This window comes from Drosophila suzukii (assembly GCF_043229965.1).
Source record: "Drosophila suzukii chromosome 2 unlocalized genomic scaffold, CBGP_Dsuzu_IsoJpt1.0 scf_2c, whole genome shotgun sequence".
NCBI classification, from domain to species: Eukaryota; Metazoa; Arthropoda; class Insecta; order Diptera; family Drosophilidae; genus Drosophila; species Drosophila suzukii.
In genome coordinates, this window is record NW_027255896.1 from 22,947,091 (window position 1) to 23,019,179 (window position 72,089).

General features: G+C 44.4%; 1 protein-coding gene and 1 pseudogene across 1 annotated transcript; one reads left to right on the forward strand and one right to left on the reverse strand.

Annotated features, from left to right (window-relative positions):
• Positions 1–24,681: 24,681 nt before the first annotated feature.
• On the reverse strand, positions 24,682–25,503 carry LOC139354359 (uncharacterized). The gene has a single exon (XM_070998583.1). The coding sequence runs from the start codon at positions 25,501–25,503 to the stop codon at positions 24,682–24,684; it is 822 nt and encodes a 273-aa protein (XP_070854684.1).
• An 8,275-nt stretch (positions 25,504–33,778) lies between these two features.
• LOC139354360 (uncharacterized) lies at positions 33,779–34,990 on the forward strand (annotated as a pseudogene).
• The last annotated feature ends 37,099 nt before the right edge of the window (positions 34,991–72,089 follow it).

Below are 72,089 nucleotides of genomic sequence, written 5' to 3' on the forward strand. Positions count from 1 at the left end.
ACACGACCCGACCAGGGTGCACTGTTCTGCAAGACAAAGCGGAGGGTACCCAGCCCGACCACGGTCCTAAAGATGGTGCAGTTCCTGCAGATTAATTTTCCGAAAAGGTAGTAGTGTAGGCAACGGGCAGCTTCTATTCTTGATCGCGATTCCTATTAGAATTCGTTACACTTGACCCACCTTGCACTTCCGCTCTATCCAAAATTTGAAAGCCGGCGGGACCCGTCTTAGGGCTAGCGGTCATTCGGGACGGGATGAGTTCTTGGCAATCAATCTCTGGACGTCCATCACACTGATATATTACAGAGTCCCTCTATCATAAAATTTTACCTTTGAATCTAACTATTGTTCAACTATTAAATGGGTTACTGGGGTGTGGTGTATGTCTACATTCTATTAAATCACTCCCTGATGTTGTTGAGAGGCTGGCTCTTTACCCTCCCTAACATGGTTGCCATAGCCGAATTGTGTGCAACCCCTTGTTCTAATGCAACCGAACTATCTTATCCCATGCTTCCCGCTGGGGAATCCAAGTTTAAGAAGTCATGTCCAAAATCTTAACAATTGAAATTACAATACTCATATACTTCCATGTTCATTACAAAATTTTATTACGCACTAACTTACTTTGCAGAATTCATTTCTGAGAAAGTGTAATCAGTCAATCTGATTTCCTTAACAGCATACAATACTACCGAACCTTGTTGTAAACATACGATTATAAATCTAGTTTCCGTGTCAAACTCACATTCGGATGGAGGACTGGTTTCAAATTAAATGTACTTTATTTAATTTTATTTTATTTTATTTTAATGTACTTTGTTACTAAGTTTATGCTAAGGGGTTCATGATTTATTGAAAGCGTGAAATAAAATTTGCTCCTGTTTATGCGACGCGGCCGAATTCATGCATTTTATCAATCTCAGCTGACAGAGATGCCGGACCGGTGGAAAAAGGTGTGTGCGATAATTAATTAATTAGGCCGATAGGAGCCACTTTGCAGCTCCAGGCTTACCGTTGCTGTAATTGCAATGTAGAAATATACTAAGATGCCTTTTGGCTAATATGCATGTTAGAATTTTACCTTCTTTGGGGTCAAGCATAAGCATGTATTCCGTTGCTCCTAGTCCAGTAACCTTGCCTCCTACTATCCAAGGTTCCTGTACAAGGACTAGATCGGCTCCGCCTTCGGTCAGGCGAAGCAGAAGGGCAGCAGACGCTGCTTTACTGTGGTGAAGGTGTATTTGTAGAAGTCTTAGTGACATCTACAGCTGCAACCTCCATCACAGTGACGTCGGCCTCCTCTGTATCGCTGAGGTCGACGTGCTCGATAGCGACGAATCAGTGGAGTAGCCGTTCTCCGGCCCACCAGGTGCCTCCAACTCCTCAGCAAGCACCTGCTCGGCTGGGATGCGGTTTGCATTCTTGCAACATGAAGAGGATGTCCTCCGGCGCCTTGATCGCTGCTGGAGGCCAAATGATTGACCCTATTAATATTCCTTAAGGAATAAGAAAAATCCTAGCGTTTGGCGTCTATTCTGTTACGTGGGCATATTAGTGCCCGAGTCCTTACAGGGATTTGGGTCGATGGAGAGGCGTCCGATGTTCAGGCATCATTTGCCGGCATAAGTTACGTCGTATTTGGGTCGTACCCATATTCCCTCCCCTTCACACATTCGTGTGCCAATGGATCGTCGCGGAATGCGCAACACGAACCCTTATTGTCAAGGATATCCGTGGACATTGACCTACTCCACTTCCTGCGTCAGCACACCCCCCTTGTTAAACTTCTAGCACTTCGTGGTTCTTATTATAAATTTATTGAGTAATATATATAACAGTTATTTTGTTAGCGGAAAGTATCGAATTTGACACCTGTAAAGTTGCACACATCAGCAAAAAGCTAACTATTCACGACTAAAAACGTCGCTCAGAGAGCTCTTGCAATTGTCATATAACTACAAGGCTGATACTCGCCCCTAAAACTTGTATACTAGCCAAGTATTTTTGTAGGATACTGCACGAGTATTTATATATTTATGTTTATAAGAAAGGAACCGTGTTCCGACAAACTTAGGCACTGGGCGATGAGATCTCGACGCTTCGGATCCTGGGCTTTGGAAGAATATTATATTGGATGTATATATATAAATACACGTGCACCATCGACTTGGGTCGATGGAGAGGCGTCCGATGTTCCGACAAACTTACCCCCTCTTTAAATATTGGATATATGTATATAATTATACGTGCACAAAAATACGGCTATTCTTAAGTATACCAATTCACTTGAACACAATATACAAGTCTATATATATATTATGCCAGAGGCGTGCGACTTCTTCAACGGCTGGTGGAGAGTTTCGTCCTCTCTTATTGTTCACCATGAATCACCCTTTTTCTATTGATTCGGTTGGCTTAAACGTATTTCAATGCATGTTTCAAGCATTCAGGAGCATGTGGATCGCGGGTACTGCGGCCACAAACATCACAGTATGTCGGATGCCGTCCATATTGTTGATCCTCTCCGCGTTCTTTGATGACAATGGCGGCGCTGGTCCGACACATAAGGTTCTTTCGAGCTCCGATTTGTGTCCTCCTCAAGGACTGTTGGATATGTTGGCTGGTCCTGGTGGCAGAAGACTCCGTGAACGACTACCCCCTGGGAAAGTCGCCTTTCCACGGAGCTGCCAGCTTCCGTCAGCAAGACACCCGAATGGATTCTCTCTCTTTCTTTAATTGTCTAAGATCTTTTATACCAGACTAGAGCTTTTACTTGGCTGCCGGTATGGATCGGATTAACTAGGTGTTCCCACCTAGGATTGCTATTTCTTGATATCTGCTATCTTGGGAGTAAACGGCCGCCTGTTGCCCTTTGCCAGCTACTGGAGTATAATTACCAGTAGTTCGATCGTGGCCGTTGTTCTGGCCTTGAGAATTGCCGAATTGCATTTTCTTCTGTCTTTAGCAGTGTGAGTCTGGTTAGTCAAATGCACCCCTCCCCCCCGACTCAAGATTCGTCTATGTTTCTTTATGTGAATCTTTCTATGTGGGCGTACGTAACATTGTAAAAATTCTTGATTCAAAGTTATTAATCAACAACAAGAAAGAACGCTATAGTCGAGTACCTCGACTATCAGATACCCGTTACTCAGCTAACGGGACAAAAGGCAAATGGAGAAATGCAAGCACCTCAATATATGGTTATGTGGGCGGTAGACAGATTTAAGCGTTATGGGCGTTAGAGTGGGCGTGGCAAACATTTTTTTTGGTTCAATCGATAGGTATTGACGAAACTAGTACATTAGTTAAAATTTATTTTTAGCATGAAAATTGTAGGCGTCAAAGGTTTGGACGGTTTGTGGGCCTTAGAGTGGGCGTAGTAATCGATTACTTTTAACAAGATTAATACATTTCAGCTAAACATTTTTTTCTAGCATAAAAATTGTGGGCTCCACAGATTTGGTTGGCTAATGGGTTTAAAAGTGGGCGTAGCACATTGCGGAAACAAACTTGCGCTGCGTAAGAAGCTCAGGAATCTGCATGCCAAATCTCAATAGCCTAGCTTTTATAGTTTCCGAAATCTCAGCGTTCATCCGAACAGACAGACAAACGGACAGAAGGACAGACGGACAGACAGACAGACGGCCAGACGGACATGGCTAGATCGACTCGACTTCCTGATTAAGAATATATATACTTTATGGCGTCGGAAACGCATCCTTCTGCCTGTTGCACACTTTCCGACGAATCTAGTATACCCTTTTACTCTACGAGTAACGGGTATAAAAATATCCGACTATATAATTTTTACTTCTTGATTAAAAAATACAATACGATTACATTACTTCCACTCAAAACACAGTGCACTCCAGAAACAGTCGATCAGAAAGACAACAACCGAAATCTATATTTCATGTTGGGTTGTGGTGTAGAATAAAAACGTTTTATTTCCCGGTTTGAGTGGACTGTATTTCATTTATTAAAACTTGACACATTTTTTTTGTGTGTCCGTTGCTTTCAGTTGTAGTCTTAACACTAAGTCCTAAAAAATCTCTAAAGTGTGACGCAGCACCAAAATATATTAAAAAGGCAAAGTTAGTATTTCATATACTAAATGGAGAATAAGATTAAACAATGTTTCAGACTTAGGCAGTACAGCTAACTTGGTGATGGGACGGGTCATCTCTCCAGTAGACGTCTTAAGTTTTACAGCGCGTACAAGTCCATATGGTCCAGGATGAGCTTCCAATACACGGGCTAGAATCCAAGCTGCTGGAGGGAGATTTGAGTCCTCGAAGAGAACTACATTGTTTACTGCGATGTTGCGTTCCTTGCTGCTCTACTTTTGACGTTGCTGTAGGGATGTCAAATACTCTTGTACTGTAAGTGCTGCCAATAGTCCAGACGACTGATCGGCAAATGGGTCATTTCTCCCTTTGGAACAGTTGTGAATGGGGGCCCAATTAAAAAATGGGCCGGAGACAAGTAGGTGAGGTCATTGTCAGGTGTGTAGCGTAGCGGTCGCGAGTTCACCACTGCACTGATCTGAGCGATCAGAGTTTGCATTTGTTCAAAGGTTAGAACAGTTTTTTTAACGGGACGTACTGCTCCGTGAGTTTACGTTGGAGGAAACATTTAACGCAGTTGTGAACCAGATTCCTTATCAGGTTGCGCGTACCAAAGATCCAGTACCTTTGACGAACAATTACAAAAAGTGCAGAAACTCCTTATGGATGCATCTGAAAATCCATGCAGTTCGATGTGATCTTCATTGATTTGGACAAACCGTGGCAAGCGTAGATCTCGAAGGATGTGTAGGTCGTTACTGCATTTATTCAACCAGTCCGCAATTTTTGGAGGAAGCTCCGTGTCCCAGCCGAGATCGAGTAGCCACAATTCTTGGAACAGAATCTTAAATTGCACTACCACTGGCGACAGAATACCTAGCGGGCCAAAAATGCGTGCCACATCTGAAAGCACTTGCGGATTTGTTGTAAGGCAAACTTTGTAGGATAACATATCCCCTTCTGGATCCCAATGAATGCCAAGAACTTTTGCTGTAGAATTGGATTCATTGCCTTGTACTTCAGTTGTAGCGAGAGATATGTGGGCGACACGTGATGAACTGGAAACCCATTTACCAAGTTCCATGCCTGCACATTTAATCAACTGGATCAACTCATTTTGATTGCGAATGAGCTCCTCCTCGGTATGTGCTCCGGTCAGTACGTCGTCCACATAAAACTGCTCCTTTAAGATCTTTGCAGCGGTAGGAAAGTCGTGTTGATGGTCGTGAGCTATCTGATCGAGGACCCTCACTGCCAAAAATGGTGCGCAGGATGTGCCGTATGTCACCGTGGACAGTTCATAGTGTTTAATAGGAGTCGTTTCATCTTCTCTCCAAACGATTCGCTGATAGCCACAATGGTTGGCAGCCACCCAGATTTGTCGATACATTTTGACAATATCTGCTGAGAAGACAAACTTGAACATTCTGAAACGCTTACAAATCGAAAAAAGGTTTCGTAGAATGCTCGGTCCAATGTGCAGAGCTTCGTTTAAGGACCGTCCATTCGTGTCCTTGAATGAACCGTTAAATACGACCTGTAATTTTTGGGTGGATGATGGGGCAAATAAAAGCATCGCAAAATTGCCAATGTCTTCTGGCGACAGTTCTCGCATGTGGCCCAACTGAAGATACTCACGCATAAATTGCACGTACTGTGAATGCAGATTGGGGTCTTCTTTAGGTGGCGCTTTACAACCCTGAATCTTGTTAGCGCTCCATGTAAAGTATCCGAAAACTGTTCCTTGTAGTTTTTGAACGAAAGTTCGACGATGTAACGCCCCTTAGAGTCCCGAGTGTGCGTCTTCACAAAGTGCTGTTCAACTTCATCGTCCTCCGGTTTCCCATAGAATTCCTGGTTGACATCCTCCAGCTCCCAAAAGCGCCGTAGCGTCAATGTCAATAGCCGTGTGCATTGTTGTTGTTGATGAACATCCGGTAGTAACGATAGATGTTATGACCCATCCAAATATGGTCGAAATGGCGATGATGTTGCCCTGGTTGTCGAACATCTTTTGACCGGTGAACACGGTCCAAACGTAGTCGCTGCCCAGGAGTCTATCAACTGGCGCCAACTATTGATAGTCAGAATTTGCAAGCTCAAAGCCAGCGAATGCCTTGAGTGCTGAGGCGGCGATATCGTGTCTTTCCAACGTGCAGGTAATTTTGCTGAGTACGTAGGCACGTACCTTCATTGTGTGATTTGAGATCCTTGACTGCAAGTCCAGTGTGCTGCAGCCTCTAGTTGTCTAAGCCTTGATTGACGAGATTCCGGTCACCCAAATTCGTGACGGTGAGCGTGCAAGTCCGAGCGCCTGTACGCACCGTTCGGAGATGTACGACAGTTCCGAACCACTGCCCAAAAGCACCCGGCAGGTAGTGTGCGATCCTGTTGCGTTTCTTACAAACACTAGAGCTGTTGGCAATGCACTTTTTCGTAGCCCTTTTGGCCGTGTCGCGGTTGTTGATTCGTTGCACAAGGATTCACTTGTGGGAGCCACTTGTGCCTGTGCGATATGGCTGATGGTGAACGTAGTATCTTCGGGAGCGCTTGGAATGTGCCTTTCATCATCTCGTGAGTGAGTCGAAGTGACAGCGGCCTGCGAATTAAGAATATCTGCATGTAGCAGAAAAAACTTGCATGTGAATTTGGATTCACACTTTCGCGACACATGCCCAGGCTTAAGGCACTTAAAGCACAGGGATTTTGCCTTTACAAATGTGCATCTCTGCTCGATTGACAATTCACCAAACTTTGAGCAGGCGTAGATCTTGTGCTCCTTGGAGTTACACTTGCCACAAGTGTTTGCTTCCATCGACACTAAAGCGTGTGACGATCGCTTTGCCTTGCCATGTTGTGGGCCAACCTTGGAGTCTATGTCTGACTCACTTTTCCTGAGCTCGAACTCCTCGCAACGTCGGTCTAAGAACTTCAGTAGATCATCCACAGACGGAGATTCCAGTCCCCGGCTTCCTTCGATCCATGTGCGACGTGTTTCAGCGTCGATCTTGGCTAGGATGAAGTGTAAAATCCAGCAGTCCCTATTGGATTGCCCTGCTGCATCCAGGCCGCGTACAATTTCGGTGGCTCCGTCCGTCACCTTGCGCAGGTGTCAATTCGGTCAATTCGGCAAGTCCAAGCAGCCTCGGAAGCTGAACCCGTTATTGACATATGTCGTGCCAAGTCAGCTGCTTCTTCAGTGAGTAGTGTAACTTATGTATAGCTGTCAAATGCTTCTTGCTATGGATCGTACTCTCGAAGATGTTTTTAAAGGCTGGCCACTCCTTGTAGTCGCCAGTGAATAGCTTGATGTGGATTTTTGGCAGTTCATTATGCATTACATTTGCTGCCTCAGCCAAACGCTCGTTGAGCTGCTGCTGTTGTTCCAGAAACCGAACTAGGTTTTCGGTTCCCACTCCTAATGCCATTGGTGCGGTCTCATCAGGGTTGCCAGCTTGTCTGAAGTTGTTGCCTTCTCTTTCATTCTCCTGAGATTTTTCACAGGTGCGAATGAGGTTGCGAAATAATGTGCTCGCTTGTAAGTACTTGTCCTCGTACCTTTCGTTGTCGATGGCTGGATCGACGTACCCTTCCTCCTCGTCAAAATGGGCCATTTGGTCGCTAATGGACTCGACTTCTTTCCAACCGATGTTGAGCCTTTCCAATGAAACTTGTATTTCATCATGCTCCCATTTTGATCCCGCACGTGGATCTTGAGACGCCGTTAGCAAGCGCGTAATGCTTGCCTTCGCACGACTTCTAGCTGCCTTCAAAAGTTTAAACTGATCCATGTTAATCAGTAACTAAATTTGGCTGGAAGGACCAAAGACATGGTGTAGAATAAAAACGTTTTTTTTCCCGGTTTGAGTGGACTGTATTTTATTTATTAAAACTTGTCACATTTTTCTTGTGTGTCCGTTGCTTTCAGTTGTAGTCTTAACACTAAGTCCTAAAAAAATCCCTAAAATGTGACGCAGCACCAAAATATATTAAAAAGGCAAAGTTAAAGCATACTAAAGGAGAATAAGATTCAAAATAAAGTAACGGCTGTAATGCGTTTATCAACAGGTTTTGTTAATTCAATTACATATTCTTACGTTTGTGCTCTCCTCGTTTGCTCGCAATTCTACGCCGATCGCCAACTTTTTAAAACTACCGCTTCTAACGCGTGGCTTCGGCAGCGGAGACGTGTAAGAGAGAAAGACATCACAGCACAGCAGCTTTCGAATTGCGGTAAATCCTCGAAAAATTCTGTGGTTTTGCAGGGCGGAATCGGCTCTACTTCGGGTTTAGGCGCGTTGAGTACGAGGAGGTGGATTGTGAGTGCAGATGGGAAAAGATGCATGGTCGTGGCAGCGATATTTAAGTTGCCGACGCAACACTCCCCCCTCGTAATTCACCTGCTTTCGCGGTGGGTTACCATCTAATATGTCCAGCCTTACCGACGGTCGGGTGACCAGTCCGTTCACTGTGCGCACCACTGCGCTACCAACTTGACCATCGGCCCCTTGGTGAACGTTAACGATCCGACCTAAAGGCCATGTGTTCCTTTTGGAATTTTCGTCTACGATAATTACCAGATCTCCAATAGCGAACCATTTAGTTTTCCTTGTAAGCGTTGGAAGATATTCCCAAAGCCATTTCTTCCAAAAGCGATCGGCCGGCTGAGTTTCGATTCGGTAGCTCTTGGCCAGTCGATCACCAGCTTGGCTCAGTGATCCTCTTTCCCGCAAGCTGCTTGAGTTGCCCACTAAGAAATGGTTGGGCGTGAAAGCTTCCGCGTCCGCATGGTCCAGAGGCACGTAGGTAAGTGGTCGCCAGTTCAGGGTGTGGTCCACGTCAGCGAGAGCGGCTCGAAGTATTTCCTCTCGTAGACCTTCTGAGGAAAGAATCTTGCTGAGTATAGACATTGTTGACCGGACGAGCCGTTCCCAAGCCCCGACCATGTGGGGGGCAACAGGTGGGTTGAAGCTAAACTCAAACGTAGGGTATTCTCGCTCGGTTGCGGACGTTGATATGCATTCTATATGTTGCCGTAAGACTCCGTTTGCTCCTCGAAAGTTTGTTCCGCTGTCTGATAAGATCCGCCGTGGTACACCTCGCCGGGCACCAAATGTCTTTAGGATACATAAAAAGGAGTCCGTGAAGAGTGACACTGCAACTTCCAGATGCACTGCTCGAGTATTAAGACATGTAAACAACACGCCCAATCTCATCTCCCGCCGACGCCCCACTGCGACACCGAGAAGTCCGAAGTAGTCCACCCATGTGAATGTTAACGGTACGGAGTGTACGGGGAGAGTCGCTCTTGCGGTAGACTTCACATTTCCGGTGGCTCGGGTCGGGCGTTTCGTATGCGGCATGTCGGACAATCTTTGGCAACCTCCCTTACGAGGGCCTTTAGTCCTTTATTCCAGTACTGTTGTCTCATTTCATTGGCGACGATCTCGTTCTTAATGTGGTGAAACCGCCGGTGGTAGTAATTTGCGTTAAGATATGTCACTCGGTGACGTCACGATAGAATTATGGGCTGCTGTATGGCAAACTCTATACCCTCTATCGCGTTTATTCGGTCTTTTACTGGCATCACGCCAGATTCGTCTAGGAATGGGGAACACGTAAACAATGGGCTCTTGCAATCATATAGGAAACTCCGCTTCCCGGCTGATTCGCACCAGAATGACATCCGAGTCCACAGCCCGCGTCAGTTGCACCAATTGTTGTAGTTGGCCATCTTTTGGTTCCTTAATAAGCAAGCGCAGGAACTGAAGGACTTTGCTTTTCGCGGGTGCAATTTTTCCAGCCGGCTAAAGCGTTGAGGATCTGGTACAATACAGGCTATTGTGGATTTATCTGTGTGGCCCTTCTCGTGGTGCATGATGATGATCGCTCTCCGTATTGACGGATTCGAGCCAATCGTCGACAAAGGTGTTCCTGCATATGACCGCTACAACTTCCGGCAACTGTCTGGAGAAGCGCTCCGCGTTTCGATTTCATATATAGTTGGCCAGGGCAGGAGAACATGAGGCTCCGAACGTCATGACTTGCATCGCATAAATACCCGGTTCGCGTGACGCATCTCCGCTCCTCCACAAAAACATTTGGGAACCTTGGTTTTTAGGCCGCACCTTTACTAGGTGGAACATCTAACGAATGTCCCCAGCAACAGCTACTTTAACTTCACGAAATCGCAGCAGCACGCCCATTAGCGACACCAGTATGTCCGATCCTTTCAGCACAGCATGGTTGACGGACATTCCTTTGACTTTAGCCTCTGCGTCCCATACTATCCTGGTTTACTTCTTATTTGGGTTGCTAACAGAGAAGATTGGGAGATACAAGGTCTGCTCGCTACGAGATTCGTGCGGCTAGCTACGTATGTTGTGTGTTCGTCCCACCAAATTTATATTAATGTGACAGCCCGGTAGCTCAGAGAGAAAGCACAGAATTCTCGGGTTCGTAGTGGGTTTATTGCGGGTATATTATTACAAATGTCTTGGTAGCTTGGTTGGCCTTGCCTCGTCGCTTGTGGCCTTTGGTTCTTCCGACGGTCCTAAACGATTCGACGACCTCTTGCCTTGACCACTCGGTGCTCCAGTCCTATAGCTCCCTGAAGATCCTCGCAGCTCCCTGAAGATCCTCGCAGCTCCCTGAAGATGCTCACTCGCTGCTCGCTCCTCACTTGGTAACTGCTGGTAACGACTCGGACTCGCGAGGGGGATCAGCCGAACGGGCTCAGGGAAGCGTCACCGTTCTCAGACTAGGGTGAACAGAAGCTGTCCTCTCCAGGATCACTCCTTCCGACACACCGCCGCCTGTTCCTTGCTCTGTCCCGGATGGTCCCACTGGGGTTTCTGCTCAGCCCGCGCGGACAGTCAAGGAGGAACGCCAGGAAGCTGCGCTTTACTTCGCTTCCACGCCTAGTGTAAACGAACGTTCCACCCCAGCCTCACCCTTTTCCTTTTGGTCCGGGACGTTTCCGCGTGGCTTTTGGTGCTTGGGGTTCGGGCACGCCGCTCCGGGACCTCGCAAGTCGAATCCGTAGGGCTCTCCTGGACAATTCCACTCGACACCGTACCGATCGACAGCTCTCCCTTCTGGCTTGTTATATTTGGGGTTCGGGCACGCCGCTCCGGCACCTCGCATGTCGAATCCGTAGGGCTCTCCTGGACAACTCCACTCGAGACCGTACCGATCGACCGCTCTCCCTTCTGGCTTGTTATACTCTCTCCAGGCGTAACGCCAGGACTTTGTGGATAGGGTTAATCGACCGCCTTGACCTAGCCGTGTGATGCCCTCTGGACCTCAGCTACCTGCGTCTCAATTCGGAGATTCCTGGTATCTTGCTCCTCGTAGGCTCCCACAGCGCTGCTTCTCCGCCGACTCGACTTGCTGTTGTTTGATTGTTCACTTTGGTATCTGATTGATCTTGACGGTTTGACTCCTCGTGATCGACTGATCCAGCTGCCAGCGCTCTGCGGCCTTATATAGGGCCTCCGGGAACCGTCATTTCCCTTTTGCGCACGGCCCGCTGGATCTCTCCACTCTGGGTACAAAGTCCGTGACTCCTGATTGACCCACTTGTCCTTCACGAGTGCTCTGCCCACTGCTGCCATTCCGCTGATTCCCAAGCCGATATTTCCACCTTGGCCGATATTTCCATTTTCATGTGCCCATCGATCGCACTATCGTCCAGTGCCAACCGATCGCCTATCGAGGCGCCCCCTTCCCTGGCTCGTGGTGATTTTGCAATTTTCATAGGTAAGTTTTTTGCATTTCCTTTACTCCTTTTCATCTTATCCTTTTCTCTCCTTTCGTCCTCTCTCGCCCTTCACTCGTCCTCTGTCGGCTGCATCGGACTCCATATTGGCAGCCCTCGAGAGCATGTGCGGAGAGGACTTCGCATTCACTTTGCAACCGGGACAGCAGGTAAGTATTTGATGTTCGTCTCTGCTTCCTGTATTAAGACCCTTTGACTCCTGGTTGCTGGAGTGACCCATGAATGCCCCGTTCTCTTCCAGCCACATCCCCAATCAAACTCTTGGCCCCGTGCCCCTTCTCTTGTTACTTAGGAAAGCATTGTTTTTTTTTTTGTTTTTTTGCTTTTTTTTTCCGTTTATTTTACTGCGCGAACACCCGGGTGCCCGCGACTCCGAGCCTCACCCGGTACCGTCGTCCGCCTTCGGTGACCAGTTCGCAACGCCTGCCGCTCTTCCGCCGTGCCGTCGCGACCGCAGGTGCCTCCTCTATTCCCTCCGGCCACTCGCTCCTGGCGATCTCGCGCCAACCGCCTCCCTCCGGCGCCGATACCTGCCGCATGAAGTGCGGCCGCGGGCGCGTCGCTCCGGGCGTCGAGGTTTGTCGCTGCAACGGAGGTCTTTGGGTGGCCGGTGGCTCGGGCCACACCCAAGGTCCCTTCTCCAGCGATTCCGTCTCCCCCGTCGTTGCCGTCGTCGCCGGTGTTGGCGGGCCCGTGCTCGGTGTCGGCGGGACCCACGCATCCTGCCGGCCTCTCGTCCGGGGATCCCAAGGATTCACCTTGGGTAAACCCTCCTCCCATATCCTGGGCTCCTCCTTCGTCGATACCATCGCGGGCCCCTCGGGCCACGTCCATACCAGCGTCTGCTGTCGCCACCGCACGCCCTCGGCCACGAACGCCCGCGTGCTGTGGCTCACGTGCGCGGCCGGCATCTCCGTCCGCACCACCGACGGCTCCTCCGCCTGTGCCTGGTGGACTGCCTCCTCCTGCGGTTGTGGCATCGGCTGCGCGGTCGACTCTTCGCTTGGCTTTTACTCCTCCGGGAGCAAAGGCCGAGGGCCGGCCTCCAAGGCGGCGTGGCCAACGGTGCTCCTCCGTCGCCGTCTCGAGCGTCGTCTGTGAGCCACTCGCCTTCGTAGCGGGGAGTGGGTGGTACCTCTGGCAACCACCGCGGAGGGGATGGCGCGCATGGCTCGTCCCCATCCTCGCTCCTCGGACTGGGCTCCTCGGCCGCATATCTGGGGGTGAGCGGCACTTCCCACGAGTCCTCCACCGGTGCCTCCCACAGCCGTCGCTCCTCTTCCTGCGCCTCCCGCCATCGCGCCGCCGCCGCCTCGTGGTCCTACCGCAGCCGCGTCTGCCATCTCGCCTCCTCCTCCGTCGACCGCTGCTGCTCCTCGTCCGACGGCTCCCGGTCTCGGAACCGTTTCCGAGTCTCCTCGGTGGCCCGACAGACATCCTCCAAGTGGCACCTCGGGAGTTCCGCTCCTCCGACGTCCGTCGTCCCGCGCGGTATCCGACCGCCCGCCGCCGCCTTCCGGATTCGCTACTCTCTCTCTTCTCGACGGCGGGATCGCCGACCACCTCCACGTCGCTGTCACCGCGGGTTCTGGTGCGGAGTCCTCGTCTCGGGTCCGCTCCAGGGCCCGCCGCGGAGCTCGGGTAGGCCGGGTCTCCGACCATCCTTGCCCCGGGCGAGGTTCCTGGAGGGCCGCCATCCTCCTGCGTGCTTCGGCTCTGGTGACGCGTGTGCTCATCTTGGTGTTCTGAATTGTAGTGCTCGACCGTCGCCAGGCTCCCCATACATGAAACCTCGGTTGCGCGCCTTCCTTTTGCCCGATACCGTTATGTCCTTTCTTTGGGGCGCTCGCTCTCTTACGGTACAGCTCTCTTTGCTGTACCGTCTTCCCTCTTTCTTCGTAAACAACAAGTTGTACTCCCTCAGATCACCGTGGCACTCTGGATGCTGCGGTTCGCTGTACCTCCCGGTTCCGTAACCCACTTGCTTGAGACCCTACATTGATCACCCTTGGTGAGTATCCTTGGAAGTTGTCCTTGGGCCTACACCTTGCTTCGGGGCGTTCTTGGTTGGTATCCTTGTTATCCTTGGGGCATTATTGGGCTATCCCTAGGGTATCCTTCGGGTGTCCTTTGGGTATCCTTCGGGTATCCTTAGGGGTATTGTTGGGGTGTCCTTCGGGTATCCTTTGGGGTATTGTTGGGGTGTCCTTCTGGTATCGTTGGGCTATCCCAAGGGTATCCTTCGGGTGTCCTTTGGGCACACTTAGAGGTATTGTTGGGGTGTCCTTCGAGTATCCTTCGGGTGTCCTTTGGGCACATTTAGGGGTATTGTTGGGGTGTCCTTCGAGTATTCTTCGGGTCCTTCGAGTATTTAGGGTATTGTTGGGGTATCCTTGATGAAGTGGTGTGCTTTTGCTAGTGTTGTTGTCGACCTTGTCCATGTCCTTCCCGCCTGGCCTAACCACGGATGACTCTGGCAAATGCCCGACGCTGAATCCTGTTGCCTTGCGGGTGGATCCCTATACGTTACCCGTATCCTTGTGCCGTTTTCTAAGTGTCCCTTCCGCCTGGCATTATCGCGGATGACTCTGGCAACTGCCCGACGCTGAATCCCGCTGCCTTGCGGTTGGATCCCTATATGTTACCCGTATCCTTGTGCTGTTTTGTAAGTGTCCCTTCCGCCTGGCGTAATCGCGGATGACTCTGGCGACTGCCCGACGCTGAATCCTGCTGCCTTGTGGTTCGATCCCTACACGTTGCCCGTATCCTTGTGACCTATATTTATGGTTGATCTTTCTGCGTGGCGTTTGGATGAATCTCGCTTCGGCCTGACGCATAATCCTTGGGCCTCGCAGTCTGGATTAACGAGAAATCCTTATCCATGTCCTTGTGCTATCCTGATTGTCCTTTCCGTGTGGCGTATGGATGACTCTCGCTTCGGCCTGACGCCTAATCCTGTCGCCTTGTACCTGTCGTTAGACAATCTGACGTTTCTGCTGTCTGCTCGTTTTGTTGTTGCTTGAGCTCGCCAACGTGAACTGTCCTTTCTTTCTTCGACTGTGTGTGGCGAATTTTACAGATCACTGGAGAGACGAAATCCACAACCTGGTAAGGGCCATCGTACCTCGGGGCTAGCTTTGCAGCGAATCCTTCAGCCGCTTGGCCCATACTATGTCGCCCACCGCTGGTGACCATTGCCTGCTTCTCAGATTGTAGTGTCTGGCTTGGTCCTGGGACGACATTTCCATATTTCGCCGCACGATCTCGAATACCTCTCTTATTTTGTTGGCATTTTCCTCAGGGGTCTCCGTAGCTCGTCCAGTGCCTAGGGTTTCTTTATCATATAGGCTGCTGGGTAGGCGTGGTTCCCTTCCCTGGGTAAGAAACGCCGGTGTATGGCCGGTGGATTCCGATGTGCTCGTGTTCACTGCTAGCATAATCTCCGGCCACTTCTCGTCCCAGTTTCTCTGGTCCTGCCCTGCGAATTGCGCAATCATGGTCTTGACCGTTCTGTTCGCTCGTTCGGTCGGATTTTCTTGTGGTGTGTATGGTGCGGTGAACTGTTGTCTGATACCCATCAAACTCTTGAAGATACGGCTTGCAAACTGCACTCCGTTGTTCGTTATGACCACCCCGTACCTTGCGATTATGCGCTCCCTAAAAGCCTTCTTGAGCGACTCTGCTGTCGCACTGCGTAGGGGCACCAGTTCCGTCCATTTCGAAAACCTGTCTATCACGACCAGCAGCATTTGGTTCCCTTGCTTGGATCTTGGTAGGGGTCCAACGAAGTCTGCACATACCGTGCCCCATGGTTCCTCCGGCACTTGGGTCAACATCTTCCCGGCTGCCTGCATCTGATTGGACTTAAACCGCTTGCAAATCTCGCATTTTCTTACGTGGGCTCGGGCGTCTCTATGCATGCCTGGCCAGTAGTATCGGGCTTCCAACCGTGCAATTGTCCTCCGGCTTCCTACGTGTCCCGCAGATGGTGCGTCGTGGTTTTCCCTCAACGCTTTTTCTCGTAGCGACTTTGGGACGCACATCTTCCATGACGCGACGTCTTCACTGCCTGCTCGGTGAGGTATGTTTCTGTACCATGTCTCACCATCCATAACATAGTCCGGGTACTTCTGCGGTTGGGTCCTTATCTTTTCGCCCATGTCCTTGATCCAGCTGCACCCTCCTGAAGTTATTGTTGCCGACGCCTCTTTTACTCCTCGTAGCGTCTCTGGTAGTGGTTGTCTTGATAATGCGTCGGCCACCACGTTTAGCTGACCCTTTCTGTACGCTATCTCAAAGTCGTATTGTTGTAGCTCCAGGGCCCATCTCGCGATCCTTCCTGAAGGGCTTTTGATGCTGTTGAGCTACTTCAGGGCCATGTGGTCGGTTACTACCTTAAAGTGGTAACCTTCCAGATATGGCCTGAGCTTCCGGATCGCCCAGACGATCGCCAAGCACTCCTTCTCCGTTGTTGAATAGTTCTTCTCCGCGCCGTTCAGTGTTCGGCTCGAATAGGAGATTACTCTTTCGCTTTTTTCGGTGTCCTGGGTCAGTATAGCTTCGATGCCGTAGTCGCTGGCGTCTGTTTGCAGGATGAAAGTTCTACTGAAGTTCGGGCATGCTAGCACCGGTTCTGCCACGAGTCTTGCCTTTACTTCCTCAAACGCCATTTGGTGCTCTGGTGTCCACTCCCACTTACTGCCTTTGCGCAGCAGGTCATTCAGGGGCTTGACGATTCTGGAAAATCTGGTACAAATCGGCGGTACCACGACGCTACTCCTAGGTATTGCCGAAGTTCTTTGACGGTCGATGGCGGTTCCAGTTCGGCGATGGCGGCTACTTTTTCTGGATCTGTTCCTATTCCCTCGCTTGTCACTCGATGTCTCAGGTACAGCAGTTCCTTTTTAAAGAATTGGCATTTTTCTGGATTCAGCCTCAGGTTCGCCTCCTTTAGACGCCGGAACACTTCTCTAAGGTTTCGTTTGTGTTCTTCCAGCGTGCGACCGATCACTATTATGCCATCCTGGTAAGCGAATGCGTGAGGTGACATCTCGGGGCGAATAACTTGGTCCAAAACTCGGCTGAAACGTTGCCGACGCCGAGTGAAGTCCGAACGGCATTAGCCTCCACTGAAACAGACCTTTGCCTGGTACCGTGAACGCCGTATACTGCCTGCTACTCTCTTCCAGTGGGATTTGCCAGTATCCATCCTTCAGGTCCAAACTGCTGATGTACCGCGCTTCCCTTAGTTGGTCCAGGATGTAGTTTATGCGAGGCATTGGGTAGGCATCCTTAACTGACTTCGCGTTGATCTGCCTGTTGTGACACACAGTCTCCACTTGCCTGTCTTCTTTTTCACCATCACGATGGGGGAGCTGTATGGGCTCTATGAATGCTCTATGAACCCCATTTGGAGAAGCTCGTCCACCCTTGCGTTGATTTCGTCGACTTTGCGTCACTTGTTTGTTGCCGAAATTGACCTCCACCTCGAGCTGCGCATCAATTCCGCCGCCCCTTCCATCTGCCAACCTAACTTGCCGTCTCGTCTTTGTAATCCTTCCTAAAGCAGCAATATTGTCCGCCAATTCTTCGCTAACGAAGCTTGCCGTTGCTCCGGTGTTGATTGTGGCGTTGCAGCTGTTCCCACCAATCATCACAGCTGCATTTTTGACAGGCTTCCTGCGGGTTTGTGATATGGGTGGCATCTTGTGGCCTCTGTGTGTTGCTTGGCGGCCTCCACACGGTATTGTTTGGCTGTCTCTGTTGCTGTGGGGGTGGTGTCCAGTTGCCTCCGCGTGGTGCGTCTGTTGCCTGCTGTCGTCTGGCTTGGTGTGGTGGTGACCATTGGTTATTTCCTCGTGTGTCCGGGTTATCTGTCTCCTCGCATCTTCTGCATGTCACCTGCGTTGGTGACGCCGACTTGGTCTTTGAGAACTTGTTCTCCTGTGCGAAAACTTCCCGTTCCTTTTCAAGTTCTTCATACTCATCGGCTAGGATCATTAGCGTATCCAGGTCAGATATTTTGTATGCTCTCAAGAAAATCCGTAGGCTTGGTGTGCAGTTCTCTTTAATGACCCTTAACGTTTCTTTCGTAGAGTAGTTAAGTGGCCTCACCATCGTCTGCATGTCGATCATGTAGTCTTTGAACGACTCGCTGAAGCCTTGATTCCGTTGTCGGACGTGGTTCGCTAGCCCGGTGAAGAACTTTCTTGGCATAAAATAGGTGTGGAAGCTTTCTATGAACTCTGCCCAGGTTCTCCATTGCTTGTTGTTGGCGATAAACCATTTCAACGCCCTTCCCTTAAGCAACTCCGGCATTGCTCGAGGGATCATATCAAGGTCCAAGCCGTACGTGTTGGCGGACCATTCTACCTGCTCCAGGAACTCAAATGGTTTTTCCGCCCCGTCGAACCTGAACGACCATTCGCGGACCTGTTTAGCGACCTTTGCATAGTCCGACTGGCTTGGTCTCGGGGTCAGCGCTGTTGTTTTCTTATCCTGGCTTGACTCTCTCCTGTGGGCCTCTTTCTGCATGTTGTCAAAGCTCAGGCTTGGCATTAGGTTGCCCCCTTCAGCGTTTGTTAACGTAATGCTTGGGCCGGCTCTGTCGTGGTATGTTGCTTCCAGCTCGGCCCAGATGTCGACAAGTTGTGGGTCGTTCTCTGTCTCTGAGTAGTATTCCGACAGTGCCTTCCTCATGTCTTCTAGCCTGCCCTCCAGGGCGACATTAATCCTCTGTGCGACATGGGCGAAGTCCTCCTTCTTGAGGCGGTAAATCCACTTCTTTCCCATTTTTTTTGTGCTGTTCTCACTGTTGGGACAATCACGTTGGGCGCCAGATGTAACGACTGATTTTGTGTGTCTGCTCGCTACGAGATTCGTGCGGCTAGCTCAGAAGATTGTGTGTTCGTCCCACCAAATTTATATGACGTGATTGCCCGTAGATCAGTGAGAAAACAAAGGGGTCCAAATGGTAACTGTGGGATTTATTCTCGTGGTATTAGTACAGCGGGTGTGTTGCTGGGCTGGCTTCGGTATCTCCTGGCTCTGATTTCGCCGGCTGCAGGCGCTCCTCTTTCTGGCTCCTCGACGCGTTGACTCGGCTTCCACTGGATCCTGGGTTTCGGGACGCTCGTAGTGGCCGCCTCCGCTTGCTTGCCGACGCGCTGCCTCGGGGTCGCTTGTTGCGCCTTAGACCCGCAGAGAGTTCGGCCTTGTGGGCTTAGGTAAGTGTCACCGTTCTCAGACTAGGGTGAACAAGCCTTGCTCTCCAGGTCCCTTGCTCTGTCCCGGACGGTCCCGCTAGGTTCTTGCTCAGATCGCGCTGACAGTCAAGGCTGCCGCCAGGAGACTGTCTAGGAGTTCACTTCGCTTTACGCCTAGCGCAGACGAACGTTCCACCCAGCTTCACCTTAATGCGTGACGTCCGCGACGCTCCTGCGCTCCCCAAGGAGGCGAGGGTAACGTGGCTGCCGGAAATGTCTGGTGGCGTCGCTGTCGATGTCCTCTGCGCTGTCTGCTGATCAGTATTTCGTCGTTGTGGCACTCGGGGAGTTGGGCGGTCGCTGTTCGGGAACTTTGCCGGTAATCGCAGGGCTCTCCAGGCTGCCGCCTCTTTAAACCGCAAAGCGATCTACCGCTCGTCCGTCACGACAGGTCCTGCTTGGTCGGGCAAGGTACGCTGGGTCGCAGGCAACTTTCCTCCCCAAGCTGACGGTTCTTAGTCGTAGGACTCTTTTGCTTGTCTCTGACAGACCCGCCAAGCGACTCGCCAGGGTGTGGTCGTGACAAAGTTAGAAAACAAACGCCTTGACTTAGCCGCGTGATGCCTTCCAGAACTCAGCCACTTGTGTCTCAATTCGGATATTCCTGATGTCCCAATCCCGAACGTCTCGACGTGGCGATCTTGCTCCTTGTGTGCTTCCCATGGCGCTGCTTCCGACGACTCGCTTGGTTGTAGCTCTCTCGTAGATTACTTGCTTGTATGACTGTTTACTTGGTACTTTAACTGATCTTGAAGGTTTGACTCCTCGTGATCGACTGATCCAGCTGCCAGCGCTCTGCGGCCTTATATAGGGCCTCCGGGAACCGTTATTTCCCTTTTGCGCACGGCCCGCTGGATCTCTCCACTCTGGGTCCAAAGTCCGTGACTCCTGGTTGACCCACTTGTCCTTCACGTACCGCTTCCAATAGATGCTCCGCCCACTGCTGCCATTCCGCTGATTCCCGAGCCGCTTGTGGCACGCCTGTGTGCCGCTCCACTGCCGAGATGTGGCACTTCCTCTCCCGGTCCAAAGTTCACGGGAGAGTCCAAAGTCCGGTGGAGTTCCGTTATCCTGTTTTTGCACACGGCACTCTTGCCTTGCCCGCGAAGTCTCCATTCTCTCTCCTTCTCCATGCTTGGTCTCCAAACTCTCTCGCTCTCCGTCCCTGGTCTCCAAACTCTCTCGATCTCCATCCTTGCTCTCCAAACTCTCTCGGTCTCCATCCTTGGTCTCCAAACTCTATCGTTCTCCATCCAAGTCTCCAAACTCTCCTCGCCGCGGAACTGGTAAGCGGCCGGCCATCTGCTGCTGCTTCTATTTGTGGGGAGTTATTCAACTCCTCACAACAGGCATCTGCAGTTGGTTCTGAGGATTGATAGTTTTTGGGCCCACCAGGGGGTTTTTTCCTACCCTTGGTTTCCCTCTGTGAAGTTACATACTGTTCTGTTTCTGATGCTTTCTGACGGTTCCATGGGGAGGATATTCGTCAGAACTTCTTTGTACCTGCGCCAGTCGGCTCGTCTGGGGTTAGCGAAGCTGACCGGCAAGGGCGAATCAAGGGACAATATTGTTTATGAATCTATGGTCCGAAAAGGAGTGCTCGTCAAAGACTGCCCAGTTTTTGACTGCGCCTACGAGTGAGTCTGATACCAAAGTTAGATCTATGATCGTTTGGCAAGTTTTAGTTATAAAGGTAGGGACATTGCCCCTATTGCATAAGAACAGGTTCCAATTTAGAATAAAATTAAAAAGAGACTTGCCTCTGTCGTTGCTGTTTGGGCAACCCCACTGGGTATGATGGGCGTTGGCGTCACAGCCTATTACCAAACCTTTCTTGAGCTTTTCGCATTCCTCTGCCAGTCCTCTGACCAGCGCATCTGGGGGGTTTTCCTTTTCAAAGGCCAAGTAGGCCGATAGGAGCCACTTTGCAGCTCCAGGCTTACCGTTGCTGTAATTGCAATGTAGAAATATACTAAGATGCCTTTTGGCTAATATGCATGTTAGAATTTTACCTTCTTTGGGGTCAAGCATAAGCATGTATTCCGTTGCTCCTAGTCCAGTAACCTTGCCTCCTACTATCCAAGGTTCCTGTACAAGGACTAGATCGGCTCCGCCTTCGGTCAGGCGAAGCAGAAGAGCAGCAGACGCTGCTTTACTGTGGTGAAGGTGTATTTGTAGAAGTCTTAGTGACATCTACAGCTGCAACCTCCATCACAGTGACGTCGGCCTCCTCTGTATCGCTGAGGTCGACGTGCTCGATAGCGACGAATCAGTGGAGTAGCCGTTCTCCGGCCCACCAGGTGCCTCCAACTCCTCAGCAAGCACCTGCTCGGCTGGGATGCGGTTTGCATTCTTGCAACATGAAGAGGATGTCCTCCGGCGCCTTGATCGCTGCTGGAGGCCAAATGATTGACCCTATTAATATTCCTTAAGGAATAAGAAAAATCCTAGCGTTTGGCGTCTATTCTGTTACGTGGGCATATTAGTGCCCGAGTCCTTACAGGGATTTGGGTCGATGGAGAGGCGTCCGATGTTCAGGCATCATTTGCCGGCATAAGTTACGTCGTATTTGGGTCGTACCCATATTCCCTCCCCTTCACACATTCGTGTGCCAATGGATCGTCGCGGAATGCGCAACACGAACCCTTATTGTCAAGGATATCCGTGGACATTGACCTACTCCACTTCCTGCGTCAGCACACCCCCCTTGTTAAACTTCTAGCACTTCGTGGTTCTTATTATAAATTTATTGAGTAATATATATAACAGTTATTTTGTTAGCGGAAAGTATCGAATTTGACACCTGTAAAGTTGCACACATCAGCAAAAAGCTAACTATTCACGACTAAAAACGTCGCTCAGAGAGCTCTTGCAATTGTCATATAACTACAAGGCTGATACTCGCCCCTAAAACTTGTATACTAGCCAAGTATTTTTGTAGGATACTGCACGAGTATTTATATATTTATGTTTATAAGAAAGGAACCGTGTTCCGACAAACTTAGGCACTGGGCGATGAGATCTCGACGCTTCGGATCCTGGGCTTTGGAAGAATATTATATTGGATGTATATATATAAATACACGTGCACCATCGACTTGGGTCGATGGAGAGGCGTCCGATGTTCCGACAAACTTACCCCCTCTTTAAATATTGGATATATGTATATAATTATACGTGCACAAAAATACGGCTATTCTTAAGTATACCAATTCACTTGAACACAATATACAAGTCTATATATATATTATGCCAGAGGCGTGCGACTTCTTCAACGGCTGGTGGAGAGTTTCGTCCTCTCTTATTGTTCACCATGAATCACCCTTTTTCTATTGATTCGGTTGGCTTAAACGTATTTCAATGCATGTTTCAAGCATTCAGGAGCATGTGGATCGCGGGTACTGCGGCCACAAACATCACAGTATGTCGGATGCCGTCCATATTGTTGATCCTCTCCGCGTTCTTTGATGACAATGGCGGCGCTGGTCCGACACATAAGGTTCTTTCGAGCTCCGATTTGTGTCCTCCTCAAGGACTGTTGGATATGTTGGCTGGTCCTGGTGGCAGAAGACTCCGTGAACGACTACCCCCTGGGAAAGTCGCCTTTCCACGGAGCTGCCAGCTTCCGTCAGCAAGACACCCGAATGGATTCTCTCTCTTTCTTTAATTGTCTAAGATCTTTTATACCAGACTAGAGCTTTTACTTGGCTGCCGGTATGGATCGGATTAACTAGGTGTTCCCACCTAGGATTGCTATTTCTTGATATCTGCTATCTTGGGAGTAAACGGCCGCCTGTTGCCCTTTGCCAGCTATTGGAGTATAATTACCAGTAGTTCGATCGTGGCCGTTGTTCTGGCCTTGAGAATTGCCGAATTGCATTTTCTTCTGTCTTTAGCAGTGTGAGTCTGGTTAGTCAAATGCACCCCTCCCCCCCGACTCAAGATTCGTCTATGTTTCTTTATGTGAATCTTTCTATGTGGGCGTACGTAACATTGTAAAAATTCTTGATTCAAAGTTATTAATCAACAACAAGAAAGAACGCTATAGTCGAGTACCTCGACTATCAGATACCCGTTACTCAGCTAACGGGACAAAAGGCAAATGGAGAAATGCAAGCACCTCAATATATGGTTATGTGGGCGGTAGACAGATTTAAGCGTTATGGGCGTTAGAGTGGGCGTGGCAAACCTTTTTTTTGGTTCAATCGATAGGTATTGACGAAACTAGTACATTAGTTAAAATTTATTTTTAGCATGAAAATTGTAGGCGTCAAAGGTTTGGACGGTTTGTGGGCCTTAGAGTGGGCGTAGTAATCGATTACTTTTAACAAGATTAATACATTTCAGCTAAACATTTTTTTCTAGCATAAAAATTGTGGGCTCCACAGATTTGGTTGGCTAATGGGTTTAAAAGTGGGCGTAGCACATTGCGGAAACAAACTTGCGCTGCGTAAGAAGCTCAGGAATCTGCATGCCAAATCTCAATAGCCTAGCTTTTATAGTTTCCGAAATCTCAGCGTTCATCCGAACAGACAGACAAACGGACAGAAGGACAGACGGACAGACAGACAGACGGCCAGACGGACATGGCTAGATCGACTCGACTTCCTGATTAAGAATATATATACTTTATGGCGTCGGAAACGCATCCTTCTGCCTGTTGCACACTTTCCGACGAATCTAGTATACCCTTTTACTCTACGAGTAACGGGTATAAAAATATCCGACTATATAATTTTTACTTCTTGATTAAAAAATACAATACGATTACATTACTTCCACTCAAAACACAGTGCACTCCAGAAACAGTCGATCAGAAAGACAACAACCGAAATCTATATTTCATGTTGGGTTGTGGTGTAGAATAAAAACGTTTTATTTCCCGGTTTGAGTGGACTGTATTTCATTTATTAAAACTTGACACATTTTTTTTGTGTGTCCGTTGCTTTCAGTTGTAGTCTTAACACTAAGTCCTAAAAAATCTCTAAAGTGTGACGCAGCACCAAAATATATTAAAAAGGCAAAGTTAGTATTTCATATACTAAATGGAGAATAAGATTAAACAATGTTTCAGACTTAGGCAGTACAGCTAACTTGGTGATGGGACGGGTCATCTCTCCAGTAGACGTCTTAAGTTTTACAGCGCGTACAAGTCCATATGGTCCAGGATGAGCTTCCAATACACGGGCTAGAATCCAAGCTGCTGGAGGGAGATTTGAGTCCTCGAAGAGAACTACATTGTTTACTGCGATGTTGCGTTCCTTGCTGCTCTACTTTTGACGTTGCTGTAGGGATGTCAAATACTCTTGTACTGTAAGTGCTGCCAATAGTCCAGACGACTGATCGGCAAATGGGTCATTTCTCCCTTTGGAACAGTTGTGAATGGGGGCCCAATTAAAAAATGGGCCGGAGACAAGTAGGTGAGGTCATTGTCAGGTGTGTAGCGTAGCGGTCGCGAGTTCACCACTGCACTGATCTGAGCGATCAGAGTTTGCATTTGTTCAAAGGTTAGAACAGTTTTTTTAACGGGACGTACTGCTCCGTGAGTTTACGTTGGAGGAAACATTTAACGCAGTTGTGAACCAGATTCCTTATCAGGTTGCGCGTACCAAAGATCCAGTACCTTTGACGAACAATTACAAAAAGTGCAGAAACTCCTTATGGATGCATCTGAAAATCCATGCAGTTCGATGTGATCTTCATTGATTTGGACAAACCGTGGCAAGCGTAGATCTCGAAGGATGTGTAGGTCGTTACTGCATTTATTCAACCAGTCCGCAATTTTTGGAGGAAGCTCCGTGTCCCAGCCGAGATCGAGTAGCCACAATTCTTGGAACAGAATCTTAAATTGCACTACCACTGGCGACAGAATACCTAGCGGGCCAAAAATGCGTGCCACATCTGAAAGCACTTGCGGATTTGTTGTAAGGCAAACTTTGTAGGATAACATATCCCCTTCTGGATCCCAATGAATGCCAAGAACTTTTGCTGTAGAATTGGATTCATTGCCTTGTACTTCAGTTGTAGCGAGAGATATGTGGGCGACACGTGATGAACTGGAAACCCATTTACCAAGTTCCATGCCTGCACATTTAATCAACTGGATCAACTCATTTTGATTGCGAATGAGCTCCTCCTCGGTATGTGCTCCGGTCAGTACGTCGTCCACATAAAACTGCTCCTTTAAGATCTTTGCAGCGGTAGGAAAGTCGTGTTGATGGTCGTGAGCTATCTGATCGAGGACCCTCACTGCCAAAAATGGTGCGCAGGATGTGCCGTATGTCACCGTGGACAGTTCATAGTGTTTAATAGGAGTCGTTTCATCTTCTCTCCAAACGATTCGCTGATAGCCACAATGGTTGGCAGCCACCCAGATTTGTCGATACATTTTGACAATATCTGCTGAGAAGACAAACTTGAACATTCTGAAACGCTTACAAATCGAAAAAAGGTTTCGTAGAATGCTCGGTCCAATGTGCAGAGCTTCGTTTAAGGACCGTCCATTCGTGTCCTTGAATGAACCGTTAAATACGACCTGTAATTTTTGGGTGGATGATGGGGCAAATAAAAGCATCGCAAAATTGCCAATGTCTTCTGGCGACAGTTCTCGCATGTGGCCCAACTGAAGATACTCACGCATAAATTGCACGTACTGTGAATGCAGATTGGGGTCTTCTTTAGGTGGCGCTCTACAACCCTGAATCTTGTTAGCGCTCCATGTAAAGTATCCGAAAACTGTTCCTTGTAGTTTTTGAACGAAAGTTCGACGATGTAACGCCCCTTAGAGTCCCGAGTGTGCGTCTTCACAAAGTGCTGTTCAACTTCATCGTCCTCCGGTTTCCCATAGAATTCCTGGTTGACATCCTCCAGCTCCCAAAAGCGCCGTAGCGTCAATGTCAATAGCCGTGTGCATTGTTGTTGTTGATGAACATCCGGTAGTAACGATAGATGTTATGACCCATCCAAATATGGTCGAAATGGCGATGATGTTGCCCTGGTTGTCGAACATCTTTTGACCGGTGAACACGGTCCAAACGTAGTCGCTGCCCAGGAGTCTATCAACTGGCGCCAACTATTGATAGTCAGAATTTGCAAGCTCAAAGCCAGCGAATGCCTTGAGTGCTGAGGCGGCGATATCGTGTCTTTCCAACGTGCAGGTAATTTTGCTGAGTACGTAGGCACGTACCTTCATTGTGTGATTTGAGATCCTTGACTGCAAGTCCAGTGTGCTGCAGCCTCTAGTTGTCTAAGCCTTGATTGACGAGATTCCGGTCACCCAAATTCGTGACGGTGAGCGTGCAAGTCCGAGCGCCTGTACGCACCGTTCGGAGATGTACGACAGTTCCGAACCACTGCCCAAAAGCACCCGGCAGGTAGTGTGCGATCCTGTTGCGTTTCTTACAAACACTAGAGCTGTTGGCAATGCACTTTTTCGTAGCCCTTTTGGCCGTGTCGCGGTTGTTGATTCGTTGCACAAGGATTCACTTGTGGGAGCCACTTGTGCCTGTGCGATATGGCTGATGGTGAACGTAGTATCTTCGGGAGCGCTTGGAATGTGCCTTTCATCATCTCGTGAGTGAGTCGAAGTGACAGCGGCCTGCGAATTAAGAATATCTGCATGTAGCAGAAAAAACTTGCATGTGAATTTGGATTCACACTTTCGCGACACATGCCCAGGCTTAAGGCACTTAAAGCACAGGGATTTTGCCTTTACAAATGTGCATCTCTGCTCGATTGACAATTCACCAAACTTTGAGCAGGCGTAGATCTTGTGCTCCTTGGAGTTACACTTGCCACAAGTGTTTGCTTCCATCGACACTAAAGCGTGTGACGATCGCTTTGCCTTGCCATGTTGTGGGCCAACCTTGGAGTCTATGTCTGACTCACTTTTCCTGAGCTCGAACTCCTCGCAACGTCGGTCTAAGAACTTCAGTAGATCATCCACAGACGGAGATTCCAGTCCCCGGCTTCCTTCGATCCATGTGCGATGTGTTTCAGCGTCGATCTTGGCTAGGATGAAGTGTAAAATCCAGCAGTCCCTATTGGATTGCCCTGCTGCATCCAGGCCGCGTACAATTTCGGTGGCTCCGTCCGTCACCTTGCGCAGGTGTCAATTCGGTCAATTCGGCAAGTCCAAGCAGCCTCGGAAGCTGAACCCGTTATTGACATATGTCGTGCCAAGTCAGCTGCTTCTTCAGTGAGTAGTGTAACTTATGTATAGCTGTCAAATGCTTCTTGCTATGGATCGTACTCTCGAAGATGTTTTTAAAGGCTGGCCACTCCTTGTAGTCGCCAGTGAATAGCTTGATGTGGATTTTTGGCAGTTCATTATGCATTACATTTGCTGCCTCAGCCAAACGCTCGTTGAGCTGCTGCTGTTGTTCCAGAAACCGAACTAGGTTTTCGGTTCCCACTCCTAATGCCATTGGTGCGGTCTCATCAGGGTTGCCAGCTTGTCTGAAGTTGTTGCCTTCTCTTTCATTCTCCTGAGATTCTTCACAGGTGCGAATGAGGTTGCGAAATAATGTGCTCGCTTGTAAGTACTTGTCCTCGTACCTTTCGTTGTCGATGGCTGGATCGACGTACCCTTCCTCCTCGTCAAAATGGGCCATTTGGTCGCTAATGGACTCGACTTCTTTCCAACCGATGTTGAGCCTTTCCAATGAAACTTGTATTTCATCATGCTCCCATTTTGATCCCGCACGTGGATCTTGAGACGCCGTTAGCAAGCGCGTAATGCTTGCCTTCGCACGACTTCTAGCTGCCTTCAAAAGTTTAAACTGATCCATGTTAATCAGTAACTAAATTTGGCTGGAAGGACCAAAGACATGGTGTAGAATAAAAACGTTTTTTTTCCCGGTTTGAGTGGACTGTATTTTATTTATTAAAACTTGTCACATTTTTCTTGTGTGTCCGTTGCTTTCAGTTGTAGTCTTAACACTAAGTCCTAAAAAAATCCCTAAAATGTGACGCAGCACCAAAATATATTAAAAAGGCAAAGTTAAAGCATACTAAAGGAGAATAAGATTCAAAATAAAGTAACGGCTGTAATGCGTTTATCAACAGGTTTTGTTAATTCAATTACATATTCTTACGTTTGTGCTCTCCTCGTTTGCTCGCAATTCTACGCCGATCGCCAACTTTTTAAAACTACCGCTTCTAACGCGTGGCTTCGGCAGCGGAGACGTGTAAGAGAGAAAGACATCACAGCACAGCAGCTTTCGAATTGCGGTAAATCCTCGAAAAATTCTGTGGTTTTGCAGGGCGGAATCGGCTCTACTTCGGGTTTAGGCGCGTTGAGTACGAGGAGGTGGATTGTGAGTGCAGATGGGAAAAGATGCATGGTCGTGGCAGCGATATTTAAGTTGCCGACGCAACACTCCCCCCTCGTAATTCACCTGCTTTCGCGGTGGGTTACCATCTAATATGTCCAGCCTTACCGACGGTCGGGTGACCAGTCCGTTCACTGTGCGCACTGCGCTACCAACTTGACCATCGGCCCCTTGGTGAACGTTAACGATCCGACCTAAAGGCCATGTGTTCCTTTTGGAATTTTCGTCTACGATAATTACCAGATCTCCAATAGCGAACCATTTAGTTTTCCTTGTAAGCGTTGGAAGATATTCCCAAAGCCATTTCTTCCAAAAGCGATCGGCCGGCTGAGTTTCGATTCGGTAGCTCTTGGCCAGTCGATCACCAGCTTGGCTCAGTGATCCTCTTTCCCGCAAGCTGCTTGAGTTGCCCACTAAGAAATGGTTGGGCGTGAAAGCTTCCGCGTCCGCATGGTCCAGAGGCACGTAGGTAAGTGGTCGCCAGTTCAGGGTGTGGTCCACGTCAGCGAGAGCGGCTCGAAGTATTTCCTCTCGTAGACCTTCTGAGGAAAGAATCTTGCTGAGTATAGACATTGTTGACCGGACGAGCCGTTCCCAAGCCCCGACCATGTGGGGGGCAACAGGTGGGTTGAAGCTAAACTCAAACGTAGGGTATTCTCGCTCGGTTGCGGACGTTGATATGCATTCTATATGTTGCCGTAAGACTCCGTTTGCTCCTCGAAAGTTTGTTCCGCTGTCTGATAAGATCCGCCGTGGTACACCTCGCCGGGCACCAAATGTCTTTAGGGTACATAAAGAGGAGTCCGTGAAGAGTGACACTGCAACTTCCAGATGCACTGCTCGAGTATTAAGACATGTAAACAACACGCCCAATCTCATCTCCCGCCGACGCCCCACTGCGACACCGAGAAGTCCGAAGTAGTCCACCCATGTGAATGTTAACGGTACGGAGTGTACGGGGAGAGTCGCTCTTGCGGTAGACTTCACATTTCCGGTGGCTCGGGTCGGGCGTTTCGTATGCGGCATGTCGGACAATCTTTGGCAACCTCCCTTACGAGGGCCTTTAGTCCTTTATTCCAGTACTGTTGTCTCATTTCATTGGCGACGATCTCGTTCTTAATGTGGTGAAACCGCCGGTGGTAGTAATTTGCGTTAAGATATGTCACTCGGTGACGTCACGATAGAATTATGGGCTGCTGTATGGCAAACTCTATACCCTCTATCGCGTTTATTCGGTCTTTTACTGGCATCACGCCAGATTCGTCTAGGAATGGGGAACACGTAAACAATGGGCTCTTGCAATCATATAGGAAACTCCGCTTCCCGGCTGATTCGCACCAGAATGACATCCGAGTCCACAGCCCGCGTCAGTTGCACCAATTGTTGTAGTTGGCCATCTTTTGGTTCCTTAATAAGCAAGCGCAGGAACTGAAGGACTTTGCTTTTCGCGGGTGCAATTTTTCCAGCCGGCTAAAGCGTTGAGGATCTGGTACAATACAGGCTATTGTGGATTTATCTGTGTGGCCCTTCTCGTGGTGCATGATGATGATCGCTCTCCGTATTGACGGATTCGAGCCAATCGTCGACAAAGGTGTTCCTGCATATGACCGCTACAACTTCCGGCAACTGTCTGGAGAAGCGCTCCGCGTTTCGATTTCATATATAGTTGGCCAGGGCAGGAGAACATGAAGCTCCGAACGTCATGACTTGCATCGCATAAATACCCGGTTCGCGTGACGCATCTCCGCTCCTCCACAAAAACATTTGGGAACCTTGGTTTTCAGGCCGCACCTTTACTAGGTGGAACATCTAACGAATGTCCCCAGCAACAGCTACTTTAACTTCACGAAATCGCAACAGCACGCCCATTAGCGACACCAGTATGTCCGATCCTTTCAGCACAGCATGGTTGACGGACATTCCTTTGACTTTAGCCTCTGCGTCCCATACTATCCTGGTTTACTTCTTATTTGGGTTGCTAACAGAGAAGATTGGGAGATACAAGGTCTGCTCGCTACGAGATTCGTGCGGCTAGCTACGTATGTTGTGTGTTCGTCCCACCAAATTTATATTAATGTGACAGCCCGGTAGCTCAGAGAGAAAGCACAGAATTCTCGGGTTCGTAGTGGGTTTATTGCGGGTATATTATTACAAATGTCTTGGTAGCTTGGTTGGCCTTGCCTCGTCGCTTGTGGCCTTTGGTTCTTCCGACGGTCCTAAACGATTCGACGACCTCTTGCCTTGACCACTCGGTGCTCCAGTCCTATAGCTCCCTGAAGATCCTCGCAGCTCCCTGAAGATCCTCGCAGCTCCCTGAAGATGCTCACTCGCTGCTCGCTCCTCACTTGGTAACTGCTGGTAACGACTCGGACTCGCGAGGGGGATCAGCCGAACGGACTCAGGGAAGCGTCACCGTTCTCAGACTAGGGTGAACAGAAGCTGTCCTCTCCAGGATCACTCCTTCCGACACACCGCCGCCTGTTCCTTGCTCTGTCCCGGATGGTCCCACTGGGGTTTCTGCTCAGCCCGCGCGGACAGTCAAGGAGGAACGCCAGGAAGCTGCGCTTTACTTCGCTTCCACGCCTAGTGTAAACGAACGTTCCACCCCAGCCTCACCCTTTTCCTTTTGGTCCGGGACGTTTCCGCGTGGCTTTTGGTGCTTGGGGTTCGGGCACGCCGCTCCGGGACCTCGCAAGTCGAATCCGTAGGGCTCTCCTGGACAATTCCACTCGACACCGTACCGATCGACAGCTCTCCCTTCTGGCTTGTTATATTTGGGGTTCGGGCACGCCGCTCCGGCACCTCGCATGTCGAATCCGTAGGGCTCTCCTGGACAACTCCACTCGAGACCGTACCGATCGACCGCTCTCCCTTCTGGCTTGTTATACTCTCTCCAGGCGTAACGCCAGGACTTTGTGGATAGGGTTAATCGACCGCCTTGACCTAGCCGTGTGATGCCCTCTGGACCTCAGCTACCTGCGTCTCAATTCGGAGATTCCTGGTATCTTGCTCCTCGTAGGCTCCCACAGCGCTGCTTCTCCGCCGACTCGACTTGCTGTTGTTTGATTGTTCACTTTGGTATCTGATTGATCTTGACGGTTTGACTCCTTGTGATCGACTGAACCAGCTGCCAGTGCTCTGCGGCCTTATATAGGGCCTCCGGGAACTGTTATTTCCCGTTTTCGCATGGCCCGCTGGATTTCTCCACTCCGGGTCCAAAGTCCGTGCCTCCTGGTTGACCCACTTGTCCTTCACGTACCGCTTCCGATCGATGCTCCGCCCACTGCTACCGCCCCGCTCATTCCCGTGATGCTTGTGGCGCGCCTGTGTGCCGCTCCACTGCCGAGATGTGGCACTTCTTCTCCCGGTCCAAAGTTCACGGGAGAGTCCAAAGTCCGGTGGAGTCCCGTTATCCGCTTTCGCACACGGCACTCTGGCCTTGCCCGCGAAGTCTCCATTATCTCTCCATCTCCATCCTTGGTCTTCAAACTCTCTCGCTCTCCGTCCTTGGTCTCCAAGCTCTCTCGTTCTCCATCCTTGGTCTCCAAACTCTCTCGCTCTCCATCCTTGGTCTCCAAACTCTCTCGTTCTCCATCCAAGTCTCCAAACTCTCATCGCCGAGCCGATACTACGCCGATACTGGTAAGCGGCCGGCCATCTGTTGCTGCTTCTATTAGTGGGGAGTTATTCAACTCCTCACATTCCCCCCTTACTTCGGGAAACATTTAAAACTTGTTCCTACTCTCTGGCGTTTCCTTGCTTATCCAAGCCTTCGAGTCCTTGTGATTCCCGCGGCGCTCCCTCGTTGCTCCCTCGATGCTCCCACGACGCTCTTAACTCCGTTGAGTTTCTACAGCGCTGGTCATTTTCCTCGTAGCAACTTAAACCTCCCGCGCCGATATTTTCCATGACCCCACTGGGACATCGATACTCGTGGGCTATCGATTGCCATCTCGCTGCTCATTGCTGAGTTCTACTCCTTTTTATTGGTTCCTCCGCCTTGTCACACCATTCGTGCGTGATCTATGTTTATGTTTGCCACCTGCTCGTTGCGATATTTCCACCTTTGGCCGATATTACCATTTTTGTGTACCCATAGATCGCACTATCGTCTAGTGCCAATCGATCGCCTATCGACGCACCCCCTTCCCTGGCTCATGGTGATTTTGCAACTTTCTAGGTAAGTTTTCCCATTTCCTCACTCCTTTCTATGTCATCCTTCCTTTCCCCATACGACCGCTCTCGCCTCTCGTCTCTCTCTCTCGCCCTTCAATCGTTTTCAGCCGGCTGAGCCGGGCTCCACGCTGGCAACACTCGAGAGCGGGTGCGGAGAGGACTTTTGCATTTGCTTCGCTGCTTGTGAGTATTTTGGTATCGTTTGGCTGCTTCCTGTATTAACCCAATGTGAATTTCAGGATGCCGGAGCTGCCATTTATGCCCCTTTCTTCTGGCCCCTGTTTCAGCCGCGTTTCCCGTCATATGCCGGTTTTAATCTCTGTTTCGATTCTTTTATTTAAACTTTATTACCCGAACACTCTCGTGCCCACCAGCCCCAACCAGCCTCTCCATATGCGCACGCTGCGCCTGCCGCTCAGGATGCAAGCCTCCTTCACCGCCGGTGCCTCCGCGATCCCTTCGGGCCATTCGTGCTCCGCGATCTTTCGCCATCGCTGGCCCTCCGGCGCCGACACCGTCCGCGACAATTTCGGGCGTGCCACCACCTCGGACACTTCGGGCGCCGAGTGCTGCCGCTTGAGCGGAGGTCGGCCACCTTCCGCGGGCTCGGGCCACACCCTTCTTACTACCCAGATCTACGGTACAGCTCTCTGCTCTGTGCCGTCTTCCCCCTTCCTCCGGCAGACTGTTGATGTGTGTATTTTACTTTCCTCCGATCAGTCCCAATCGAGACTTTAGACGCTCTGGTTTGCTCCCTTCGTGTTCTTAACGTTCTCCTGATGTCCTTTATGTGTTTCATTACACCTTTTTAGTTGCCCCGTAGTATCCTTGGAGTCGGTATGTAGTATCCCTTTCGAATCCTTGGAGGTATCCTTGGAATTTGTTCGTAGTATCCTTTGGGAATCCTTGGAGGTATCCTTGGAATCTTAGTAGTATCCTTTGGGCATCCTTGGAGGTATCCTTGCACTCCTTTCGTAGTATCCTTTGGAGGTATCCTTGGACTTCTTTCGTAGTATCCTTTGGGCATCCTTGGAGGTATCCTTGGACTCCTTTCGTAGTATCCTTTGGGCATCCTTGGATGTATCCTGGGACTTTCGTGGTATCCTTTGGGTATCCTTGGAGATGTCATTGAACTTTTTTTTTCCTGTTCCTGTACCCAGTGGCCCCAGTAAGCACCCAAAAATTCTGGAAGCCAATACCAGGCAGCACAATTGGCAGAGCCCCCGGACAGACCCTCGGTTTTAGCACTCACATATTCACTATTAGTAATAGTCATTACTTTAGAGTCTCGCCATGCTGTGCGCCATTGTCCGTGGTCTTTCCACCGGCCACAAGTTGGCCCTGTACCGTTCCGTGTCCGAGCTCCTCGGCCCTAGTCACGATGTCCGGTGCCTGCCCGCCGGAAGAGACGGCAGAGGCAGCGGTTGCGGCAGCCACAGCTCCAGAGCCCAGCCCATCGTCAAGATCTACTCTCGCTTTCCCGGGCTGCAGAGAGTTCTAAATTATCAGTGCGAAGCCTTCATTCGGATCACGACGCCATGTTCTACTCAATGTATGCCTACCTGTCCAACCTGCCACGCCTTCATGTCCTGGGCAAGGCGGTGGTGGCCTTTGTGGTCTATTACCTAATCCAGGTGGTCAAGCGACCGAGTCTGCTGAGCTCCAAGAGTCTGCCGCACGTCAACTACCGCCGCGAGATCCTATCCCTGAAGGATGGCGGCGAGGTGGCCCAGGACTGGATGGAGGAGGGCTGCAACGCGAGCTCTCCGTGTATCCTTTGCCCGCACACTGCAAGCTGGGAGCCACTGGAATCTCCATGGGTGGCTTAATTCTGGGAAACTATCTAGCCCGCAGGAGCGAAAAGACCAGGAGCTTCCTGTCGGCGGTAAAGATCATGTCGGTGCTCTGGGACGTGCACAAGGGCAGTGCCAGCATCGAGAAGCCGGTGATAATGAGCACGACCATCAAAGAGTTCGACGAACTGCCAGTACATGAGCCGCCTGTTCACCGAGTACTTCACCAAGGCGTTGTTCGACGAGGACGGCGAGTTCGAGCATACATCCAACAAGATGCACGAGCGATTCCTGGCCAAGCAGACGGTGGCGCTGGCCTTCTCGACACCAGTGCTGCTCGCCAAGAAGATGGAAGCCGATAGTTGGACCACAAGGTCAAGCTGATGTGAACGAAGAGCTCTACTCAGTGTTTGCCCAATTAGGATTTCCACTTCAATACATAGATATTCGAAAATGTATTCCGATGGATTTCCGTGAGCGAAGACTTTCGTACACATGTGATATGAAACGTTGATCAAAATCCAAAGCGTTGTTATATACTCTAAATCATCGAACAGGGAACCAAATTATCAGTCGATCACAAGGAGTCAAACCGTCAAGATCAATCAGATACCAAAGTGAACAATCAAACAACCAGATAATCTACAAGGGAGCCACAGCAAGTCGAGTCGGCAGAGAAGCAGCGCCGTGGGAGCCTACGAGGAGCAAGATTACTACGTCGAGACGTTCGGGATTAAGATACCAGGAATCTCCGAATTGAGACGCAGGTAGCTGAGGTCCAGAGGGCATCACACGGCTAGGTCAAGGCGGTCGATTAACCCTATCCACTAAGTCCTGGCGTTACGCCTGGAGAGAGTATAACAAGCCAGAAGGGAGAGCGGTTGATCGGTACGGTCTCGAGTGGAATTGTCCAGGAGAGCCCTACGGATTCCAATTGCGAGGTCCCGGAGCGGCGTGCGCGAACCCCGAGCACCAAAAGCCACGCAGAAACGTCCCGGGCCAAAAGCAAAAGGGTGAGGCTAGGGTGGAACGTTCGTTTACACTAGGCGTGGAAGCGAAGTAAAGCGCGAGGCAGCTTCCTAGCGTTCCGCCTTGACTGTCCGCGCGGGCTGAGCAGAAACCCCAGTGGGACCATCCGGAACAGAGCAAGGAACAGGCGGCGGTGTGTCGGAAGGAGTGATCCTGGAGAGCATAGCTTCTGTTCACCCTAGTCTGAGAACGGTGACGCTTCCCTAAGCCCGTACGGCTGATCCTCCTCGCGAGTCCGAGTCATTACCAGCAGTTACCAAGTCACGCGTGAGAAGCGAGTAGCGAGTGAGCATCTTCAGGGAGCTGCGAGGATCTTCAGGGAGCTACAGGACTGGAGCACCGAGTCGTCAAGGCGAGAGGTTGTCGAATCGATCAGGACCGTCGGAAGTACCGAAGGCCACAAGCGACGAGGCAAGGCCAACCATGCTACCAACACATTTATAATAATATAACCGCAATAAACCCACTACGAACCCGAGAATTCTGTGCTTTCTGAGCTACTGGGCGGTAACGTAAATATAAATTTGGTGGGACGAACACACAATATACTGAGCTAGCCGCACGAATCTCGTAGCGAGCAGACCACAAAAATCAGTTCGTTACATTTGCCATCTTAGCCTCCAGACACCGTACACGTCCTAGCGCCATGGACGCAATTCCTTTTCGACCTGCAGCTTCGAACTGTGTGATCGTATAGGCAGCAGTAACACAGGTTTTTATTTCGCACGAAGTCCCAACGCTGATTCCGAGACATGACTAAGAAGTCGGGGCATAGCGACAGTAAGTGACCTCGTACACATTTACGACAACATGTTTGGGCTTGCCTTTGGAGTTCTTCTTGTGGTGGAGTTTCAGAGTGTACGAGTATCCGTTTCCTTGTGGTTCTGCGTTCGCCTATGTTTGGCGCATAAGGAGTGACCATGCTGACACACAGCGACATCGAACAACCAATTGTCGAACATTGACAGATTGATAGTGAGAGCCGGTGACGCCCCCAGTCGAGTTTTAGATCCGTCGTTCCGCTTTTCTAAAGCCCTATGTATTCATTGTGCTGTTTAAGTGCGCCGTGTTGGCCAGAAAGGGCAAACTGATGCTTGGCCTGCACTTGTTGCTTTGGCTCAGGTGATTCCCAGTGGCGGTGATGTCAGTTTGACTAAACAATGGGTCGCCGTTTATATTCTTTATGACTTCCCCGCCGACTAATTGGGGCGTGGACATCAGTCCAACTGGCCGATCTACACTTGAGTAATCAGCTCTACCTGTTCCCTCCTGCATTGTTGTTAACGTTGAACCAGTGGGGAGTCCGCCAGCATTCATGTGCAAACCACCTTCAGCTTTGTTCTCCCTTTTGTCTGTGTTTCCCTCTGGTGTTACGGGGGTTACGTAATCCTCTAGATTATGTTGAGCCGCAACCGCATTTAGGTTAGGGCTCCTTGCTCACCGCTGAAGCTGGGCCGAATTCCAATATTTTTCCGGCCGCCGCCTTCTTCCCGTAGCCCAGGCTGACTCGAAGCGTACGTCTGCCAACTTGCCCCGGAAGGTTTCAGTCACGCCGTTAGGTTCCAATTGATTTCTGTAACTTTCAGTCGGAAGAAATACTTCAGAATGTTTGCTCGCGGCTGGCGCGAGAGACATTACTTCCACTCAAAACACAGACTTCTAGTAGTTCACATCAGAAACAGTTGATCAGAAAAACAACAACCGAAATCTTTATTTCATGTTAGCATGTGTGTTAATTCATTTACATATTCTTACATTTGTGCTCTCCTCGTCTGCTCGCACGTCTACGTCGTTCGCCAACTTTTTACAACTGCCGCTTCTAACACGTGGCTTCGGCAGCGGAGACGTGAAGAGAGAAAGTGATCACCGCAGCCTTCAAATTGCGGTAAGTCCTTGAAAAATTCTCTGGGGGCGCATCGGCGCTACTTCGGGTTTAGGCGCCGTAAGTATGGGGCGGTGGATTGTGAGTGCAGATGGGACAAGATGCATGGTAGCGGCGGCGATATTTAAGTTGCTGACGCAACATTAAGATTAAAATGTTTCAAATATTTAAATAAAGTTTGACGGACTAAATTTCTATAACTAATCTAAAAAATGATATTGTAATAATAATCTATATTATGTTAACATAACACAACAAGTAAATTCAATGTACCTCATTTAACTATAATCAAATAATTTACTTTTATAAAACCATATTAGTTGTTTTTTTCGATATACTATAATGCTACTAAAATTTTAGGCATTAACATATCGCTGCTCTACGAAAATTTTTAAGCCGAAATGTTAGTTGTTAGCCGAACATAACGGAGAGACGCAAATAAATAACGGACCGGCCGAAAGAGAGGAAACCTCCGAATATCTGATTTTCTTTGTTGCCCGACCGTTTTCGTAAGCAGTCTTCTACGCTGCGCCGACTTTTCTGCTGACGTCAACAGCGGCACAGCGTTTTGGGCACAAAAAAAAAACAAAAAAGCTTTAAGCCTTCTGGCATGTCATCCCCTCCCTCCTGCAGAACTGAAGGGTAGTTTCATATATACATATTTAATCTTTTAACGTGTTTTTCAAGAAAGCTGTTTTTACATCCACTTGATGAACTTTTAAGTTACATTGTACTGCTAATGATAGTATATTTCGAAAGCTTGAAGTTCTAGGCACAGGAGCAAAAGTGTCTTCACACTTGACTTGGAGTTTTTGAGAAAATCCTCGAGCAATTAATTTAGCTTTATATCGTATTGTATTTCCTAGTTCGTTATATTTAACGGAAAATACCCATTTGCTATCTACTATATTTTTATGTCTAGTCATTTTTGTGATTATCCAGGTATTATTTAATATATGAGCATTTAACTCTTATTTTTATGGTTTTCTCCCAAAACAACTTATTAGTATTGGTTCGAATGCATGTGGAACATCGTTAAAGATAGCGTAAGCATTAATTATAAAGTTATTTAAACTATTATTATATTTATTATGTGTTTTTAATCTCTCAGTTGCCATCAATGTCATCATTAAGAGTTCAAATTTCATTGAACTGTGAAGCTGTTCCGTTCTTCCTACTTTTATTCGTGTTCTTCGATCCCTTGCTTTCCTTACTATCATTCAGGAATTGTATGTATCTCTCTCATTAATTTCCTGACTATCATTCAGGAATTGTATGTATCTCTCTCATTAATTTCCTGACTATCATTCGGACAATGTTTACTCTCGCCTCCCGTACTATCTTTAAGGAATTCTGTTTCAGGTTGAACAGCTCGAGAAATATCCATATTAGTTTCGTCGACAGCCACATCTCTTGCAACGAGAAATTTTTCAATATCAGCATTTCACAATTTAAAACCATTTGGTTCATTTAAATGGCTTTGTATGACTTACCATCAAACTTTTCTTTTTGAATTTTATTGTGCACTTACACGTTTGCACCAAACACTCTCAAAGGTTTTAAATTGGGCTTTATATAAGGCCACAACTCATACGGGGTAATCATGCTATCAACGATTGCTCTGCTTGGAATTCTGCTAATTAAGTAAGTTGCAGTTAATACTGCTACACCCCAAATACTTTTGTTAAGCTGTTAACTACTTACTAGCGGTGGGTAAATAATGTTTATTCGGGTGAACATGTTCAACTGTTCTTTTTTTTAAATGAGTCAATTCACTGATTTTACTCACCTGATCAGTTGTTCCCTTGCTCATTGTCTCACTTTCTCACTTGCGAGTGATGCCTTGCAGTTCTTGCACTTGGCCTGCTGGTCTCCCTAATCCTCAATTTCGTTTTACATTCAAAATCACATCTTAGTGGGAATTTGAAACAAAATAAACGTAAAGATGTTATCGCTTGTGCGTTCTGAGATAACAGTGAACACAGCTGATTGCAAGTAGGACTTTATGCAAAAATTCATGCATGTTATCAAGCCAGTGAAACTGTTCCACTTATGGAATTAACAAACAATTTTTGAAATTCAATCTCAGCGATATTGACTTTGCATTTGTTTAAGATTCTGCCTTTGCCTTTACCAAAAAATTAGGGCGCCGCTCATGGCAGTCCTGCTATGAAAAAATAAACCTATCATAAAGTACACACAAGATTCCGTTCGAAGCCCAAACTCTCACGATCGAAATCCAAACTTTTGTGTTCTATGTTCAGATCATATTACGTTCGAATTTTCAATCAAATTGCATCGGACAAAAAACAATTAAAGTTCTACAAGCTTTATCAAAATCGTACAGCTAAACCCAAGCATAATGAATAGCAGCGTGTCGAATATAAAACAAGGAAGAACGCTATAGTCGAGTACTTCGACTATCAGATACCCGCTACTCAGATAACAAACTTTAAAATAATTATGCCTTCATGTATTTTTTTCGCCGCTCGAATTAGCTTCCGATTATTGTGTTAAAATCGGTAGCCAGAGAACTCCACGAGGAGGCCGTTGCTTTGCAACGTGGTCTTTCAAACCAAAATTCAATTTTGGAGACCTTCGAGTCGACTTGAGTTGTCTAACAAGTATAAGTTTGAAAACTCCATGCTCCCCAAAAATGTTGTTTATGCGTACCAAACGGAAGGCAAAAATAGTAACAGTACCAAATAAATTAAAATATATATTACTTATTTTACGTTACTGCAGCCTACTTTTATTTTTTTTTTTTGTTATTGTTCAATTTTTTCAATAATTTGATACATTACTACCTATTTTGATTTTATAAAATAAATTTAAATGTAATACATTTTTTTGGGTTTTTGCTCATTTTTTAACAAGAAAAGTAAAAAACAAAAACAGTTAAATAGTTAAGTAAAAAGTAAGCTAACTACTTAATTTTTTATGTTTTTTAGGAATATTTATTTTATCTTAGTATTAGTTAATATTTGTTTTTCTTTTTTTGATAATTAAATTAAAAAACCTTAAAATTACTAATAATTAGTTTTTTTCGTTTCTTTTAATATTTTTGTTAACAAATAATTAATTTTATTTTTGTTACTACATTTTTGTTGTTTTTTTTTTGTTTCCTTTTTTTTAATATATTTTATAAAAATTATATTTATGTATATACATATGTACATTACCCACTCTGCCTCCCTTATGCTAACTAATATACCACTGTGGTAGCTATACGTGGTCTCAAATGTGCGCGCAGTGGCCCCATTATCGAAAATATTTGAAAACGCCAATCAATATGTGTACTGCAACTGACTGGCAATGCTTCATTTGAATACGTGAAAGCCTCAACGAAGCACAAAAGTGAAGACTTAAGCATTAGCTGATGGGAACATACATCGCTAATGTGGCAGTGCAAGCTTTCCGTACTATGGAAAAAGACATGAAGGTTCGGACTATTGAGTAAGCAATCGAAATGGGTATTCAGTAACTTAGCGGAACTCAATTCTCGGACCTCTTCTTCTGAAGCTGAGTCCTTGGCGGATCTTGGAGGGACGAAAGGTCCAACGATATAAAGACCTGCTGCACTTGTGGCCTACTACAGGCTATGTGATCAGTGGGAATCGAGTTGAGCTTCTTCCCATTGTACCGATCTGTGTCCTGATTGCTTGAGAAAAGGTGAATTGCGTCATTTGGTACTTGACTTTCTTCGGAAATACGGGTTCTAAGTAAGCTTATATTATCAGACGACATTTGGCCGGACGCCATGTTATTGAGTGCAATTGCAAACGGCTGGTCATCATGCCGTCGCATTATCTATGTGAGTTCAAAAAACTTAAAAGGGCTCCACAGGTAAGTTTCATATATAGCACAGTATGGATCCTGCGACGGCGGCTGAAAAATCCAACAATCACATACAGGCCGCAATTGTCTAAGATCGCCGAACACGATGACCGAAATACCTCCGAAGGGAGCATCGACGTTGGAAAAAATTTGCTTAAGGCGGGAGTCCAAATCGGAAAACATTGTTGCGCCGACCATAGAAATTTCGTCTATTATAAGTACTTTAAGATCAATAAATCTAGAACGCAGGGTATTTAAAAAATCAGGGCTTAAGCTCCTAAATGCCGATCCATCCTGATTAACAGGGAGAGAGAACATGGAATGAAGAGTGGAGCCAACGATTCCGAAAGCAGCTTTGCCTGTGGGAGGACGCAATAATATTCCAACAGAAGTTGGGTCACTTCCTGCTCGACCATTATACTCCTTGTACTGACTGGACTGAAATAGCGTGGAAATAAGTCTACTTTTGCCGACACCTGCTCCGCCTCCTACGAACTCATTTAAACTAGCATTTCTTTCATGCGTTAAAAAGGTTTTTTGCTTAAAACTGAGGGATCTAACTAAAATTGCTAAGTTTTCAGGGGAAATAATTGGCGGGAACTTTATAATCCGGATATTGCTATCCGGATCAATTTCTTGAACATGATTGTTAAGGTTTAAAAATTGTATTTGAAAAGATATTTCCGGAAAAGCTAGGTCCCAAAACTCCTTATTAACTGCGGCCTCCTCATCTATATTTTCCTCTACTCTACTTCCGTGGCCTTTCTAAGCCAGTCTTCCAAACTTTCTATTGAATTAAATCTATCAAAATTGGCTTTAATTTTCGACGAAAATTCAAATTTATCATAGAAAGGAAACCTATTTTAATATTAAAATTTAAATAGTATATACTTTGACTAAAATGAATCAAAGGATTTTAATTGTTTTGATGCATCCCTGAAATTTTGGCAGCCCTTCAAAGTCAGCTGCTTGATTGCATGCGTGGGAAAATAAAAAGCGCGTGAAAGATTTTGTTTACTTGCGAGCGCTCCAAAAATGTTCTGGTTTAATTAATTTTCACTAAAATTATGGAAAAGAAAGAAAAAGGTATGTAGAATATTTGTATTAAAAACTACTTTGTTCATGCATGATAATGTTATTGGTGTTGTCCAAATGTAGAATAAAGCTAACCTGCTAACCCGTCCGTTGTGGATTATTTTATTAAGATATTTTGCTCCATTATGCACCGATATGTATAAATCCCACATATTGTAGCTGTGGTTGAGTTTGCCTATGAGCAACTGCTTGATATCTATGTACAAAACAATCGTAGCACATCTGCCGTTTCGAGTTGGATTTATGATGAACTGAAAGAATTCGAGTTAAGCACGGAGAAAAAGGATGAAATCAACAACAAGGAAGAAAGAGAAACTTTCAGCTCTGCATACATAAGAACTTGGCAAAATGTAACAGAAGTATGACCAGATTTAATACAAAGCATACGGAATGGGTAAGTAAGGAAGAGTAAGTTCATTCTTGTCTTCAAGTCCAAAGCCGTCAACATCAAGACCAGTTGAATATGTTAACGCCGGTCCCCGTCAGAAGAGAAAATTGGCATCCAATTTAGCTGTCACAACACATCTCTTCTTGTGCATGCCGCCCCAGTTTCGGCCGAAAAAACGAACGAGAAACATACAGCCCTTTTGTTAAAAAATACATTTCTTACTCTGAGTGGTCCCAATAAGGCTAGAAACAATTTTTTTACTCAGAAAAATGACTCGATTCGACTAACGGTTGATGAAGCTTTAGCATATCTGCTTGAAAATTCATTGACTAAAAGTCAGTACAACAATTTTCGCGAGCTCAGCATTTCCAGATCTTGTCCCGAACAAAGTCAGAGAAGCTAAGACAAAGAGTAGACCCTTTGATATTAATGTAACCGAGTCAGTTGCTGAAGTTCCGCTGCAAATTCATCCAGACTACACTAGTTGCCTTATAATTCAAATGCAAGAAGATATATTTAAGCAGCTTGGCAATACTTTAAGTCTGACCCTTATTGCAAGCTATGGATTTGACGGAACAACCGGACAAAGCAGCTATAAGCAATAATTTTTTGGATGTGATTCGTTCCTTTCTGACGACTCGCCCTTTGCGACAACAATAATCCCCCTAAAATTAATGGACCATATTGGAAATGTATTTTGGGTGAATCGTACTCCTCAGTCGATTAGATTTTGTAGACCAGTCAAGCTTGAGTTTGTTAAAGAGACAAAAGACCACATTCTTGTTGAGAAAAAAAAATAGATAGTCAAATAAATGATTTGTCTTCATATGTCTGTTCCGTTGTAAATGGAAAATCGAATTCAGTTAAATATGATCTTCAAATGACACTTTTAAATGGAAAAGTTTTAAACATTTTGACTGAAACCAAAATATTGCCAATTGTGTCCGATGTGTGGAGCGAGACCAGAAGTCTTCATGGAAAATGCTAAAATAGACTCACCAAAATTTAAGCCAAGACATAAAGCTTTAAAATATAGCATAAGTCCTCCACATGGCTGGATTCGATTTTTTGAATTCGTTCTTAAAATTGCATATAGACTGAAACTTAAAAAATGGCAAGTGAGAGATGAAAATGGAAAAAAAGAAATGCCGAAACAAAAAAAGACGATTCAGAAGCAGATGTGCAATGGCTTTACATGTGGATAAGCCTAAGCAGAATGGCAATGGAAATACCAACGACGGCAATACATCAAGGAGGGCGTTTGCACAACCTAAGCTACTAGCTGAAATCTTAGGTCTTGATGAATTGCTCATTGTATATTTAAACAATATTTTAATTGCTATTTCTTGCCATCTTCCAATTGATCCAACAAAATTTTAAAAATATTGTTAGAAAACCATAACACTATATATGTCCTTGTATCCATGGTTTCCAATTTCGGCAACATTCCATAAAGTGTTAATGCACGGCTACCAAATAATAGAAGAATCACTCCTTCCATTACGTGTTATCGGCAAGAACGCCTCAGAGGCTCGCAACAAATACTATAAGAGTGACAGGAGGTAACATGCTCGAAAGAGTACACGGCAGAACAACATGGCAGACGTTTTCCACAGAGCAATGGATTCCTGGATAATGTTCCCGATTTTGATGCTAGCGATAGTGATAGTGATTCAGATTCTGACCCTGAAAATCCGTTTTAAATAGAAATTGACGTCTGTCCGTCTGTCCGTATGAACGCTGAGATCTCGGAAACTATGAGAGTTACAATACTGGGATTAGGCACGCAGATTCCTGAGATTCCTGCGCAGCGCAAGTTTGTTTCAGCACAGTGCCACGCCCACTCTAACGCCCACAAACCGCCCAAAACTGTGGCTCCTACAGTTTTGATGCTAGAATAAAAATTTTAACTGAAATGTATTGTTCTCATCAATACCTATCGATTGACCCAAAAAAAAGTTTGCCACGCCCACTTTAACGCCCACAAACCGCGAAAACCTGTGACGCCCACAATTTTCATGCTAGATAAAAAATTTTAACTGAAATGTATTGGTCTCGTCGATACCTATCGATTGATCCAAAAAAAAATTTGCCACGCCCACTCTAACGCCCATAACGCTTAAATGTGTATACCGCCGGTAGGTGGCGCATTTTAATCTCGCTTTGCTGCTTGCATATCTCCATATAGCTGAGTAACGGGTATCTGATAGTCGAGGTACTCGACTATAGCGTTCTTCCTTGTTTTACTTATTAATATTAAGGTTAAGTGTTAAAAAATGAATTTAAAGCATTTGTTGAACTTAACGAGTGCTAGCTGCCTATGCCTAACCGAAGTAGACACTTCTGGGTCACACCGCGTGACAATGGGGTAATGAGCACCTGTCGCTGGCACGGGGACGCTTTGATGGCAGGACGATCGCATCGCGGCAATGGTAACGATGGTTACTGCGATGCCGGACCACAGGTGCGGTTAGCTTCTAGTTGAGATAGTGTATTACGAGCCCTATTCCCAGAGCTAGGAAGTATAACCGTGGAGTTATGAGGTGCGTTGATAACTGATTTATTCTTCATTTGATGCATGCTACTTGATGCATGCTTTTATATACTACTTGGAACAGGGAAGTTTAGTGTAACGATTAGTGAAATAAGCTATATTCTGAAGTAGGTCAGGGAATTATGCACCAGCATTATTTATTACCGTAAAAGTATCAATAAGAGAAAACCTATCTCATATGGGCGGCTAGGAAAGGCGTGGTCAGACTGGTCTGAAACTTAGATATATTTTTATGTGCATCGACAATATCATATGAACCAAATTTGAAGAACCTAGCTTCAAGACTTTAATTTTCGTCGAAAAATCGGCTCGCTGGCCCAATGTATTAGATCTTCCTATTTTCTATCTATTGTATATTAACATGGAAGGGGCTATACCTAATAATACTCGGCCTATTCCTTTCTCTAATAAAACCACTACTGTAGCGAAGCGCGAAATAAACTTCTCCTAAAATATATTTTTCTTCTTGAGCTTCATTGTCACTATTTGTCACTTGACGAGTTCTTCCACGGCTATTTGAAAACTCATAGTGTGCAGCAAAATCGGCTAAACACAGGCTTTCATGAAAATCTGGTCTTTGCTCGTATCTGTCCAGGAAACCTTTCTGAATGATGTCAGTGGAATTCTGAGGTATATTTTCCAGGACGCATGTAGGTCTTAGCATACTAACACTTTGTTCTGGAGGAAAGGTGTTTATTGCTAGTTTCTGACAACGCCAATCCCAGACAACAACATACGGCCTCCTGAGAAGAGATCTCAGTGCCCGATATGAATTTGTGACCAAGATACTGTAGCTTTTGACTAATGCTTTAATTGCCTCTTCGAATGTCATTAGCTGCTTCTCGCATTATCTTCGAAATACCCCTTTGGGATTTGTTAATATAATTAATTATGTAGCTATCCATATCCATATTTGACCTTTGCATAGAAAGAATGTGTTTATTTTAAGCATTAACTTGAATTTCTGCAAATGTTCTCTTCAGAAAAATCTGTGGTTTTTTCGAACTAGACCTAATAGCATATATGTTGTCCTCGTAACTGAGGCTCACCAGATCATGAGAAAGAAAATTTTCAAACATGCTTAGATGGCTAATGAATTCATCTGATTGATCGCGAAGAAAAAAGCTACGCATTTTTTATAGTTTTTGTGGCGAAGAGAAAAGTTTTGAGTTTCTTCAGGAAGTGGCTTCAATATTTCCTTTTGTTGCATTGGATTGGAACACCGAATCTAAAAAAAGATTGTCGGCGCACCTTTTTAAGACACACGGAGCCAAATCTGTGTTTGTAACAGCCACAGTTTCAAACTGATCAACGAAGGATATTACACTAGACATAGATTCTTCATTGTTGAAATCTACTCGCCAATAATAGGTAGTAACAAAACGACTTCCAAAGATACCCCCAGGTTTCTTTATTAATTTAAGAAGCTCCGTATATCTATAATAAATAATATAATTCATTTAAATTGTAAATTTAAGGCTTCTTCTTCATTTATATCAACCCTACCTACATTGCGCTTAAGCAGTACTATCAACTCTGGCCAGTGAGTGAAGGTGCGGAATCCAGCGCTCTGCTGAAAAAAATCGGACAGGAGCGTCCACCTGCAGCGGCGCGGCAGCGCCCGGTTTCCAGCGGGCGGCTCAGGGACTCACTTGTCTCCGCTCCATAAGGCATCTAGGCTGACATCGAGATTCTTCGGGAACCACGCGGCACCAAGAAACAATCTCTTGAGTGTTTCTAGGTGGCGGGTAAATATTGTTGTTGCACCTCCTGTCCAGCTTTCCACGCTTTGTGCCGCATTACGCTCGGCTGGCCTGAGCAGTGTTGCACAACGTCAGCAGAACCAGCTGATCGCAGGGTAAGCTGGCAAAAGCTCCCTGCCATGATAGATCGAGACCCTACATGTAGATGTCGTGTTGGTGCGGCACCCAGCGTAGGAATGTACTGCCTACATTTGTGCGTTGCTGCTAGCTGACGACTGCTACGGGTTGCACTTGTCGATCGGCGCTCAGCAGTAGCATACATCTAAGGGCGGCTGCTCGAACTCCTTGGCAAGGAGTCCGGGATCGCACCGCAGAGGTCTTCCTGGTGCCAAAGGTCAAGGAGCAGACTGATTGCCAACCCCCCGCTAACGCGGAACACCGTGAAACGGGGCCCTGGCGACCGAGTAGAGGCGGTATAACCTCCATCGGAAAGTCGTGGAAAAATCCGCGGCCACCGGTGGAAACCTCGATCCGCGCACACCGACCTCATCGCCAAAAACCCACGTAGCGTTTGACCCATACTGGGCGGCTGCGTGGTCTGCGTCTGTTTCATATTGGCCGGCAGTCACGACACCTGACAGCAGGTATAAAATACAAACAACCTGGCAGCAGGTATAAAATGCAAACAACCTGGCAGTAGGTATAAAATGCAACAAATGAAAAGAATGTCGACAAAAAACGAAACTACTCCGGGTGGCAACCACACAAGTGGCAATCCACCCGTGGGAGCTCCCAAGGCCAGGGCACGGATTCTGGAGGCCCTAAATCCCATTACGGTGGCAAACTTGGCCGTCTCGACAGTGAATGCACCAAGTTTAGGCAGGAGGAACGACAACAAAGGCACGGAAGCAGCCGGAGCGTTCAAGAGCAGCTCGAAGCTTCTTAGGTCACCAGTCCTGGAAAAGCCCACGGGCCAGCCGTCCCCGCGGGAAGATGATAAGATGCAGGACGCGGCCAAGCGCCAAAGGGATCCAGGCAGCCCAACCGGTGGGCAGAGAACTACCTCTGCAAAGAGGGCCAAAGCGGACCAGGAGCTCACTGGACCGACGAAGTCCTCCATCTCACGAGTGTAATGCAGGTGCGTCACATCAATATGACCATGAAAACGTTGTTCTCGAGGATGAAGTTCCTCCAAGAAGGTGCATTGATCTCCTTCAGCCAAGTTGATATCCTTCCACCTGCAAAAAAAGCCCACGGAGTGCAAGAAATGCAAAGGCCCACTCCGAAACAGCAGGAGCAAGGAGCAACAGACTCCGGTTCGTCTCCAAAAGGACAACGCCGCTCAAACGGAGTTCTGGCGAAACGCGACACGAGGCCCCACGGTCACCAGCGCGGCGTAAACAGATTCGTGGCGAAGACTAAGTCAACCTGACACGTTCCTAGGCGGGGGAGAGCCCCCGACTCCACAAGCGCAATCGTCTGCGCGAAGAGCGCCCTTGGGTTCCCAGCATTAAAAGAGGAGAAATCCACAAGAGGAGCATGCCAAAAACCGAGGCGCCCGAGAAAAAACAGCTGCGAGAGGCAGCGCTGGAAAAGCCGTGACCACCGCCTGGAGAAAAGCTGCTCCAAAAAAGCGGGCGCGAAAGCCTCACCGGCCGGACGCCCTTATAGTGTAAGCGAATGGCCTGACCTACAGCGAAGTCCTAGCTATAGTCTCCCGTAGGGACGACGGCAAGCTGCAAAACCTCAGCACCCGAGTAAACAAGGTCAGGCGTACAGCGAACGGGAACCTTCTTCTGGAGCTCAACAGAAGCGAGGACACCAACACGGAGGCAATAAGAGGCGAATCTAGGAGAAGCGACTGCGGTGCGAGCGCTATCCGAAAAAGCGAGGACAAAAAAGGTGGTGACTAGCGACCTTGACCCGCTAGTTGTGGCCGAAGATGAGACCAAAGCTATGGTGGACCAATTCGCCGTGGAAGCTGAATCGGTTAAACTGAGGAGTCTACGTCCATCACACAGAGACACTCAGACGGCAGTGGTTGGACTGCCCAGGAAAAATGCAGAAGCGGTTCTCGGTAACTAATATACCACTGTGGTAGCTATACGTGCGCGCAGTGGCCCCATTATCGAAAATATTTGAAAACGCCAATCAATATGTGTACTGCAACTGACTGGCAATGCTTCATTTGAATACGTGAAAGCCTCAACGAAGCACAAAAGTGAAGACTTAAGCATTAGCTGATGGGAACATACATCGCTAATGTGGCAGTGCAAGCTTTCCGTACTATGGAAAAAGACATGAAGGTTCGGACTATTGAGTAAGCAATCGAAATGGGTATTCAGTAACTTAGCGGAACTCAATTCTCGGACCTCTTCTTCTGAAGCTGAGTCCTTGGCGGATCTTGGAGGGACGAAAGGTCCAACGATATAAAGACCTGCTGCACTTGTGGCCTACTACAGGCTATGTGATCAGTGGGAATCGAGTTGAGCTTCTTCCCATTGTACCGATCTGTGTCCTGATTGCTTGAGAAAAGGTGAATTGCGTCATTTGGTACTTGACTTTCTTCGGAAATACGGGTTCTAAGTAAGCTTATATTATCAGACGACATTTGGCCGGACGCCATGTTATTGAGTGCAATTGCAAACGGCTGGTCATCATGCCGTCGCATTATCTATGTGAGTTCAAAAAACTTAAAAGGGCTCCACAGGTAAGTTTCATATATAGCACAGTATGGATCCTGCGACGGCGGCTGAAAAATCCAACAATCACATACAGGCCGCAATTGTCTAAGATCGCCGAACACGATGACCGAAATACCTCCGAAGGGAGCATCGACGTTGGAAAAAATTTGCTTAAGGCGGGAGTCCAAATCGGAAAACATTGTTGCGCCGACCATAGAAATTTCGTCTATTATAAGTACTTTAAGATCAATAAATCTAGAACGCAGGGTATTTAAAAAATCAGGGCTTAAGCTCCTAAATGCCGATCCATCCTGATTAACAGGGAGAGAGAACATGGAATGAAGAGTGGAGCCAACGATTCCGAAAGCAGCTTTGCCTGTGGGAGGACGCAATAATATTCCAACAGAAGTTGGGTCACTTCCTGCTCGACCATTATACTCCTTGTACTGACTGGACTGAAATAGCGTGGAAATAAGTCTACTTTTGCCGACACCTGCTCCGCCTCCTACGAACTCATTTAAACTAGCATTTCTTTCATGCGTTAAAAAGGTTTTTTGCTTAAAACTGAGGGATCTAACTAAAATTGCTAAGTTTTCAGGGGAAATAATTGGCGGGAACTTTATAATCCGGATATTGCTATCCGGATCAATTTCTTGAACATGATTGTTAAGGTTTAAAAATTGTATTTGAAAAGATATTTCCGGAAAAGCTAGGTCCCAAAACTCCTTATTAACTGCGGCCTCCTCATCTATATTTTCCTCTACTCTACTTCCGTGGCCTTTCTAAGCCAGTCTTCCAAACTTTCTATTGAATTAAATCTATCAAAATTGGCTTTAATTTTCGACGAAAATTCAAATTTATCATAGAAAGGAAACCTATTTTAATATTAAAATTTAAATAGTATATACTTTGACTAAAATGAATCAAAAGATTTTAATTGTTTTGATGCATCCCTGAAATTTTGGCAGCCCTTCAAAGTCAGCTGCTTGATTGCATGCGTGGGAAAATAAAAAGCGCGTGAAAGATTTTGTTTACTTGCGAGCGCTCCAAAAATGTTCTGGTTTAATTAATTTTCACTAAAATTATGGAAAAGAAAGAAAAAGGTATGTAGAATATTTGTATTAAAAACTACTTTGTTCATGCATGATAATGTTATTGGTGTTGTCCAAATGTAGAATAAAGCTAACCTGCTAACCCGTCCGTTGTGGATTATTTTATTAAGATATTTTGCTCCATTATGCACCGATATGTATAAATCCCACATATTGTAGCTGTGGTTGAGTTTGCCTATGAGCAACTGCTTGATATCTATGTACAAAACAATCGTAGCACATCTGCCGTTTCGAGTTGGATTTATGATGAACTGAAAGAATTCGAGTTAAGCACGGAGAAAAAGGATGAAATCAACAACAAGGAAGAAAGAGAAACTTTCAGCTCTGCATACATAAGAACTTGGCAAAATGTAACAGAAGTATGACCAGATTTAATACAAAGCATACGGAATGGGTAAGTAAGGAAGAGTAAGTTCATTCTTGTCTTCAAGTCCAAAGCCGTCAACATCAAGACCAGTTGAATATGTTAACGCCGGTCCCCGTCAGAAGAGAAAATTGGCATCCAATTTAGCTGTCACAACACATCTCTTCTTGTGCATGCCGCCCCAGTTTCGGCCGAAAAAACGAACGAGAAACATACAGCCCTTTTGTTAAAAAATACATTTCTTACTCTGAGTGGTCCCAATAAGGCTAGAAACAATTTTTTTACTCAGAAAAATGACTCGATTCGACTAACGGTTGATGAAGCTTTAGCATATCTGCTTGAAAATTCATTGACTAAAAGTCAGTACAACAATTTTCGCGAGCTCAGCATTTCCAGATCTTGTCCCGAACAAAGTCAGAGAAGCTAAGACAAAGAGTAGACCCTTTGATATTAATGTAACCGAGTCAGTTGCTGAAGTTCCGCTGCAAATTCATCCAGACTACACTAGTTGCCTTATAAATCAAATGCAAGAAGATATATTTAAGCAGCTTGGCAATATTTTAAGTCTGACCCTTATTGCAAGCTATGGATTTGACGGAACAACCGGACAAAGCAGCTATAAGCAATAATTTTTTGGATGTGATTCGTTCCTTTCCGACGACTCGCTCTTTGCGACAACAATAATCCCCCTAAAATTAATGGACCATATTGGAAATGTATTTTGGATGAATCGTACTCCTCAGTCGATTAGATTTTGTAGACCAGTCAAGCTTGAGTTTGTTAAAGAGACAAAAGACCACATTCTTGTTGAGAAAAAAAAATAGATAGTCAAATAAATGATTTGTCTTCATATGTCTGTTCCGTTGTAAATGGAAAATCGAATTCAGTTAAATATGATCTTCAAATGACACTTTTAAATGGAAAAGTTTTAAACATTTTGACTGAAACCAAAATATTGCCAATTGTGTCCGATGTGTGGAGCGAGTCCAGAAGTCTTCATGGAAAATGCTAAAATAGACTCACCAAAATTTAAGCCAAGACATAAAGCTTTAAAATATAGCATAAGTCCTCCACATGGCTGGATTCGATTTTTTGAATTCGTTCTTAAAATTGCATATAGACTGAAACTTAAAAAATGGCAAGTGAGAGATGAAAATGGAAAAAAAGAAATGCCGAAACAAAAAAAGACGATTCAGAAGCAGATGTGCAATGGCTTTACATGTGGATAATCCTAAGCAGAATGGCAATGGAAATACCAACGACTGCAATACATATAGGAGGGCGTTTGCACAACCTAAGCTACTAGCTGAAATCTTAGGTCTTGATGAATTTCTCATTGTATATTTAAACAATATTTTAATTGCTATTTCTTGCCATCTTCCAATTGATCCAACAAAATTTAAAAAATATTGTTAGAAAACCATAACACTATATATGTCCTTGTATCCATGGTTTCCAATTTCGGCAACATTCCATAAAGTGTTAATGCACGGCTACCAAATAATAGAAGAATCACTCCTTCCATTACGTGTTATCGGCAAGAACGCCTCAGAGGCTCGCAACAAATACTATAAGAGTGACAGGAGGTAACATGCTCGAAAGAGTACACGGCAGAACAACATGGCAGACGTTTTCCACAGAGCAATGGATTCCTGGATAATGTTCCCGATTTTGATGCTAGCGATAGTGATAGTGATTCAGATTCTGACCCTGAAAATCCGTTTTAAATAGAAATTGATGTAGAAGACGACTGCTACGAACATTTTTAAATGTAAAATACAATTTTTTTTTTTTAAATGCATTGTTATTTTTTTACTTATTAATATTAAGGTTAAGTGTTAAAAAATGAATTTAAAGCATTTGTTGAACTTAACGAGTGCTAGCTGCCTATGCCTAACCGAAGTAGACACTTCTGGGTCACACCGCGTGACAAGGGGGTAATGAGCACCTGTCGCTGGCACGGGGACGCTTTGATGGCAGGACGATCGCATCGCGGCAATGGTAACGATGGTTACTGCGATGCCGGACCACAGGTGCGGTTAGCTTCTAGTTGAGATAGTGTATTACGAGCCCTATTCCCAGAGCTAGGAAGTATAACCGTGGAGTTATGAGGTGCGTTGATAACTGATTTATTCTTCATTTGATGCATGCTACTTGATGCATGCTTTTATATACTACTTGGAACAGGGAAGTTTAGTGTAACGATTAGTGAAATAAGCTATATTCTGAAGTAGGTCAGGGAATTATGCACCAGCATTATTTATTACCGTAAAAGTATCAATAAGAGAAAACCTATCTCATATGGGCGGCTAGGAAAGGCGTGGTCAGACTGGTATGAAACTTAGATATATTTTTATGTGCATCGACAATATCATATGAACCAAATTTGAAGAACCTAGCTTCAAGACTTTAATTTTCGTCGAAAAATCGGCTCGCTGGCCCAATGTATTAGATCTTCCTATTTTCTATCTATATTAACATGGAAGGGGCTATACCTAATAATACTCGGCCTATTCCTTTCTCTAATAAAACCACTACTGTAGCGAAGCGCGAAATAAACTTCTCCTAAAATATATTTTTCTTCTTGAGCTTCATTGTCACTATTTGTCACTTGACGAGTTCTTCCACGGCTATTTGAAAACTCATAGTGTGCAGCAAAATCGGCTAAACACAGGCTTTCATGAAAATCTGGTCTTTGCTCGTATCTGTCCAGGAAACCTTTCTGAATGATGTCAGTGGAATTCTGAGGTATATTTTCCAGGACGCATGTAGGTCTTAGCATACTAACACTTTGTTCTGGAGGGAAGGTGTTTATTGCTAGTTTCTGACAACGCCAATCCCAGACAACAACATACGGCCTCCTGAGAAGAGATCTCAGTGCCCGATATGAATTTGTGACCAAGATACTGTAGCTTTTGACTAATGCTTTAATTGCCTTGTAGTATGCACTTATATCGAATATCTACTGTACCAAGAGTACTTGAAACAAACACACTGTAACACTTTGTTGCAGTGTTGATATAAACAAAAGGCTCGGTCAAAAACCCTAAGTGGCCGAAACATGAGTCGATCGGCGCGCTCAAAGAAAGTGCAAGTGTCAGCATTCTGTTGCACACGCCGGCCGCTCAGCCAAACTCAAGTACATACACATGCCCTCGCGCTCCAGCCAAAGAGAGCATAATTAAATACACTTTATATACATTAGGTATACATAGCCATCTCTCTGCCGCCCAACTGTAAGCAGCGCAGCTACGAGAATTAGGCTTACTTAGATCCTAAGGCAAATTGTAAAATCAGAAACAACTTGACGTTGGAAGCGGCATTAACGCTGCTCCTGCCAAGCAAACCAAATAAATAAAGAGTATAACAAAACTACCAAAGAGATGCGTTATCAATAAAAATGGATAAAGATTATTAACATTTCCAACACAAGGAGTTTCACACAACATGGCGACCGTGACATTGGTCCTAAAGGATCTGGACCTGGATCTGGACATGGATCGGGACTTCGAAAAATAAGAAGACAGCAACCAAGGCGACAGCAGCAATCAACAACAGCAAAAACGGCAACAACAACAAGAACAAGAGAAGAAACGCAGTGAGTAGAGTGTGATGTGTGCCAAAAGAAGTGGCGTGGTCAAAAGATTAAAAGCCAGAAAGGCTCATCTACTGAAGCTGCTCAACAGCGGCGAAGCAATACAGTGGAACGACTCGGTAAAAATACATGCCGAAGTCGAATACCTAAAAAATTTGCTATCAGAACGAAAAAATCAGACCACAGCTACAGCCACATCCACCTACCCTGTAATCCAAAATATTTCAAAAAAATAAAAACACATTGCCTCCTCCAGATAAAGTTGCCATACAAAAACTAAAGAAGACGTGCCCAGATGACTGCGAGGGACCACTGTGCTCCCCGTTCTGCGAGTACACCTGTGTAGCCAGCACCGGTGCCCCAACATAAAGTACACCTGTGCAGCCAGCACCGGTACCAAGGAAGTGTGAACCGACAGCGCTACCAAGAGCGCATAATTTTTTTATCTTTGCACTGCGTTGCAAAAATTTTTTTAATTGCACTGCGATGCATATTTTTTCATTTATATTATAAAAACAATTGTAAAAATTGAGCGACATAAAAGTTGCCCGATTAGAGTATGGCCTGAAAACCATACACAAAATAGGCAGGAAATTATATGTAAAATATGATAATAATTGGTCAAAAAGTAAAAGTAAAGTAAGATCAAAATTAATAATATTAAACTAGTTGTTTATGAATAACATTAACAACATTTACGAATTGATTCAAAAATCCAAAGAATTTGACAGACCAAGATATATTTTTAGAATACCAACCCCAAAGATGGGTTTAATTGATACAAAAACAGTGGATTCCACTGCAAATGTTATTAATAAGGTAGAATCAAACCCCATAGACTTAGAATTAATTCATACATTGCTTATAATAATTGTTGTAATAATGTGCGCAAACTGTTTTTATAAACTTTATAAATTGCACAATAAATGTCTTAAGAAAAAATATATGAGCCAGGCAAATGATCTGGACAAAATTTAAACATTTTGGCACAAACAACATTATTATAAAAATATTGCTGTATTTAAATTAAAAAAAAAAAAAGTTAAAGAAAATGGAATAAACAAATAAATAAATAAAAACAAATTAATTAAAAATGGCTACGCTAAAAGCAATTGCAAACACATTTGATAGGGACATCTATTTTAGAGAAAGAATTCTGCAATTAGTTGCACCAACTTCAGTAAGCATTTACGAGTTAGAAAACTTATATATTGAAACATTTAATTTAGATGCCTCTCCACTTATTCATTGCACAAGCACCCAAAAGGCAATTGTCCTATCAACCATCCCAGGGGTACAGGTTAGATCAGTAGTAGACGAACACCCAATACTAGGTAAAACAATAGTAATGATGGTCTCCAAGAAATAATTCATCTCCACAATATAATGGAATGGAATGAATTATATAAGCAGCTAAATAATATAAAAGTTGACTTTGACAAATCATATAAGTCACTTACTCAAAACAGGCCAATTCAAAAGAATACCATTAAAAAACATGTGGAAATTCTAGTAAAATGCTTTAATGAAGCACGAATACTAATATATGGCCAGAAGGAAAAATTAAATCAAGATCATTGGTCCCAAGTATCAAAATTTTTGATCAGACTACGATATAATTTAATATCAATTAAACAAAAGTTTAAGTTGGACATATCGGTACCAACTATACTTAACACCTCCCTAGCAGTTGAAACTGGTGATGAATCGGAATCAACAAAACAAACTGACAGTGACCAAATAGAATCAGAAGACCTTACAGAAACAAATCCTAAAATAGAAGAGCAAGATTTAAATAATCTTACTATTCCAGCTGTTTTAATGTCAGATCTAGATAATTCTACAGATTCTGATGATAATTCCATAATAGAAAATAAAATAAGAAACAATATCACAATGGCACAATCTAATATTGATTTCATTAACACAGCATCCAAGCTTATACCAGTTTTCGATGGTAAATCTGAAAACTTAACAAGTTTTATGGATGCATTAGAAATAGTAGAATCAATAAAAGGCGAACACGAACAATTAGCAGTTTCAATTATAAAAACAAAGCTAAAAGGTGTCGCCAGAAATCTAATCGGAGATGAAACAACAATAGCTGAAGTCATTTCCAGATTAAAAAACAACGTCAAAGGCGAATCTGTAGAAGTGTTGTCAGCAAAACTGATGAGCCTACAACAACGCAATAAGACTGCCAACCAGTACACACAAGAGGTTGAGCAGATGACGAAATCCTTAGAAGGTGCATTTATAACAGATGGCTTATCCCTAGAGTTAGCCAGACGTTATTCCACTCAACATGCAGTGAAAGCAATGACTAAAAATTGCCAAATAGATAAGGTAAAAACTATAATGCAAGCCGGTACCTTCAATACAATGAATGAAGCCATATCCAAATTTGTAAGCAGTTGCACAGAAGCAACCGGACAGCCAAACACTGTCCTATATTACAAAAATTACCCGCAGCGCGGTGGAAATCGCGGACGAGGTAATAATCGAGGTAATAATCGAGGTAATTATAACAATACCAGATATTATCAGAATAACGGATATAATCAAAACAATGGTTATAACAGAAATAACCAAAATAACAATTATAACAGAAATAACAACCGTGGTGGAAACACCAGCGGCGGAAACAGCCGTGGGGGAAACAACAACCACAATAACAATGTTAGAGTGGCACAAACAAATTCGGGAAACTCCCAAACACCTTTAGATACACGACAGTAAACAACATCAAAATTCACACTTTAAATCTCAGTCAAAATACATTTGTCACTTTCACGAACGTAGCAACAGGAAAAGAATTAGTTCTCTTACTAGACACAGGTGCGGAAATATCCTTATTGAAGGAAAATTCTGATAATTTTCAAAACATTCAAGATAATTACATCATAAACATACAGGGTATAAGTCAGGAAGTTACCAAATCAAAAGGCTTAACTTCTATTGAAATTCAAACTTCTAAGTACATAATTCAACATGATTTCCATATCGTAAATATGCAATTCGCTATTCCATGTGATGGAATACTAGGAATCGATTTTATCAAAAGATACAACTGTCAATTAGACTTCAAGCCGTCTGAGGACTGGCTTATAATAAGACCAAATAACCTAAAATATCCAATTTATGTTCCAATAGCATACAGTTCTGGCAACAACTCCCTAATTCTGCCAGCAAGATCCCAAGTCGTCCGAAAAATCGAAATAAATTCAGAAGAAGACAGTGTATTAATTCCGAATCAAGAAATTCAGCATGGTATCTATATCGCAAATACCATAGCAACAGTCCAAAATGCATATATAAGATTACTAAATACTACAAACACAGATCAAGTAGTCTATATCAAAAACATTCATCATGAACCACTTTCAAACTACGACATAGTAAAAACGGACTTAGAAGACAGACAAAAAATTGTATTATCCCAACTTGCAAAAAACTTCCCGCCTCAATTCAATTAACAACTTACAGCATTATGCACCCAGTATAGTGATGTGTTCGGACTAGAAACCGAATCGATCACTACCAATAATTTTTATAAACAAAAGCTGAGATTAATTGATGATCAACCCGTATATATAAAAAATTATAGAAATCCTCATAGTCAACAAGACGAAATTCAAAAACAAGTCCAAAAACTCATCAATGATGAAATAGTGGAACCCTCTGTATCACCTTATAATAGCCCACTTCTGTTAGTACCAAAAAAGTCACTTCCAAATACGGAAAATAAAAAATGGCGATTAGTAATTGACTATCGTCAAATTAATAAAAAACTCTTGTCTGATAAATTTCCACTGCCTAGAATCGATGATATTTTAGATCAACTAGGTAGAGCAAAATACTTCTCATGCCTTGACTTAATGTCAGGTTTCCATCAAATTGAACTGGAAAAAAGTTCACGGGATATAACATCTTTTTCAACAAACAATGGTTCGTACCGCTTCACGCGATTACCATTCGGTTTAAAAATAGCGCCAAACTCTTTTCAAAGAATGATGACTATAGCTTTCTCTGGATTAGAACCTTCGCAAGCATTTCTTTATATGGATGACTTAATAGTCATAGGTTGTTCCGAAAAACATATGCTCAAGAACTTAACTGATGTTTTCGAGAAATGTAGGAAACACAACCTGAAGTTACATCCTGAAAAATGTTCATTTTTCATGCATGAAGTCACTTTCTTAGGACATAAATGCACAGATAAAGGAATCTTGCCCGACGACAAAAAATACGACGTCATTCAAAATTATCCAGTCCCACATGATGCGGACGGCGCTAGAAGATTCGTTGCATTTTGCAATTATTACCGACGTTTTATAAAGAATTTTGCTGAATACTCCCGTCACATAACAAGATTATGTAAGAAAGATGTAAAATTCGAATGGACAACACAATGTCAAAACGCCTTCGAACATCTTAAATCAGCATTAATAAATCCTACTCTGTTGCAATATCCAGATTTTAGCAAAGAATTTTGGATAATCACAGATGCTAGCAAATACGCTTGTGGAGCAGTCCTAACTCAAAACAAAAATGGACTACAGCTTCCAGTGGCATACGCATCAAGATCCTTTACGAAAGGTGAAAGCAACAAGAGCACCACAGAACAAGAACTAGCAGCCATTCATTGGGCAATAACACACTTCAGACCATATATTTATGGTAGACACTTCACTGTCAAAACAGACCATAGAGCACTGACATACTTATTTTCAATGGTAAATCCAAGTTCCAAACTAACACGAATGAGACTTGAATTAGAGGAATATAATTTTACGGTGGAGTATCTAAAGGGTAAAGACAACTATGTAGCCGATGCGCTCTCCAGAATAACAATCACAGACCTAACAAATATACAAACAAGTAATAAAATTCTGAAAGTCACTACCAGAAACCAAAGTAGACAGAAATCCTGCGCAGGAAAAGATCAAATAGAATTGCATAAGCAACCTATAGAAAAAGCTTCAAAGCCCAACGTATATGAAGTCATAAACAATGATGAAGTACGTAAAGTAGTGACCTTGCATGTAAATAATAAAATGTGTTTATTTAAGCACGGAAAGAAAATTACAGCAAGTTATGATGTTAGCGATTTGTATACTAATGGAACCATTGACTTAGGTCAATTCTTTTAAAGGCTTGAAAAGCAGGCCGGTATTCACAAAGTCAGCCAACTCAAAGTGGCACCATGGGAAAATATCTTTGAACATGTTTCAATTGATAATTTTAAAATGATGGGCAATAATATATTGGAATCATTGAGAGTAGCGCTACTCAACCCGGTGACCGTAATCAAAAATAATAAAGAAAAAGAAGCTATCTTGTCTACATTCCATGATGATCATACTGGCATTACAAAAACCTTGGTCAAGGTCCAGAGACACTATTACTGGAAAAATATGTCCAAAGACATAAAAGAGTACATAAAGAAATGTCCTAAATGCCAAAAGTCGAAAACGACTAAACATACTAAGACCCCACTAACTATAACCGAAACTCCACAAAGAGCTTTTGATATAGTAATTGTAGATACTATTGGTCCACTTCCAAAATCTAATGATGGAAACGAATACGCAGTAACACTCATCTGCGATTTAACTAAGTACCTGGTAGCTATACCTATACCAAATAAAAGTGCAAATACAGTAGCAAAAGCTATATTTTAAGATTTTATTCTAAAGTACGGTCCAATGAAGACGTTCATTACGGACATGGGAACAGAATATAAAAATTCAATTATTGAAGATCTATGTAAATACTTACATATTAAAAACATAACTTCAACTGCACACCACCACCAGACTGTAGGTACCGTGGAGCGAAGCCACAGAACACTAAATGAGTTCATTCGTTCATACATCTCAGTTGACAAAACAGATTGGGATGTATGGCTACGATACTTCGTATATTGTTTTAATACAACCCCATCCATGGCACATGACTATTGTCCATATGAGCTAGTTTTCGGTAAAACTTCAAATCTACCAAAACACTTTAATAGCATAGATAAAATAAAACCACTTTATAATATAGAAGATTATGCTAAGGAATCCAAATTTAGATTAGAACAGGCAATTAAGAGAGCTAGACTAATGCTAGAATCTCATAAGCTAAAACAGAAAATTAGTTACGACAAAACTAGTTTGGATTTCGATTTAAAAATAGGAGATCAGGTTTTATTGAAAAATGAAACAGGACATAAGTTAGATTCGAAATATACAGGTCCTTATAGGGTAGAACAAATAGGAGATAGAGATAACATAACTATAATAAATAACAAAAATAAAAAACAAATAGTACATAAAGATAGATTAAAAATGTTTATTTCATAATTGCATTTAACATGGCCATGTTTAGAAATACTTATGAGTGTAACCATGTTTAGAAATTCTTTTACACTCCATGTTAAAAAATACTTTTTCTTTTAATACATATATTATTCCCAATTCCATTCTCTTTAAAAAAAAAAAAGAAATTTAAAAAAAAAAATTTTTTTAAACAAAAATAAATATTCCTTTAAGTAAAATATATTAACAAAATAACTTCATAACATTACGTTATTTTTCAAAAGGAGGGAGATGTAGTATGCACTTATATCGAATATCTACTGTACCAAGAGTACTTGAAACAAACACACTGTAACACTTTGTTGCAGTGTTTATATAAACAAAAGGCTCGGTCAAAAACCCTAAGTGGCCGAAACATGAGTCGATCGGCGCGCTCAAAGAAAGTGCAAGTGTCAGCATTCTGTTGCACACGCCGGCCGCTCAGCCAAACTCAAGTACATACACATGCCCTCGCGCTCCAGCCAAAGAGAGCATAATTAAATACACTTTATATACATAAGATATACATAGCCATCTCTCTGCCGCCCAACTGTAAGCAGCGCAGCTACGAGAATTAGGCTTACTTAGATCCTAAGGCAAATGGTAAAATCAGAAACAACTTGACGTTGGAAGCGGCATAAACGCTGCTCCTGCCATGCAAACCAAATAAATAAAGAATATAACAAAACTACCAAAAAGATGCGTTATCAATAAATGGATAAAGATTATTAACATTTCCAACACAAGGAGTTTCACACAACATGGCGACCGTGACTTTGGTCCTAAAGGATCTGGACCTGGATCTGGACATGGATCGGGACTTCGAAAAATAAGAAGACAGCAACCAAGGCGACAGCAGCAATCAACAGCAACAAAGACGACAGCAACAACAAAGGCAACAACAGCAAAAACGGCAACAACAACAAGAACAAGAGAAGAAACGCAGTGAGTAGAGTGTGATGTGTGCCAAAAGAAGTGGCGTGGTCAAAAGATTAAAAGCCAGAAAGGCTCATCTACTGAAGCTGCTCAACAGCGGCAAAGCAATACAGTGGAACGACTCGGTAAAAATACATGCCGAAGTCGAATACCTAAAAAATTTGCTATCAGAACGAAAAAATCAGACCACAGCTACAGCCACATCCACCTACCCTGTAATCCAAATTATTTCAAAAAATAAAAACACATTGCCTCCTCCAGATAAAGTTGCCATACCAAAACTAAAGAAGACGTGCCCAGATGACTGCGAGGGACCACTGTGCTTCCCGTTCTGCGAGTACACCTGTGTAGCCAGCACCGGTGCCCGAACATGAAGTACACCTGTGCAGCCAGCACCGGTACCAAGGAAGTGTGAACCGACAGCGCTACCAAGAGCGCATAATTTTTTTATCTTTGCACTGCGTTGCAAAAATTTTTTTAATTGCACTGCGATGCATATTTTTTCATTTATATTATAAAACCAATTGTAAAAATTGAGCGACATAAAAGTTGCCTGATTAGAGTATGGCCTGAAAACCATACACAAAATAGGCAGGAAATTATATGTAAAATATGATAATAATTGGTCAAAAAGTAAAAGTAAAGTAAAATCAAAATTAATAATATTAAACTAGTTGTTTATGAATAACATTAACAACATTTACGAATTGATTCAAAAATCCAAAGAATTTGACAGACCAAGATATATTTTAAGAATACCAACCCCAAAGATGGGTTTAATTGATACAAAAACAGTGGATTCCACTGCAAATGTTATTAATAAGGTAGAATCAAACCCCATAGACTTAGAATTAATTCATACATTGCTTATAATAATTGTTGTAATAATGTGCGCAAACTGTTTTTATAAACTTTATAAATTGCACAATAAATGTCTTAAGAAAAAATATATGAGCCAGGCAAATGATCTGGACAAAATTTAAACATTTTGGCACAAACAACATTATTATAAAAATATTGCTGTATTTAAATTAAAAAAAAAAAAGTTAAAGAAAATGGAATAAACAAATAAATAAATAAAAACAAATTAATTAAAAATGGCTACGCTAAAAGCAATTGCAAACACATTTGATAGGGACATCTATTTTAGAGAAAGAATTCTGCAATTAGTTGCACCAACTTCAGTAAGCATTTACGAGTTAGAAAACTTATATATTGAAACATTTAATTTAGATGCCTCTCCACTAATTCATTGCACAAGCACCCAAAAGGCAATTGTCCTATCAACCATCTCAGGGGTACAGGTTAAATCAGTAGTAGACGAACACCCAATACTAGGTAGAACAATAGTAATGATGGTCTTCAAGAAATAATTCATCTCCACAATATAATGGAATGGAATGAATTATATAAGCAGCTAAATAACATAAAAGTTGACTTTGACAAATCATATAAGTCACTTACTCAAAACAGGCCAATTCAAAAAAAATACCATAAAAAAACATGTGGAAATTCTAGTAAAATGCTTTAATGAAGCACGAATACTAATATATGGCCAGAGGGAAAAATTAAATCAAGATCATTGGTCCCAAGTATCAAAATTTTTGATCAGACTACGATCTAATTTAATATCAATTAAACAAAAGTTTAAGTTGGACATATCGGTACCAACTATACTTAACACTTCCCTAGCAGTTGAAACTGGTGATGAATCGGAATCAACAAAACAAACTGACAGTGACCAAATAGAATCAGAAGACCTTACAGAAACAAATCCTAAAATAGAAGAGCAAGATTTAAATAATCTTACTATTCCAGCTGTTTTAAAGTCAGATCTGGATAATTCTACAGATTCTGATGATAATTCCATAATAGAAAATAAAATAAGAAACAATATCACAATGGCACAATCTAATATTGATTTCATTAACACAGCATCCAAGCTTATACCAGTTTTCGATGGAAAATCTGAAAACTTAACAAGTTTTATGGATGCATTAGAAATAGTAGAATCCATAAAAGGCGAACACGAACAATTAGCAGTTTCAATTATAAAAACAAAGCTAAAAGGTGTCGCCAGAAATCTAATCGGAGATGAAACAACAATAGCTGAAGTAATTTCCAGATTAAAAAACAACGTCAAAGGCGAAACTGTAGAAGTGTTGTCAGCAAAACTGATGAGCCTACAACAACGCAATAAAACTGCCAACCAGTACACACAAGAGGTTGAGCAGATGACGAAATCCTTAGAAGGTGCATTTATAACAGATGGCTTATCCCTAGAGTTAGCCAGACTTTATTCCACTCGGCATGCAGTGAAAGCAATGACAAAAAATTGCCAAATAGATAAGGTAAAAACTATAATGCAAGCCGGTACCTTCAATACAATGAATGAAGCCTTATCCAAATTTGTAAGCAGTATCACAGAAGCAACCGGACAGCCAAACACTGTCTTATATTACAAAAATTACCCGCAGCGCGGTGGAAATCGCGGACGAGGTAATAATCGAGGTAATAATCGAGGTAATTATAACAATACCAGATATTATCAGAATAACGGATATAATCAAAACAATGGTTATAACAGAAATAACCAAAATAACAATTATAACAGAAATAACAACCGTGGTGGAAACACCAGCGGCGGAAACAGCCGTGGGGGAAACAACAACCACAATAACAATGTTAGAGTGGCACAAACAAATTCGGGAAACTCCCAAACACCTTTAGATACACGACAGTAAACAACATCAAAATTCACACTTTAAATCTCAGTCAAAATACATTTGTCACTTTCACGAACGTAGCAACAGGAAAAGAATTAGTTCTCTTACTAGACACAGGTGCGGAAATATCCTTATTGAAGGAAAATTCTGATAATTTTCAAAACATTCAAGATAATTACATCATAAACATACAGGGTATAAGTCAGGAAGTTACCAAATCAAAAGGCTTAACTTCTATTGAAATTCAAACTTCTAAGTACATAATTCAACATGATTTCCATATCGTAAATATGCAATTCGCTATTCCATGTGATGGAATACTAGGAATCGACTTTATCAAAAAATACAACTGTCAGTTAGACTTCAAGCCGTCTGAGGACTGGCTTATAATAAGACCAAATAACCTAAAATATCCAATTTATGTTCCAATAGCATACAGTTCTGGCAACAACTCCCTAATTCTGCCAGCAAGATCCCAAGTCGTCCGAAAAATCGAAATAAATTCAGAAGAAGACAGTGTATTAATTCCGAATCAAGAAATTCAGCATGGTATCTATATCGCAAATACCATAGCAACAGTCCAAAATGCATATATAAGATTACTAAATACTACAAACACAGATCAAGTAGTCTATATCAAAAACATTCATCATGAACCACTTTCAAACTACGACATAGTAAAAACGGACTTAGAAGACAGACAAAAAATTGTATTATCCCAACTTGCAAAAAACTTCCCACCTCAATTCAATAAACAACTTACAGCACAATGCACCCAGTATAGTGATGTGTTCGGACTAGAAACCGAATCGATCACTACCAATAATTTTTATAAACAAAAACTGAGATTAATTGATGATGAACCCGTATATATAAAAAATTATAGAAATCCTCATAGTCAACAAGACGAAATTCAAAAACAAGTCCAAAAACTCATCAATGATGAAATAGTGGAACCCTCTGTATCACCTTATAATAGCCCACTTCTGTTAGTACCAAAAAAGTCACTTCCAAATACGGAAAATAAAAAATGGCGATTAGTAATTGACTATCGTCAAATTAATAAAAAACTCTTGTCTGATAAATTTCCACTCCCTAGAATCGATGATATTTTAGATCAATTAGGTGGAGAAAAATATTTCTCATGCCTTGACTTAATGTCAGGTTTTCATCAAATTGAACTGGAAAAAAGTTCACGGGATATAACATCTTTTTCAACAAACAATGGTTCGTACCGCTTCACGCGATTACCATTCGGTTTAAAAATAGCGCCAAACTCTTTTCAAAGAATGATGACTATAGCTTTCTCTGGATTAGAACCTTCACAAGCATTCCTTTATATGGATGACTTAATAGTCATAGGTTGTTCCGAAAAACACATGCTCAAGAACTTAACTGATGTTTTCGAGAAATGTAGGAAACACAACTTGAAGTTACATCCTGAAAAATGTTCATTTTTCATGCATGAAGTCACTTTCTTAGGACATAAATGCACAGATAAAGGAATCTTGCCCGACGACAAAAAATACGACGTCATTCAAAATTATTCAGTCCCACATGATGCGGACAGCGCTAGAAGATTCGTTGCATTTTGCAATTATTACCGACGTTTTATAAAGAATTTTGCTGAATACTCCCGTCACATAACAAGATTATGTAAGAAAGATGTAAAATTTGAATGGACAACTCAATGTCAAAACGCCTTCGAACATCTTAAATCAGCATTAATAAATCTCACTCTGTTGCAATACCCAGATTTTAGCAAGGAATTTTGCATAATCACAGATGCTAGCAAATACGCTTGTGGAGCAGTCCTAACTCAAAACAAAAATGGACTACAGCTTCCAGTGGCATACGCATCAAGATCCTTTACGAAAGGTGAAAGCGACAAGAGCACCACAGAACAAGAACTAGCAGCCATTCATTGGGCAATAACACACTTCAGACCATATATTTATGGTAGACACTTCACTGTCAAAACAGACCATAGAGCACTGACATACTTATTTTCAATGGTAAATCCAAGTTCCAAACTAACACGAATGAGACTTGAATTAGAGGAATATAATTTTACGGTGGAGTATCTAAAGGGTAAAGACAACTATGTAGCCGATGCGCTCTCCAGAATAACAATCACAGACCTAACAAATATACAAACAAGTAATAAAATTCTGAAAGTCACTACCAGAAACCAAAGTAGACAGAAATCCTGCGCAGGAAAAGATCAAATAGAATTGCATAAGCAACCTATAGAAAAAGCTTCAAAGCCCAACGTATATGAAGTCATAAACAATGATGAAGTACGTAAAGTAGTGACCTTGCATGTAAATAATAAAATGTGTTTATTTAAGCACGGAAAGAAAATTACAGCAAGTTATGATGTAAGCGATTTGTATACTAATGGAACCATTGACTTAGGTCAATTCTTTGAAAGGCTTGAAAAGCAGGCCGGTATTCACAAAGTCAGCCAACTCAAAGTGGCACCGTGGGAAAATATCTTTGAACTTGTTTCAATTGATAATTTTAAAATTATGGGCAATAAAATATTGAAATCATTGAGAGTAGCGCTACTCAACCCGGTGACCGTAATAAAACATAATAAAGAAAAAGAAGCTATATTGTCTACATTCCATGATGATCCAATACAAGGTGGTCATACAGGCATTACAAAAACCTTGGCCAAGGTCCAGAGACACTATTACTGGAAAAATATGTCCAAAGACATAAAAGAGTACATAAAGAAATGTTCTAAATGCCAAAAGTCGAAAACGACTAAACATACAAAGACCCCACTAACTATAACCGAAACTCCACAACGAGCTTTTGATAGAGTAATTGTAGATACTATTGGTCCACTTCCAAAATCGAATAATGGAAACGAATACGCAGTAACACTCATCTGCGATTTAACTAAATACCTAGTAGCTATACCTATACCAAATAAAAGCGCAAATACAGTAGCAAAAGCTATATTTGAAGATTTTATTCTAAAGTACGGTCCAATGAAGACGTTCATTACGGACATGGGAACAGAATATAAAAATTCAATTATTGAAGATCTATGTAAATATTTACATATTAAAAACATAACTTCAACTGCACACCACCACCAGACAGTAGGTACCGTGGAGCGAAGCCACAGAACACTAAATGAGTTCATTCGTTCATACATCTCAGTTGACAAAACAGATTGGGATGTATGGCTACGATACTTCGTATATTCTTTTAATACAACCCCATCCATGGCACATGACTATTGTCCATATGAGCTAGTTTTCGGTAAAACTTCAAATCTACCAAAACACTTTAATAGCATAGATAAAATAAAACCCCTTTATAATATAGAAGATTATGCTAAGGAATCCAAATTTAGATTAGAACAGGCAATTAAGAGAGCTAGACTAATGCTAGAATCTCATAAGCTGAAACAGAAAATTAGTTACGACAAAACTAGTTTAGATTCCGATTTAAAAATAGGAGATCAGGTTTTATTGAAAAATGAAACAGGACATAAGTTAGATTCGAAATATACAGGTCCTTATAGGGTAGAACAAATAGGAGATAGAGATAACATAACTATAATAAATAACAAAAATAAAAAACAAATAGTACATAAAGATAGATTAAAAATGTTTATTTCATAATTGCATTTAACATAGCCATGTTTAGAAATACTTATGAGTGTAACCATGTTTAGAAATTCTTTTACACTCCATGTTAAAAAATACTTTTTCTTTTAATACATATATTATTACCAATTCCATTCTCTTTAAAAAAAAAAAAAAGAAATTAAAAAAAAAAAAAAATTTTTTAAACAAAAATAAATATTTCTTTAAGTAAAATATATTAACAAAATAACTTCATAACATTACGTTATTTTTCAAAAGGAGGGAGATGTAGTATGCACTTATATCGAATATCTACTGTACCAAGAGTACTTGAAACAAACACACTGTAACACTTTGTTGCAGTGTTGATATAAACAAAAGGCTCGGTCAAAAACCCTAAGTGGCCGAAACATGAGTCGATCGGCGCGCTCAAAGAAAGTGCAAGTGTCAGCATTCTGTTGCACACGCCGGCCGCTCAGCCAAACTCAAGTACATACACATGCCCTCGCGCTCCAGCCAAAGAGAGCATAATTAAATACACTTTATATACATTAGGTATACATAGCCATCTCTCTGCCGCCCAACTGTAAGCAGCGCAGCTACGAGAATTAGGCTTACTTAGATCCTAAGGCAAATTGTAAAATCAGAAACAACTTGACGTTGGAAGCGGCATTAACGCTGCTCCTGCCAAGCAAACCAAATAAATAAAGAGTATAACAAAACTACCAAAGAGATGCGTTATCAATAAAAATGGATAAAGATTATTAACATTTCCAACACAAGGAGTTTCACACAACAGCCTCTTCGAATGTCATTAGCTGCTTCTCGCATTATCTTCGAAATACCCCTTTGGGATTTGTTAATATAATTAATTATGTAGCTATCCATATCCATATTTGACCTTTGCATAGAAAGAATGTGTTTATTTTAAGCATTAACTTGAATTTCTGCAAATGTTCTCTTCAGAAAAATCTGTGGTTTTTTCGAACTAGACCTAATAGCATATATGTTGTCCTCGTAACTGAGGCTCACCAGATCATGAGAAAGAAAATTTTCAAACATGCTTAGATGGCTAATGAATTCATCTGATTGATCGCGAAGAAAAAAGCTACGCATTTTTTTATAGTTTTTGTGGCGAAGAGAAAAGTTTTGAGTTTCTTCAGGAAGTGGCTTCAATATTTCCTTTTGTTGCATTGGATTGGAACACCGAATCTAAAAAAAGATTGTCGGCGCACCTTTTTAAGACACACGGAGCCAAATCTGTGTTTGTAACAGCCACAGTTTCAAACTGATCAACGAAGGATATTACACTAGACATAGATTCTTCATTGTTGAAATCGAAACTACTCCGGGTGGCAACCACACAAGTGGCAATCCACCCGTGGGAGCTCCCAAGGCCAGGGCACGGATTCTGGAGGCCCTAAGTCCCATTACGGTGGCGAACTTGGCCGTCTCGACAGTGAATGCACCAAGTTTAGGCAGGAGGAACGACAACAAAGGCACGGAAGCAGCCGGAGCGTTCAAGAGCAGCTCGAAGCTTCTTAGGTCACCAGTCCTGGAAAAGCCCACGGGCCAGCCGTCCCCGCGGGAAGATGATAAGATGCAGGACGCGGCCAAGCGCCAAAGGGATCCAGGCAGCCCAACCGGTGGGCAGAGAACTACCTCTGCAAAGAGGGCGAAAGCGGACCAGGAGCTCACTGGACCGACGAAGTCCTCCATCTCACGAGTGTAATGCAGGTGCGTCACATCAATATGACCATGAAAACGTTGTTCTCGAGGATGAAGTTCCTCCAAGAAGGTGCATTGATCTCCTTCAGCCAAGTTGATATCCTTCCACCTGCAAAAAAAGCCCACGGAGTGCAAGAAATGCAAAGGCCCACTCCGAAACAGCAGGAGCAAGGAGCAACAGACTCCGGTTCGTCTCCAAAAGGACAACGCCGCTCAAACGGAGTTCTGGCGAAACGCGACACGAGGCCCCACGGTCACCAGCGCGGCGTAAACAGATTCGTGGCGAAGACTAAGTCAACCTGACACGTTCCTAGGCGGGGGAGAGCCCCCGACTCCACCAGCGCAATCGTCTGCGCGAAGAGCGCCCTTGGGTTCCCAGCATTAAAAGAGGAGAAATCCACAAGAGGAGCATGCCAAAAACCGAGGCGCCCGAGAAAAAACAGCTGCGAGAGGCAGCGCTGGAAAAGCCGTGACCACCGCCTGGAGAAAGGCTGCTCCAAAAAAGCGGGCGCGAAAGCCTCACCGGCCGGACGCCCTTATAGTGTAAGCGAATGGCCTGACCTACAGCGAAGTCCTAGCTATAGTCTCCCGTAGGGACGACGGCAAGCTGCAAAACCTCAGCACCCGAGTAAACAAGGTCAGGCGTACAGCGAACGGGAACCTTCTTCTGGAGCTCAACAGAAGCGAGGACACCAACACGGAGGCAATAAGAGGCGAATCTAGGAGAAGCGACTGCGGTGCGAGCGCTATCCGAAAAAGCGAGGACAAAAAAGGTGGTGACTAGCGACCTTGACCCGCTAGTTGTGGCCGAAGATGTGACCAAAGCTATGGTGGACCAATTCGCCGTGGAAGCTGAATCGGTTAAACTGAGGAGTCTACGTCCATCACACAGAGACACTCAGACGGCAGTGGTTGGACTGCCCAGGAAAAATGCAGAAGCGGTTCTCGGTAAGAGCAAAATCAAGCTAGGATGGTCCATCTGCAAAGTGAAGGAGAGGGACTCGCAGCCCAGGTGCTACAAGTGCCTGAAGATTGGGCACATTGCTATAAAGTGCCATAACAAAGTGGACAGAAGCGGGTGCTGCATTAAGTGCATGACGGGGCACAAAATCGCTCAATGTCCTAATGAGATCGTATGCCTCTTATGCACCGAAGGAGGACCGAAGTCGAGGAACCACCAAGCAGGAAGCAGGCGGTGTCCTCACGCCGCAAAAAGAGCCCTAGCCAAACCCCGGCAATGGAAGTGATCCAGATAAACCTGAATCACTGCTGGGCTGCGCAGGACCTACTCCTGTATCCAGTGAGGTGGATCTTGCTGTTATCACCGAACCTTACATAGTCAAAGACGACGGCAACTGGGTAACGGACACATCGGGCAAGGCCGCGATATGGCTGTGCAAAAGAAACGGCAAATCTTTTCTGGACGTGCATAAGGGTTTGGGTTTCGTCCGAGTTCGAATAGCGAAATGTGGGTCTACAGCTGCTATCTAGCACCTAGCCTCTCCACGACGGACTTTAGCCGTGCATTGGACACGATCGTCTTCGATGCAAGGGGCCCTTACCCTACTATCATCACAGGCGACTTCAACGCGTGAGCCGAAGAATGGTGTTGCCCCACCAGCAACATAAGGGGGCGAACCCAACTCAATGCCTTTGCAACGCTAGACGTTGCGCTGCTAAATAAAGGGACGCAGGAGACTTTCAATCGGGCCGGAGCTGGGTCTGTCATAGACCTCACATTTGCGAGCTCCGCGCAAGTCCGATGTTCTCACTGGAGAATCGGCTACTTCTGCACGGCCAGCGACCACGAGGCAATCCTATACACAGTGGGCATACGCCCGGGACCAGGAACCCTGAACAGAGCAGTCAAGGGCTACCGCCAGGAGACGCTCCTACAGGCCAATTTGTCTGCTTGACACAGTTGGCAAAGTGTTCGAGAAGCCTATCCTTAAACGGCTAAACCTGGCCGTAGATGCGGCTGGTGGCCTATCCCCCACCCGAACGGTCACCGGTTGCGAAAGACATACGCGGGAAGCGTTGGAAGGGCGGCACAAAGACATACTGTCTTCTAGTCACGCTCGGCATTAA

Excerpts from the sequence above, each read along its gene's own strand:
- LOC139354359 (XM_070998583.1), bottom strand. The coding sequence starts at position 25,503 with ATGTATCGACAAATCTGGGTGGCTGCCAACCATTGTGGCTATCAGCGA.